This window comes from Pseudorasbora parva, chromosome 3, assembly GCF_024679245.1.
Source record: "Pseudorasbora parva isolate DD20220531a chromosome 3, ASM2467924v1, whole genome shotgun sequence".
Lineage (NCBI taxonomy): Eukaryota > Metazoa > Chordata > Actinopteri > Cypriniformes > Gobionidae > Pseudorasbora > Pseudorasbora parva.
In genome coordinates, this window is record NC_090174.1 from 27,461,776 (window position 1) to 27,533,864 (window position 72,089).

The following is a 72,089-nucleotide window of genomic DNA, read 5'->3' on the forward strand; positions in this document are numbered from 1 at the left end:
TGGTCCGATTGAGAAAGGCTCGCAGCATCATCAAGGACCGCACTCACCCTGCTCATCACCTGTTTGCCACACTGCCATCTGGCAGACGTTTCCAATCCATCCGTTCACGGACAACCAGACTTAACAACAGCTTCTATCTTTATTCTTCAAGCCATCAGACTACTTAACAATCAGCTGTCCTCCATCTAAAAACCGGAATACATGCTGCTCTTCCTGCGTGTCTACTTTCATTGTACTACAATGACTTTGGACAGTGCTCTACTCAGGAATACATCTGAATGTATGCTACTCTTAAGTTTATTTATTGCATCTGCAATGCCACTTTAATTTTCCTCCATGTAGCTTTACGTCAATTTACAAAGACATTTTATACACCGTTCTACATTATTTTTTTACTGTCTATGGTTCTACCCCAGTAATCATAATATTACCTCAGGACATGTACACTATAACTCTAAACACTGATTACCTTTATTGTACCTGTTACTTGCACTTATGGGCATATTATGCTCTGTCCATGTCTTTCTGTCTATGGGTAGTCACTCAAGAACCTCGGTGCTTTCCATGTACGTCTATGTCTTATGTCTTGTTATTGTCACTGTATGTCTGAGCCTCGTCACAAGCATTTCAATGCCCAGTTTTGACAAAGTGTTAACTATGCAAATGACAAATAAATGCCTCTTGCTCTTGCTTGGTCTGGTGATTATAGCCGTTTTCATGTTTTTTTTTTTTACATTATAGTGCCACCTAGAGCCCAATCGTCGCATTTTTTTTTTATCATGACCAATGACTGATGCTATACACATGTGTACCAAGTTTGGTGATGATATCTCATTTCTTTCTTGACTTATAGCCTTATTAAAAAAAATAGGCTCGGCCTTGAACGTCCATTTTGACGCCCCTTAGCAAAATTGAATCGAAATTTAAACTTTTTTTCAATGATTATTGATAAACTGACTCCATAGAACATTTCTGAACTGGTTTGGTTCCAATTGGTCAAAAAAACAGGGACTAGTTTGCAAAAGTAGGTTTTTCAAAAAAAAAAAAAAAAAATCTCAAAATTGGCACCTGAAGAGCGAACCAATCCAAGCTTGAGCCAAGGATTCCAACTATATCTGGTTGTTAAGGCTGACGTCACGCAGCAGCGCTTCCGGGTCCAAACGCTTTATCTTATACCACAAGAAAAACTACAAACGGTGCTAATATACACACACAATGTGGTGTGATACTACAAAAAAAGCTATAATCATAACCTTTTTCTCCATACCAAAATTCCAGATGGCCAGACAGTGATTCATCTTTTTTAAATCGTTAAAATATTAATGTATGTGACGCTGTGAGCACAGAGACTGTTGTGTAGACTGTAAGTATTTAAAATGTTAAACTTTTTTAAATGTTTGATGTTTAATATGAATAAATCGCGCTCATAAACGGGCGTCAATGGCATTCTCAAGTGAAACGAGTTGAGGCTTGGACCCAGAAACAGCGTTCCTTACGTCACGACTTAACAAGCGGATAAGGCACTTTAGACTACGGCCAACGGTCTAGGAGTTATGAGCAGTTTCGCGCAATTGATTGCTATTGCGCCACCTATTGGCCAATCTGGCTCATAATTTGATAACCTCTCCTCGATTTTTGTACTACCTATTGGCCAAGTTTCAAATCTCTAGCCCATATGGTTTAGCCCTAACGGTGCGTTTTACGGCAGAATAAAAACCTCTACAAACACAATAGGTTTTCAACCACTTCGTGCTTGAACCCCTAATTATACAACAAAAGGAAAGGTCTGTATAACACACCCCGCATATCTGCACACAGCAATAAATACAGAACAAATCCATACACATCAACTGAACAGACAAATGATGCATGTCCTCCACAGTGTGGCCTGCTGAGGGACCAATATGTGTTGAATTATTTTAGTTAGCATGTGTGCTTGCAGTTTTGGTTAAATATATCATGCCGTGGCAAAGGAATTCGTTTTTTTTGTATGTTCAGTTATTTATTTATTTTTTGATTTGGCCTCTTATGATGTGTGCCATACTGTGTGTAATACAAGTTTGCAGGGAGGCTATACTGCAAAAAATGCTCTTCTTATTTAGTATTTTTTTCTTGTTTCCAGTCCAAATATTTAAAAATTCTTAAATCAAGATGCATTTAAGTAAAATGACATAAGATATGTTTTCTTGTCATCTTAAAAATCAAATCAAAATGAAGTGAATTCTTGCTTAAAACAAGCAAAATGATCTGCCAATTTCTGTTTGGGACGGAAACAAGAAACAGGATTTCAATCAGAAACAAGATTATTCACCTCATTGGCAGATTATTTTGCCTGTGGTTAAGCAAAAACTCACTTCATTTTGATTGTATTTTTAAGAAAACAAGGAAAAATATCTTTTGTCATTTTAAAATGCATCTTGATTTAAGAATTGTTAGATTATTTTTAGCATTTTTTGCAGTGCAATGCATATATTGTACCCAAAACTGGTGCCTGCTCACACATTGTCTGTACTGTTTTAGCAGTGAAAAAGACTGTGGCTGGTGCTTAAGTAATAGTCAGGGCCTTTACTAGGCCTTTACCATTCTGCAGAATGTTCTTATTTGATTATGACTTGCTGCCATGTCCGTTTTGGCCCAGTCATGGTTAATCTACATCACGCACAAAAAGAGACACTTTCTTTATCACACAAAAATATTCCATGGAGTCAGTGAGCAAGCGACCTTGGGTCCTTTGAAAGGCGCTATAAAGTGATTATTATTATTATTAGCTCATCTATTTATTCAATTCAATTTTAATATATAGGCTATAGCGCTTTTCACAATGGTTTCATTGTTTCAGTTTTACATTAATAAAAGCAGGAGAACACAGAAAAATCGTTGGACATCATAAAAAGCAGAGTACGACGGCTATTAAACCGTGAGTGTAGTAGGCCTAATAATGTAAGGCTTTCATAACAATTTATCAAAGCGGTATACAGATATTTCACTCATATCTGCAGTCCATTTTAATTAAAAAAATTAACTGTTTCATAATCAGAGTAAAACTGCATTTTTTGGAGGAGTGAATGAACTATTTGGATTGTAATTGTGATGTTTCAGCGGAGCGGTGAGTGTGTAATTGCGCTCTAGTTGCCATGGTGAATCTGTGATCGATGGCGGGTCTGTTTGAGTGAGCCGTGAGCGTGCACCTGAAAATAGTACTAAATAGTACAAGTGTGCAATGTCGTGGAATGTATACGCCAAAACTCATTTTGGCGTGTCTATGGCACGCTGTTTTTCGTGTGCATATGATACGCATTTTATGGCGTATTATACATATGAACCCCCCACCCCACCACCCTAAACCTACCCAAGACCGTGTCATATATACGCCCCACCACCCTAAACCTACCCAAGACCGTGTCATATATACGCCCCACCACCCTAAACCTACCCAAGACCGTGTCATATATACGCCATAAAGTGCGTATCATATGCACGCGAAAAACAGTGTATCATGCGAGCCAAAATGAGTTTGGCGTATACATTCCACGACATTGCACACTCGTACTATTTATACGCATTTATGTGTGACCGGGTTGGCTTGATGAATCCGTGACTGCTCATCCTGGCTTGAGGTGTGTTCGACATCGGCTGCGGCTGGATGCATGCGATCGGCGAGAGTAGCCGAGTGCAGTCGGGGAGGAGCTGCAAACGGAGACGTGAAGTCGGACAATTTCTACCTCCCGTGACGCTTGCACTGCGTTTGCAAACTTTATCACAGCTGAAGTTAAATAAATGCAATATTTCTCAAATACACAGATGTTTCAAATGATGTTTTCATCCAATACTTTATATACTGCTTAATAAAGCGTCTATTTGGACAAGATTAAAGTTAAACAAACCTACAGTATCAATGAAGTGGTGTCAACGGTTTTTATCAGTTTTAGTTTGATAAACATGACCATAGAACATAGCGACTACATGAAAAGAGGTTTTACTGTTATAAATAAATGATTTGTGAGCATTAGCATGACATAAGTTTTTAGAATAAACACGAAACGCACGTGATCACTGTCATACGGCGAATCGGCCAATCGTGGATCAGCTGTGTCGTCATCAGAGCTTGTGCAGTCTCCTGCAGTCCCCCTTTAGCCTAGAAATCTAGACGCACCCTAGTGGCAGCAAATTTAATTTGCCCGCAAGTGTCTAGGAACTCTCAATACCATTCTGAGCTGTGTTCCTCAAAATCTGGACGGCCCAATCACATCATGTATAGAGTCGGCGGGCGGGGCCATAATGACGACGGCAGAGTTGCGTTTGCGTGCTTCTAGTAAACTGGCGAATGGCGGCGGTCTTTCGAATCAGCTCTGACCGCGCGACTCTGGAAGACTTGGAGTTAAGCTTTTCTCTGAGAAAAGAACAAAGAGCGGCACTGAAGTTATTCTTAAAAAGGGAAGATGTGTTCGAAGTTTAGCCGACCGGATACGGTGAATGTTTAATGAGTCAGCGAGCTCTGTTTAACCTTCGTTGCTCTGGTTTGTGTAGCGCTATCCTGGTAGCGGTTTTAAATGCCTGATCAAAAGTTGTTATACATGGTTCTGGATGTTTTTACAGTCTATGTTCTGGACAAGCAATTGTTTAAAAATAAACTATGAATTCATTGCCATACTAAGTACACACATGTACACGCAAAAAATTTATTTGAAATATGTAATTGATTGCTATAATGGGAGCAAAAACATGTTCTGAATTATTTTGACTGATAAACTAAGTATCAATACAAAATCATGACATAGTAATGTACCTATAATCTAAATAATAAAGAATTAAAAAAAAAACAGCAATATACAGAACAGGTGCACAAAATAAATAGGGGACCGGAGTTGCAGTAGAGAGCAGGAAGTAGAGCAGGAAGTACAGTTGCGATATCAAAAGCCCGCCCACACTCTCACAGATGCAGAACAATTAATTATGTTGGTGTGAAATAAACAGTTATGGAAATGTAGAAATTAAAGCTAAAGCTCCAATCTGCTCCCAAAATATCCTGAAAAGTCTGTTAGTGCCTCAGTGACAACTTCACTCAGAGAAGACGTCAGTCTCAGCTGTCAATCATGATGCCACACACCCAGTTTTTATAGCATCTAAGTAAACTAAGTAAAACTAAACTTATTTTAAAAACGAACACTTGAAATGAAATCATCGTGACGATAACTGCCGTCAATGACATAAACTAACTTTGGGGGGGAAAATATTTGAGGTGTAATTGTATTGTTTAGTTTGCCTAGCGTCCATTAGAAAACACAGAGGGGCGGCTATACTGGGACCAGTCACCGGGGGCCGATAGACGCGTGAAAGCTTTAGTTTCTGAGAGGGAGACTGCAGGCATGGGTTAAATACTTAAATGAACGTTTTTCCATTCAACCATTGACAAGTGGCCAGCAAACATTTACAAAGCCTCTTATCTACACACAATATGTGATTAAAAGCCCAAACTTTCTTAAATAAGAGCTCAAGGCTATAATTAGCCTACCTGTTAGTTAGCCTAACGGTTGAGACGCTAAAATACTTTTTCCGAAAACACCAAACCATTACTTTAAAGTAACTATTCAACAGAAGCGTGTAAGAAAGTGTCAAGAACAGTTGTATGTATTATATGTGTAATTTTAGGCACTAAACTTACCTTAAATTAGTGAAAACAACAGTGACAGGCGGAGCTTTGCTGCTTGTTGTCAGACGAGCGCTGCCCCGTTGGCCCATGGTCCAATTTAAAAGCGACTCGAATGTTCAACGCGCACACACATTAAACACGTCATGCGTAACTTGCGCAGTGTTGCGTTTACATAAATACAAAAAACAATTTTTTTTTTTTTTTTTTTTACATAAATACATACATCTAGAATTAAAACATTGCATACTGAAGTATAATGTCCCGATATCTGATTACGTAGGTCATCGTTTAAGTGGAAACTGCAGCCTATGCGTACGTCAAACAGTAAATGTAATGACAATGAAAGCTTGTATAATATAATATAATATAATATAATATAATATAATATAATATAATATAATATAATATAATTAATATAATATAATATAATATAATATAATATAATATAATATAATATAATATAATATAATATAATATAATATAATATAATATAATACTCTAATTTCGCTACGCTATCAGTTAAATGTGGTTAAATGAGTAGAGACCACTAAAAGTATATTCACAAATTGATAGGCCTATCGAATGCTCAGCTCAGCTGCATACATCATCCTCATATGTTACTCAGTCACTGACTCATTGATGTTAAAATGTTGCTGTTATTTTGTATATTTTTCACAAACAGAACTTACCGTTGGAGGTTTAGCATATGGTTGTATTTTGGTACTGTCATGACGTTTTTAAAACGTTTTATTCCAACGTTCAGATTACGTTACCTGAATAAAACGTCTACTAAAGGTTGTAGTTTGGTCTAGTTTTGTTTTCGTAGTAGACAACGTGATATTAATTTTTTTTTAAACGTTTAAAATTTAAAAACGTTTTATTCAAAAGTGCAGATAACGTTATTGTAACACCTGAATAAAACGTCTACCAAAAGTTGTAGTTTGGTCTAGTTTTGTTTTCGTAGTAGACAAACTTGACATTTACATTTTTTTGACTACTTAAAGAAAACATCCCAGGTTGGTATTTTTATGTTTTATTTTGGTTACATTATTTTTCTTTTCTAAAAAAAACGTCTTTGTCGTTTAAAACATCTTTAAAACGTTGTACAACATTACCTAATTGCAACCAAAATACAACGTTGTGGAAAGTTGTAAAAACGTTTTGTGTTTGCTGGGAAGTCCAGGATGAGCTTCGAAGAACCAAACAATCCGAGATCAAGCCAAATCGTCAACAGTCAAATCCACATAACGTTAACTGAGTTAGCGACGTACAAAGAACAGGCCCCAGCGCTCGAAGTGTCACATTTTAAACATTTCAGTACCAATTTGGTATCGAGGTCTGTACTTTTGACAACACTACTATAAAGTAGGCCTAGATATGTGTAGGTATAAGGGACAACATGTAATATTTGGGGAATAAAGGGGTGAATACCATTAAAATTAACAAATTATTTATACTGTAAGTTTTTTTAATCAAGGGGTAATTATCTGTGTAGTTACAGGGTAATTCTGAATCTGCAGGCTGTAAATGTGTTACAGTGTTGTGTCTTGTTTAATATAGTTTAAGTGTAAGAATAAATCTGCGGGCTGTAAATTGTTACAGTTGTGTCTTCTTTAATATAGTTACAGTTTAAGAATAAATCTGGGGGCTGTAAACTAAAGTTGTGTTTGTTCCTCTCGTTTCAGGTTACAGAGTAAGTAGCCTACAATTTAAAAAAACGTACACAATCTGATATGACTTGAAACATTTGAGAAAAAAAATTCAAAACAGATTGGCAGTGGCTCAGTGGTTCATGTAGATTGTCTACAAAACAGTGGTTCTATTGATTCCACCTGACCAAGTGTCGAGGTGTTCATGAGCAAGACACCTAACCCCAGCTGCTCCCGACGAGCTGGATGGCGCCTTGCATTGCCGCCCCGCCGTCGTCGATGTATGAATGAGAGAGTGAATAGGTGAATGTGAGGCAACATGTAAAGTGCTTTGGATGGCCATGGGTCTGTTAAAAGCGCTATATAAATGCAGTCCATTTACCATTTTACCATTTACAACACTTCTTATTGATTTCTCTTGCTTGGCTTCATACTCCTCTTGTTCCTCTTTTTCCATTCTTGCCACAAAATTATGCCAGGGCTGATGAATTGAGAAATCAACTTTCCCTTGAGCTTTTGATAATGAAAGGTCATTGTAATATAAGATTATCCTCTAAATTTCAGAGCTGAAAACTTCCTTGTTAGTAAAAGAAAAGCTTTTATAGACACCAGGCTCAGCAAACGATCCGGTGCTTCATACTTATGTCATTGCGCGTCGAAACACATCTACAGCACGTCTAATCCAGTAGCCCCACCCACCGATAGAGGGCTCGTGCTAGCTGGTCAACAACAATAAACATGCCGAGGAAGATAAGATATTTCGCTATTCCTGGTTGTGGAAGAACACAGTCACTATACGCTTCCTTCGGATCCTAATATTAGGAATGTGTGGTTGAACTTTATTTTTAATGAAGTTCCAGCTCACGTGGGGAAGACATGTAGTTCACTTAATTTCACTACAGAATTCTTTGTCAACAAATCCCTGGTTGATGCTGGATTTGGATCCGACGGGAATTGTGCAACACACTTATGTGAGTAAAACTTGTTTTTATATGTGATTGTATTGCATTGTTATAGATCGTTTTGCTTATGTGTAAGTGTCTAACAGAACATAAGCCTACATTTAGTGCGCTGGACACGTATGGGCCAGGGCTCGCAAAGCCTGGCATGCCGATGAATCTCATTATATGCCGTTCCGGATCTGTTATCTCTCGAGTCTCGACTTGACATTTGGAGGGTGGTGCGCAAACGCGCACGTGTGTGTGTGTGTGTGTGTGTGTGTGTGTGAGTGAGTGCGGGGTTTGCACTTATATCGACCGATCTTGCGGGCTATGTGTAATATAAAAATAATAATCCAATCAATCGCGGGTTGATGAGAGATAAATCATTGTGTTTGTTTGATAAAACGTTTACGAGCCCTGTGATCGAAAAAATCATTCCGGTTGCAGCTTCTCCCTCAATCTCTCCTCTCCCTCGTGAACTGACAGGGGAGCTGTCAGTTCATTAAATATGCAATTCTCATCCAATCCTAGCCGTGGGCGTTTACTTCAAAGTCTCCAGTGTGTCATGTCCATTGAAACCCAGCGTTTTGGAGAGAGCCTCAAAATCAGTGTAGAAAATAGCCTATTACTTACTTGTTATGTTTTTGAATGTAAAAACCACATAAACATCATTAGTTGATCTCAGATAACAGTATAAAAATAAAAAAAGCCAGTTCATGATACCTTTAAAGGGGTCATGATCTGAGAAATCAACTTTCCCTTGAGTTTTTGATATGTTAAAGATCATGTTTTTAAGTCCTGTGGAGAAGGCCTTTAGCAGATTTTGAAATAATTAGCTAATGAATCTATTTTGTCACAGGGTTACTCATAATAGGAGTTCTGTCATGACAACTCTCAGAGTGTTTGGCATGTTGATATGTTTGGTCTTGCTACTGCTACTTGCTACTGCCAATATATAGGTAATGACATGCAGCTGTGAGCAAGTAAGACATGCAGCTGTACAATAGAGTGTACATCAGTTACCCTTAGCAGATCTATACAGGTGGTGCTGGGGATGGTGGAGGGTTTCTGAAAGCGTGCTGCACTGCTAAAGCAAACGGTGCCCGAGTATTTAAAGGTTGAGCATGCAAGCTAAGTGGCTACTGATAAAGCAGAATCTAATCAGCTGTGCCCGATATGATAATGAGCAGGTATAAAGGACCTATTAGCCGGCACTATCTAGAGTGTCATGACTGAACTTTGTATTTCCAGTAATTCAACAGTTAAAATCATGTTTTCATACTGGGTGAACTTCATCTTATATCAACTAAATAAAGTTTGATTGTATTTTTATTATTATTTTTTCAATTATTCTAATATAATGTAAAATGAATGCAAAATTAATCTGATGTAGTAGTTATCAGCATTACATGAAAAAAGTATCTTCCTACTTTTGCAGGCAGGCAGAATGATGTTCTAATTTCATACTACCTGCCCGAATAAGGCTTCCTATATCTTAAAACTGCAATTTAAGCCTTGTCTGTCTTCTCACAAGGAATTAATGAATAATTTATGATACACACAATAGCTCAATGCAAATTGTGTATAAAGAACATTAATGCACTTAAATAGCATATCATGCAAATATAAAACATCAATGGAGAATGAACATGCTTTATTATACTGGCGCTAGCAGAATTCAAAGCACTGCTGGTGGGGAAACTCAGTTGTAGTTCTGTGTTGATGCATTTTCTATTGTAAATTGCGAAAGGCTTTTAGAAAAAAAAAGATCATTTCTATACACTCTTAGAAGAAAAGGTTCTATATGGAACCTTAAAAGGTTCTATCAGTGCTACCAAGTTGGAACCCCTAAAAAGTTCACTGCAAAAAAATGCTTTTCTTACTTAGTATTTTTGTCTTGTTTCTAGTCCAAACATCTAAACATTCTTAAAACAAGAAGTCTTTACTAGACAAGCAAAAGTAATTGTCTTATTCTGGGAAAAAATAAATCACAATTAAAAGAGTGTTTGCTAAGATAAGAAATGCATTTTTTTCTTTGATAAGAAATTGTTTTGCAGTGTTCTATATAGAACCCTTTTTAAGTGCCAAAAGGGTTGTTTCTTCTCATTATAGAAGTATACTCAACTATACCTTTTAAAGGTTCCAAATACGTAGTGCCGATAGAACCTTTTCTTCTAAGAGCGTACACTATATAGAATCCCCTAGAGAGGCATTCAGATATCCTACCATGCACTCAAAGAATTTCAGTGTGTATTTGTGATTCAAACCCCAGTGGTCCTCAAAGTATCCTTGCATGTATGTGTACGATCAACACAAAGGAAAATGGTGCGAGGACTCAAGTGCAGAAAAATGATAATTTATTATAAAGCAAACTCAAAACAAAACCCACGAGGGGGGAAAAACACATAGTAGAATAATAAAAATACAAACTTTAACAAACCAACAGAGATCACGGGGAACCAGGAGACGTAGACAAGACAACGATACCACAAAGACTGACAAACACCAGGAAGGGAACAAATGAGGCAGAGACCGAGGAAACACAGGTGGGAGAAATCAAACACTAATTAGATAACAAGGGGGGAGGAATCAGACAATGACAGAAGCACAAAGGCCATACTGACAAAACCCACATGTGCACACAAGACAGGACAGGCATGTGACAACAAGAGCTGCTTTTTAGCATTATTTTGTAACACTGTGACAAACAGTATCAAAGAATCAGCAGCCTCTGACGAAGCAACACACATATTGGAGAAAAAATAAACATGCTTGCAGTTGTGTATTGTTCAGCTTTTCAAAAAACTCAAAGTCCATCACAGTTACATGAAGGCTTTTATCGTGGCTTAATTTCATATTCTGTTAAATGGTGTTTTTGAAATGCATGACCATATAACACTACATCAAAAAACAAAACAAAAAAAGATTAGCTGACTTTTAACTTAACTTGGCTGCAGAACCTAAATATATTATTATAAATATATTAGGCTATAGACCTAAGTAAAATATATTTCCCTCCCTCTTGCAGCAACTTCTCTTCTGAGAACAGATTTTACAGTACGAGGGAGGGACAACCTATCACTCACATGAGATCACAGCAAAGCAAAGCAAACCACTATGATCTAATCGTCCAGTCAATTATCCAGTCCGATTTTTTACATACAGCCTTTTCACTCGGATATAGCCTACGTCAGGAAAGACAAGACTATCGCAACTTCTGTTTCATGCAGAACTGTTCACCAAAAAGGAAAAACTTCTCATCCCATTTTACGACCCATACACCATCTCCCCAACCCCCCCATTCGAATAAAATGTTATTCGCTATTCACTTTCATTATATGGAAACAGATACAGCGAAAGTGAATGGAGACCGAAAATGTCCGTTTCTACTAAGCAACGTCTTTTGTGATCCACGGACTAAAGAAATTGTTAAAGGTTTGGGATGAGTAGCCTAATTAATAACAAAAATTAAATGTTGGGGCGACCTATCCCTTATACCAGAGGGAATGGGTGGGCAGTTCACAAACCCTAGTGAATGGTGCCCTCTATTGCCGATACACATTGCTATGTCAAAATACGCAAAATAGGGAAAACATGATTATTGAACCTTGTAACCTACAACTGTAAATTAAATAACGATTTCGCCAAATACAAATAATTAATAATAAACAATAATCCGGTCACAGTGAAAAATAAAACCAATTTGTGCTTAACTGTTTTTCTTTTGGTGGTGATGTTTTAAGTGTCCTGAGCTGCCAGAGCTGTCACACAGGACACGAGCCAAGAGCACAAGTCAACGCTGTGTCCATCCCCATTACGCATCATCACTCCGGCCGCCTCTCTCTCTCTCTCTCTCTCTCTCTCTCTCTCTCTCTCTCTCTCTCTCTCTCTCTCTCTCTCTCTCTCTCTCTCTCTCTCTCTCTCTCTCTCTCTCTCTCTCTCTCTCTCTCTCTCGTGCCTGCGCATTGTTCTCTGACAGTCCGCTCCGCTGAAGAGCGTGGAGCTGACACCGGCAGCTTTGCTTCGGAAAACTTGTTGAAACTACGATTATGGCACGCAATATGTCGGAATAATTTAGTAATATATTTAATAATTTAGTTGTTACTCATTTAAAGCTTTCCAAAGAGTGACTCCTTATGTCTGGACCGGGCGAACAAGGAGTTGTTCGTTTTTACCTGGGAACAGGTTGTATTTTGGGGAAACTGGTTATATAAAAAGGTAAGAAAGACCGAAATTGTATGTTTGGCTACCAGAAACACTCAGTGTGTGTGTGTGTGTGTGTGTGCGTGTGTGTGTGTGTGTGTGTGTGTGTGTGTGTGTGTGTGTGTGTGTGTGTGTTTTTATTTGTATGAAAGATAATGAAATAATGTTTAATGTTGTTGTGGTAAAAATAAGTCGAGGCTACATTAGATAGAAATATGCATACAATTAGCTTACAATTACATTACAATTACAGTTGAATTACAATTACAATACTGTATAAGTATGCTCTAATTGCAATTTTCCGGTAAATGTGTTTATCTGTATTAATTTTTTTTAAAGAAAAAAAGAAAAAGAAACATGAAATATGCATACCATATAAAAGACAATATACCATATAGGAGTGGCAGGCAGAATTGCATTACATTAAACCAGGCTTAAAGTAATCCAAAGAATTCTTAGTGAGTAGAGAGGCAAATGTGATTGCAGATTGTGTATACATGTAAGCCACTGAAAACTAGGCTATAGGGCATTATTTGTCATTTATCACTCACTTACAATATGCATAGTTACTTACACAGCTGGAAGTTAGGGAGATAAGTAGATAAACAGATTTTATGATTTTATTCTATGCGAGCCCATCTCTCATCTCTGTTCTATTATCCTCAGATCTAAAATGAATGATACATTGGACCTGAACATTACCCATGTGGATGATGCTAACTGGACTTTTCTCAACGGGTCCAGTGAATTCTTCTTACCCCAGAACAACATTACATATGTTGGATATTACCTGCATCAGCCATCAGTAGCAGCAGTCTTTATAGTGTCCTACCTGCTCATATTCCTGGTCTGCATGGTTGGAAATGGAGTGGTGTGCTTCATTGTGTTACGGAGCAAAAACATGCGCACTGTCACCAACCTTTTCATCCTCAACCTCGCCATCAGTGACCTTCTTGTTGGGATTTTCTGCATGCCCACAACTCTTCTTGACAACATTATTACAGGTCAGTGCAATGCCAGGAACTAAATATGTAATTCTGTGCATCTTCTTTAAAGTCCCTTGTTCTAGCTTTAGTTCAAGTTTTATTGCATGCTTGAATTTTCAGCTGACATTTATGAATCTCCTTAGGGCTGTCGTGACCAGAAAAGTGACCATCTATTCAGCCAAAGGCTTCAGTTAACATTGTGTTCATGTTGTGTTTGGCAATTGTTGTTGTTCGAATGACAGATTTTAAGATTTAAGACAGACCATTATAAAAAGATATCCATGACAGGCAAAAAAGTTTTTTGTGGCACCAGTTAGTGATAGTCACCATCAGTTTCTGAAATATAGTCATATGTCCTTGCATTTGTATCACATAATGATAGACACAAGACAAAAATGATACGAATTATGCATGCTGAGATAAACAAGTAGGCTGCTGATGCCATTGCTTGAACTGCATTTATATCTTGCATATGTTTATGAGCTATTTTGCTGAATGAGATATGAAGTCATTATTCCGATGCTTTTCATAATTAAAAGCAGCACACAAGTATATTGTAGGCTTTGCGCAAATACGTAGAAAGCGCCAGAATGAACACCATCATAGAAATTAAAGAACACACTTCACACAAGGGTAGGCGACACAACACGTTTAAGAGTAAACGTGATACCAATTAAAAATTAACCATTGCTTTCACTTACTTGCTTTAATTTTCAATGCAATCTCCAATCGGAGATCAAATTAAGATGTTTAAATGAAGGAATACTTCTAGAGTGGATCATAAAAAAATAACTGGGTTTATCATGTAAACAAGTCATATCATCCGGGTTTAAGGTTATAGAGTGGAGTTTGATGGAGCCTGGGGATGAAGTCGCCACTCTCCTGGAAGTGTCAACTGTCGTGAGAGCTCTTCGGCTGCACAATTGAGCGCACCAGGGATGTGAATGGCACGAAGCGACCTCAGATGCTTCCGACTTGACAAAGTTGCAACATGCGGCAGGAGTGTAGACCACCTTGATGGTTGATGCACACAACTGTCACCTCGAGAATGGAGGTGGTGGAGTTGATTTGGCATAGTTTTTGACAGAGCAGTAGTGGTCCATTTCACCGTAGGTCCACTGCCTTGTTGGTTCAGTGCTGGAGTTCTTGCAGAAGTGTCTTCCAGCAGGACTATCACTTGCTACTCTTAATCTGTACGTGGCCAGCATTTCAGCTTGCCTCATACACACTGAAGCTATTGTGGTGATGCAGCCCCTATTATCTAATTTTCTGTGTGGTGACAGATAGCTATGTGCAGACCTGGAGTTCCTTCTTTTTTTTCTTTCTGTAGGCTCCATCTGAGCCATTGAAATGTCTGACTCGCAAGGTGGCTCTGTCACTTTGTAAAACTCACAATGTCAACTTTGCTTAAAATATTGTTTTGAAAGAAAGAAAGAAAGAAAGAAAGAAAGAAAGAAAGAAAGAAAGAAAGAAAGAAAGAAAGAAAAAGAAAGAAAGAAAAAAGAAAGCATTGGATTGTTGATGTGATTTTAGACATTTAGTTTAATACTGCGATTAATTGCTGAAGCTTTTATCACGGTGTAACCTGGTTCCCTTAGTGGGGAACAAGACATTGCATTGGTTTGCCATATTTCAAGCATGCCTACAAGCAGGGTTCTAAATTAACACCCGCCAACCCGCCAAATGCAACAATTCATTTTGGCGGGTGTTAATAAAAACTTACTAGCCAGTTTGGCCGGTGATGCATGAGGCATTACATACAACATGATACATAAGGCTCTGTTCTCGGTCATTTATCCCCCTGGCAGCACTTCCTACATTTCCCACACTGTAAAAAAATATTTAAAAAATAAGTTACCTGGTTGCCTTAATTTTGAATTCATTGAAATTAAACACTTGAGTTAATACAATCATCATTTTTGAGAATCGACAACCTTTATTCAAATATTATTTAAGCATATTGGGTAATTGTGTGTTTTATTTGTGATGACAGTGAAACATGCAAAATTGTGCTATTTTCATGATTTATCACATTTTTGATGTGGTTTAGATACAATAATATTTTGAGTTTCTGTTTATTAAGCCAGTTTCCTTCATTGAACCAACTAAAAATTTTAATTTCAATAAACTCAATTTTAAGGAAACCAGGTTACTTACTTTTTTAAGTTAAACCAACCTTTTTTTAACATTGCATGAACATGGGTGCTGTAATGCTACGCGATTATGTTTCAAATATCCGGAGGTATAAAGGGACGCCGGCACAAGCAGATATAGCTTCCTGCTCTTCAGAGGTTGTGCTCTGTGTTCTTGTCTGTCTATTTGGTGTTGTTTGTCCCGTAGGGCTTTCAATATTATTAGAACTGTGAGTTATTATGGCGAGCGAGCAATTCAGACGGTGTGTGCCTCCCTGTCCGCGATTCGTCTCGGGCACAGACACACACCAGCTCTGTGTGCAGTGCCTCGGCGTGCAGCACGCCCCGGGACGCTCTCGAGGGGGCGGCCTGCGGTGAGTGCGAGAAGCTGCCGCTGAGGGTCCTTCTCAAAAGCCCTTCTCAGCGTTTAATTACGCCCCCTGTACTAGACTTTGCTAATGTGCAGGGGGCGGTTGAGAAGGGCTATGTAGCGTTGCCGCAGGTTGAAGAGGCGCTTGCGGGCCACCTCTTACCCGAGACCGTTGCTTCATTAAAGGCCCCGGCATTGCCCTCGAAACCATGCCGAGAGACATCAAAGCTGATGGGTTGGGCATATGGTGCGGCTGGTCATGCTGGTGGGTGCCTGCACACTCTTGCGGTTCTGCAGGCCTACCAAGCGGACTTGCTGAAGGAGCTCGACAAAGGCGAGGGTCCCTCTCCGGAGGACATTACTGAGCTGAGGAAGGCAACAGACTTGTCTCTCCGCATCACAAAGGAGACGGCCCGTGCTATCGGCCACTCCATGGCTGGTATGGTGTGTGCGGAGAGGCATCTCTGGCTTAACCTGTCGGGGATCAGGGAGAGAGACAGACACTTTCTCCTTGATTCCCCGGTTTCGCCTTCTGGCCTCTTCGGCGGCGCTGTGAGCACCGTCGTTGAGAGGTTTCAGGAGGTGAAGAAACAGGCAGCCGCCCTCAGCCAGTTTCTTCCTTGCCGCTGGGGCTCCTCCAGCAAGGCTGCCTCGAGTGGGCAGTCTCAGCCAGCGCCAGGCTCCTCGCACCGAGAGGTGCAAAAGCAGAGCGTTGCTTCTCGCGCACCTCCTGAGGGAGCTTGGCAAAAGAAGCGTCGTTCTCGCAGGAAGTCTTCCAAGCCGAAGGCCGACCTGAGGGAGGTTATTCAGGCAAAGAAGGCTTCCAAGCAATCCTAGCTGCAGCTGGGTCGCTGAGAGCTTTTCCCCACGGGGCGGAACGACCGAGGTTGTTTTCCCCCCGGAGCTCTCGGGGAATCAATGCTGTGCTCCCGCAGTCAAAAGGGCTCCGGGCCACATCGTTCCCCCGTGTTGGCGTGCTACTTCAGCTGCCTCTGATAAGACCTGCGGCAAAGCAGCGAATGAGTTCGCACACCGAAAATCTACCTCGACTATTCCCTGCCGGGTTTCCGCTTCAGGGGTTGGAGGGGAGGTTCGGTTAATACCCCAGACCAGCCTCGAGAGATTCGTTCCCTTAACAGAATATCTTGGCGCATGGTCATGCCTTCCGAATATTTCTGTATGGGCCCTGCGCACTGTAGAACAGGGCTACAGACTACAGTTCAGTGAAATTTGGGGGGATGGTCTGGACGGTGGTCAGTCCCGAACAGGTGGGGGTAATGGGGCAAGAAGTACACACTCTGCTGGTAAAAGGGGCGATAGAACGTGTCCCCCCGCCGGAGAGAGAGTTCGGGTTCTACAGCCGGTACTTCATAGTTCCCAAGAAGGATGGGGGGTTGCGTCCAATATTAGATCTCAGACATCTGAACCGGTCTCTGAGGAGATTCAGGTTCAAGATGCTCACTATTCCAGCCATCGTGAGTCAGATCCAGTTCGAGGACTGGTTCGTCACGATAGATCTAAAGGACGCATACTTCCACATCTCCATCCTTCCCAGTCACAGGAAGTTCCTGAGGTTCGCTTTCGGGGGCAAAGCGTACCAATATTTGGCTCTTCCCTTTGGCCTAGCTCTTTCACCTCGCACCTTCACGTAGTGCATGGATGCGGCTCTGGCTCCGTCAAGACTCCAGGGCATCCGTGTACTAAATTATATAGATGACTGGCTGATCATGGTCAAGGTCGTACGATATGGCGGTTCAGCATCGAGATGCTGTTCTGGCCCATTTGAGGTGCCTGGGGCTGAGACTCAACGCAAAGAAAAGCGTGTTGACGCCCTCCCAGAGGACTACATTCTTGGGGGTAGTATGGGACTCGGTGACGACGCGGGCATGAATGTCTCCCGCGCGTATCAAGACTATACTGGCGGAAGTCTCCAGGGTGAAGCTAGGCCACAGCCTCACTGTCAAGCAGTTCCAGAGACTGCTGGGTCTCATGGCAGCAGCGTACAGTATAATTCCGCTCGGCCTGCTCCACATGAGACCCCTACAATGGTGGCTGAAGACCAAGGGGTTTTCCCCGAAGGGCCATTTTCTAAGCCATTTTCTATGGCTCTGGTCCGAATGAGCCAGTGAGACAGTGTGGGGAGCATTAGCCAAGCTCGCAGAGACCATGCAAGTGGGACCAAAGGAACCATAGGGCTACCCACAGGTGGAGGTGGAAAACAGGGTCTGTTCAGGGGGGGCTCTCTGGAGGAGGGAGTGGTGGCAGAGATTCCCCAGAGGCCTGGTAAGCTTTGCTGGTTAAGTCCGACGAGTGAAGGGAGACACGGGTTCCCCCGTGAGGTGGAGTTAGGGCACAATTGCATAACTGCCTGTTCCACAGGAGGAAACCCGTCAAGGGTGGTGAGGGAGGATGAGCCACTGGGTCTGTTTCTGGCATGATGTAATGATCTACCTCACCAAAGATCATTCCACCGTGCGTGCAGACAGGGTTGCCAAGTTTTTACAACAAAACCTACCAACTACTAAGCCCTTAAAAGAAAAGGGTACTCCCCAAAAATAGCGTTTGGGGGGTAAAATGTGTGTTATTTTGGCAAGGTTGCTGCCTAAAATTCGCATTCATGGGTCTATATATCACATAATAGTCCCTTCAACAAGCAGAAAAAAAACAACCAGCGGAAAAAAACGTGGACTTGGCAACACAGTGCAGTTGAGTTCTGTTGACATTTGACAACTAACGTAATGCGTCGCTTTGTTGCTCTGATTGGCTGTAGGTCTATCCAATTGAGGTCTTTCCTGGTTCGGTTAAAACACGCCCCATAATTACAGCCCAATGGAGCAGTATCAGACTCATATTCTGACTAGAATTGAGTATGACCACGTCAGGCTAGTGGGGCACCCCAAGAAACCAATAATCCAGCCTCAAGGGCTCGGGACACGGTGGAGGATTCCACATGAGCCCAACCCTGTTGGTAGCCTCGGAAAGGATAGCCATTATCTCCAGATCTGACTTGGGCACTGCTAACGCTCCCGAAGGAGGCAACGGTGCCGAATCATCATCCCCCAAGAAGTCTGGCTTGTTTAGTCACACTCTAAGTTGAATGGTCTTCTCGGCATGGTGTCAGAAGTGACTGACTGAATGGGAACAGTCATGCAGTAAGATTCAAAACATTGAGCCCCTGCTCCTTTGAAAGTGAAAGTGTCCTTTTCAATCGCACTACAGTACCCCCGCAAACGCGGTTTTCACTGTGCTTTGAGCTCGATTTTTACAGAGGTGGACCCCTCAGGTTGAGCTAAGGACCTATTAGCCTGTGCCATCTAGATTTTCATGACAGAACTTTGTATTTCAGACCGACGTAAGAATAGTCTCCTACATGCACACACTCTCCACCCCCACAGTGAAATATTGTTAAGCCTTTCCCTAAGCCAGTTCACCTCCTCCAATCATATACAAAATACATCAAATCCCACCAGATGGTAAGTGTGATAACAACTGGCCCACATGCTGTATACCAAGGCAAATTTGAAGGGATCTTGCTGGTCATTTGGCTAATTTTTGACTAAAGGCTTTAAAGTCAAACCAACCGAATAAACTGAAAATATATTCAGTATATGATATTCATTAACCATTTAAAAAAATGTTTTTAATGTTTTTTAATCAGACATAATTTCCAGGAAAATGTTAATTATTATCTCAGTCCAAAATGAATTTCTAATATCTGTATTTTTTTCCTACTTAAAGTGGCTTTTGGTCAATTGCAAAATACCAACCACTGTACATGAAATGTAATATACAAGCTGCTTGGGTAGCTCTATGTGTGAAATATGCATGTCAAATGACACTCAGCATGATGAACTGAATCATTGTAAACATGAGAGTTCAGCAGTGCATACATTATGGGACACCATTTACAATTTTTTTTAACAGACATTAATGTTATCCAATTATTATTTAAAGGCCTGTATAATTTAGTCAGGATCACCTCAGTATGTGATCTCACTCTTCTCTCCAGGTTGGCCCTTTGGAAGCATGGTCTGCAAAATGAGCGGTATGGTCCAGGGCATATCGGTCTCAGCCTCTGTTTTCACCTTGGTTGCCATAGCGGTTGACAGGTAATGTCATAGTAATATCACATTTTCCCTCCACTCAGACATTAATGATGCAATATCAAAAGATAATATGACATAGAATGGCAGTTGTAATTTAAAAAAATATTTAAATAGCATTTGAGTTTGAATATTTAATTTGGTGGTTTCTTAACCTTTTATGAAGGCCCCTCATTATCCAAAGATATATATATATATATATATATATATATATATATATATATATATATATATATATATATATATATATATATATAGGCTGAGATATTTCTTGCATTTCTGCTGTACTTTTCAAACTTTTTTTTATTAACAAACTGTGAGTACTGATGTATTAAATTAAATAAATTAATCATTTTGTGATTTTTTTTATTTTTATTTTTTTAGCATTTTTAAATACGTTTAAGTTATCCTGTTGCATTTGTGTAACGTGCATGAATGTTCTGTTAAGTTCCTATTAAGCCTGCCTGAGTTTGTAGTTTGTTACCTTGGCAACCTATTAGTAATAATTCTCAGCATTTAACCTGTGTATATACTCTCCATTCCGAGGAAAAGTTCTTTACCCATTCTCGTCAATGTTAAGTGGCTATTTTATCTCCTAAGTTTCTATGACCTGTGTTATCTTTTGGATTAAAAACTGTTTGTTTGATCTACTCCTGTGTTGTGCGATTTATATTTGCAACCCACACCTGTGACAGAAGAACGAACCCAAAAAAATGGACTTACCGGCAGTCTGCTTTGCCTCGAGCAGGAGCAGCAAAGCCTTGAGGAATTTCTCCATATGGTGAGCCCTAAGGATTATCCCGATCTGTTCCCGCTGGTCCCGTCCAGTTCCAGTCCTCCTTCATCTACGCTGGTACCGCCCATCTCAGAATCTCTTGCCTCCACACTGGTTCTGTCCAGCTCGAAGTCTCCAGAGTTTCCACCCAGCCTTTCCAATGTCCTTTTCAAACTGTCTCCCATAATCCATTGGCTCCTCATCCTCTGCCTCCCCTCTGTGGAGTTGATACACCTTAAGCCTTCTTGCATCCAGTTCCTCCTAGATGAAGGTATCCCCTGGCTCTGCCTCCAGGTATTTATCCCATCACTCCGCTTTGGCCCATCGTCTAGACTCCCTTACCTTGGCTCCTCCCTCTGTTGGCTCCATCTGGGCCCATCGGCTATATGGCACCACCGGGCTCCCTTAATCCTCTGGCTCTACCTCGGTCGAAAATTGCCTTGACACAAACTTGCAAGCTGTCTCCATCTGCTGTCTCCATCTCCCAACCGCTACAGCTCTGTCTGGCTCCGCCTCCACCCTATTTTATTCAGTAAATCATTTTTACTTAAACTGTTGCATTAAGTTCTCTGAGATAATTTAAGAAAGATTTATCAGAGATTTACACAGAAATTCATCTTGTGTTTTATGAATGAGGCAAAGATTCTCTCAGATCGCATCTTTGATAATTCACACTGTGATTTTCACTGTGATTGTGAATTTTCATAGGTATCGATTTTCCTACGATTTAGGGTCAAAAATCGGCCCTAACATGGGGCAGTGTGAAGTCAACATAAGAAATACCTGTTGATTATGGAAGACTCATTGAATGAAACTGAAGAGTGACACATAATGCTATAGACTAGGGGTTAAACGACTTTAAAAAAAAATGTTTTAAAATGGGGGTGATCTCATGTCAATCCTGAGTACCTATAGAGTAGTACTGCATCCTTCATATCTCCGAAAAGTCTTTAGTTTTATTATATTTTTAAAAGAAATATAGGCTGTACCGAGTCTTTCCAGAAAAAACCGAGCGCCTGGAGGCGTATCGTGTGGGCGGAGCTAAAGAATGACGAATGCGCACAAAGCGGTGACGTCCTCAAGCGTGGAGAAACCCATGGCTATCGATCAGATTCAGCTAATACAGATATGATCCAGAATCAGATTCGGAGGCTGAAATAAATTGAACAGGAGAAACAGCAGCAGCAGGAAGTCCGTCTCTGTGGTATGTACTGTATTTAGTGGCCTGTCAACATTTGTGTGTGTTTACTCGCAGTTTATGAGGACATGATTCGGTTTATGGACTATTGTATGCGACTAAACCTTAGCAGTAGCAAGCAAAACAGTTTTGCACGTCAGACTAGTGTAACGTTATACATAGAACAACAATGGAGTAACCGTTAGCGCATTTGAATGACGAAGCACGCGATCGTGTCGTTTACTGATGTTTACTCACGCGACGATAGCCAACAGCATAGACATTTGAAGCAGTTTTACTCACCGGCTGCTTCCAAAGCAGGACCGAACCTTTATTGCTGGGACCGCTCCGTCAAAAACACACTTCTTTGGTATGATTTGGTGAAGTCCTGTGACAGCAGTGACCGTGGAGATCCACTTTGCGACGCAACTAAAGCGATGTTGTGAAGCTTCCCATAATTTCTGCGTTCAAATCGGTTCAAATGCAGCGCTGCCTTCCCGGAATGCTGTGCTGAAGGGTTGAAGTCGCTTGATGTCACCCATAGGAATAAAGTGGAGCGTGGTGCGGACTATAACAACATAAGTGTTCACGGACGAGTGGATCTGCAACTGAGAGAGTGTTTATGGGCGTGCATATCCTCTCTCGTCCTAGCCACGCACGTGCACCCTACCGGGAGAAGAGCCCATACGGCCCATACAAGGACCTTCCGCTCTATCGACGTCAAGCCGACCCATACTTGAAAAAAACTCTCCGAAACTTGTGAGAAACCGGAAGGAATATTTTTGACACAGAAATACTCCATCAAACATCCAACATTAGTTTTTGAAACTTTGTCTATGTTTAGGATGGGAATCCAAGTCTTTAACAGTGTAAAAAGCTCAGTATGCATGAAACAGCATTTCACCCCCCCCCTTTAAGTCGACATTTATGTGATGAAAGTTGAGTCGATGTCGACTAGTCGCTGATGACGTCATTAATAAACAAATAAGCCTGAACATTGAGCTGAGACACGAACATGGATTTTCTTGTGCACAGGACAGCTATTGCATATGGCACAGCACTGCCCATAAGGTTATGGCTCCTACATAACAGCTTTTGTATCAGTTTTTTCTTAATCTTTCTTATGGTGGTTATATTTCTCACAGATTTCTGCTCGTTCTGAATGAGATACAGATAAAGTAGCACAATAAACATTACATGTATATGAATGCATTAGTGAGTGATTGCGTGTGAATTAATTCTACCTGCTAGCGTCTCTGTACTAGCCCAATAGTGAAGCTGTGAGTTTTAGTTATCAAGAAAGATATGCTAGAACTTTTCGGTTTCTAAGCTATTTTATTGATAAATCAAAGAACAGTGTTTACAATAAATTTCTGCGCTACTGAATGGTTTTGTATGAGGCGCATGCGACCTCCGTGTGATGTGCGATTGGTTTTGTGTGTGCATTGCAATGCAGTATGCATTAGTTTAGCACAATGATTAACTTACGTGTACAATAAGCGTGCAATCTCCCGATCAATTTTGAGCATCCAGATAGTATAATCAAACATGTCTCGTGGAGAGCTTTCAGATTATGCATTTGTTTGTCATTTTTAACTGTTGAAAACAGAGCCTGCATCAGGAAATTGCTTATCCTGTTGCAACCTCCATAGTCCAGCGACTAGTCGACGTCAAGCTTAAAGGGTCATGGCAGAGCATTCAAGTCAGCGCAGGGGTAGTGATTCAAGTCAGCGCATGGCAGAGCATTCAGTCTATAGTAGGGGTTGCACCGACTAGTCGGCTAGTTGGTGCAACCCCTACTATAGACTGATATTTAGTGCATCTGATAAGGATTATCAGATCACTACCAACTACCATCACATCCTTTGTTGCGTCTAAGTCCACTGGAAGGTCCAGTCTGTGTCCAGACTGTTGTTCTTGGATTGGTTATGTTTCTTTAGATTGGACAGCTGGGCTTTCGTACCCACCTGATGTCATTGTTATATCATCACAACATGGGGCCTTTAGGAGAAGCAGTGAAATGAAAACAGTCACTGTTGGGTTGAGCGTTTATTTATATATATATATATATGTGTGTGTGTGTGTGTGTGTGTGTGTGTGTGTGTGTGTGTGTGTGTGTGTGTGTGTGTGTGTGTGTTATCGCTATAGTGCATCTGTTCCTGCTTACTACTACCAGACAGTGAATCAGAGTGTTAAATTAACCCTGATCTCCTCTTACATTTTCACACATGAAATCACATTTAATTATGTATTAAGTAGTCATCTCAGGTCATGTTTTACACTTTTGGAGTATGTTTTCTGTCTGTATGATTCCTTCGCTACAGGATAGTGTAGGCTGTTTGTTGTTTGTAATTGATTTGACTGGCTATCAATATAGTGTGGATATTTATTTATAGACAATAAGGCATTATAAAAAAATATGTCTTACTACATCACAGAGCTGTATTGGCTGTATATTGTCTGCATGCAGAATTATTTAAGATGCATCCATTACTAAGTAGGGCATGAAATCAATGACAACATTTTTAGTTTTCAGGTTTTATTCTGACCATTCCTATGAAATGTGAGAAGTCTTGGGCCCTCTAAAGATAAATGTATTTCATGGCCAATGTGCCTTATATGTAAACATGAAACTGGTCTGAATTGATTTCTTATTCAAAACCTTTGTGCATATTTTCCCCTTAAATGTACCTTTTGAGATTTGCAACACCAGCTGCCCGTTTACTCATGACATCCATAAATCATCCCCCCATTGACTTAAGCCCTATTCGGATGGGATTAGATTAACATAGGGACGTCAGGGTAAAGTCATTTTACCTCAGGATGTCTGTAATATTAATGGTCAATTCGCACAAGATCAGACATCTCAGTAAAACTAGCAGAAGTGGGAGGAGTAACTCACTTTACACACCACGGTAACCTCCTTTTCGTCATGTGCGTATGACTTTGCTGTTATCACGTGAGCAAACACACATGGGCACCAGTCTGAACTCTGTCTACAAAATAATGTTTGTTTTAATAAACAGTTAGATCCAGTCTAACGATTCTGATTAGATTGTGTTGGTAATAGACACTTTCTTAGAGCTAAAATAAGTGGTGTGCCTCTAATAAGTGCTTTTGATCTTCTTTTTGTTTTAAATGATATGCAGAAAATACTGGAGGTTTGCCACAGAGTTGTCCCTCCACCTACAACGCAACCGAATGTTTCAAGTGCCTCAAAGTTCGCAAAATACGTTTTTGAAAAAAAACTTTTAAAAAGGAAATGATGGAATTTTACCTCACATTTTTACAGCGGGTCTATTCGAACGGGATTAGTATTACCCCAGGTCATTTTTCCGGACCTTTTTACAGAAGGTAAAAGTCTCTGTAATCTTCACTGACATTGTCCGTAATGACTACCGAGATGGCACATTCGGACGGGACTAAAATCACAGAGAACCTCTGGTAAAAAATTTATTTACCCCCACGTCCCCATGTTAATCTAATCCAGTCCGAATAGGGCTATAGTCTGACATAAGCCCTATTCGGACGGGATTAGATTAACATGGGGGCATGGGGGTAAAGTCATTTTACCTCAGGACGTCTGTAATATTAATGGCCAATTTGCACGGGATAAGACCATAGACAGTAAAAGAAATGGACACAGCGACCCCATTGACGTCTACGGCGAAATAATGAAGTCAACCTAGGGGCACTCACTTCCTGATGGCTGAGCGAACTGCGCAGGCTCAGACTGAGCTTGACGACGTAGATGTGACGTGAGCCTCCTGTCTGACAGCTGTAGGTCTTCTAGTAGATGTGGAAAGCGAAAGCTGAATCACGTTGTTTAAATATTTTCTCCCGTTGCTTTTGGCTCACTATGGGCTTCTACCCATTCTTCCCCCTTGACTTTATCAGACTAGTCTCCAGGACATGTCTCCACGTCCCCCCGACTGTCTCATAGACAGTAAAAGATTGCCTGCGAGCGTCTCCTCAGGTCTATACGGTAATTTCTCAACTGTGCGACAGGGTTATGACGCAATCGTTAGCCTATTTTTACAAAAACAGCTTCTGCGGGGCGATAGTATAAGATACAAGGTAATGGAGCCTTTTATACATTGTCGTGTTTCTTTAGAAATATACAATGGACAAATGGAGTCTTTAAACGCCTCTGATGTAAAGTTATTCACTGTCAAAGTGACTCAAAAATGAATGGGAGTCAATGGGATGCTAACAGCAGGTGATGGCTTGGTTAGCAATGGCAGCCCCTAGGGGTGGAACGCTTTCCGAGCGCTAGATTACCCCCTTGGATAAGACATCTCAGTAATACTAGCAGAAGTGGGAGTAACTCGCTTTACGCACCTCCTTGACGTCATGTGCGTATGACGTTACCGTTATCACGTGAGCAAACACACAACCTGAGCGCCAGTCTGAACTCCGTCTTCAATATATATGTGTGTTTTAATAAACAGTTAGGTCCAGTCTAACGATTCTGATTGGATTATGTTAGTAATAGACACTTTCCTAGAGCTAAAATGTGTTGTGCCTCTAATATGTGCTTTTGATCTTCCTTTTTGCTTTAAATGATATGCGGAAAATACTGGACATTTTCCACAGAGTTGTCCCACCACCTTACAACGCAACCGAATGCTTCAAGCGCCTCCAAGGTCGCAAAATGCGCTTTTTTTTACTTTTAAACAGGCAATGACGGAATTTTACCTCACATTTTTACAGCAGGTCTATTCGAACGGGATTAGTATTACCCAAGGTCATTTTTCCAGACCTTTTTACAGAAGGTAAAAGTCTCTGTAATCTTTACTGACATTGTCCGTAATGATTACCGAGATGGCACATTCGGACGGGACTAAAATCACAGAGAACCTCTGGTAATAATTACTTTACCCCCAAGTCCCCATGTTTAACTAATCCAGTCCGAATAGGGCTAAAGATGCATGTTTCTTGAATATAATAAGTCACATTGAAATTTCCCGAAAAACATAAACTGCTTTCCTTTTCAGTAAATCCCAAATTTCCCTGACATTTAAATATAAAAGAGACAAAGATACCAATGTGCTATATTAGCAACTTTAGATTTAACAAATGTGAAACAAAACATGTTCCCAACTTTTAAACCCCAAATTGACCTTATAATACTTAACCTCAATCAAAACCTTTCAAACATTATAGTTTTATTTTGATGAACAAAAAAACATTCTGTCCGTAAACTGAAACCCCCCCCAAAAAACATTCCTTTGTAAATGTAACAAAAATTCAGATTACAACTGCACTTGTCACCGAATATAGAACAGAATATAGAACCGAATATAGAACATATAGAATATAGTCCATGTGCCATTCTTTATCAAGAATAACGTGTGTATATTCAGTCTTTAGAGAGGTATTTTCTTTCTATCAGCCTCCACCTTTGGCCACAGTTGTTTGTGTATGGCTTTGTCCATGGTCGTTAAATCCTCTCCATACCGTAGCTCCTTGGACTCTCAGGTAGCTGCTGGTTTTCACTGCTTTCCGAAGCATGTCATCTGGACACAAACTGCATGATGCCAGATCTCCCTCTTGTGAAATTTCCTTCAATTCTTTTTTTTTTAAGTCAATGGGGAAAATGGGCTTTCATAATTTAACCTAAAAGTGGGTAAGAGACAACTATAAATGGGTTATTGTAGTCAATCATACTTACAATATAGTACATTCTGGGCCATAGAAGCCTTTTTCAGATCAAAATTATTTTGACAGTACAGTTAACCAAGGCATGAAATGGAAATGGAAATGAGAGCAAAATATCTTTTGAAAAACTGTCATCCTGTTCATCCCCAAATATATTGGAAAGAAGAAACTGAGATAGCCTCAGTCATTGGTGTTCAGTAAGTTTTGTTTAAAACACTTCATTAAGCTGTTACATGTTTAACCTGCTGCTGATGGTTGTCTTTTGCAGATTCAGATGTATCGTGTATCCCTTCAAGCAAAAACTGACAATATCAACAGCCACTCTCATTATTGTGATAATATGGGTCCTGGCAGTGTCCATCATGTGTCCCTCTGGCGTCATGCTTCAGGTGACTAAAGAACAAACCATCCGCGTGTTCCTGGGAGATGGCAACCGAACAAGCCCTTTCTACTGGTGCAGGGAAAACTGGCCCAACCAGGAGATGAGAAAGATCTACACAACTGTCCTGTTTGCCAACATTTACCTAGCTCCTCTGTCCCTCATAGTGATCATGTATGCAAGGATTGGGATCACTCTGTTTAAAACGGCTATGCCAGCGGGGGGCAAATCTGGCCATGATAACCGTCACTCTGTGTCGAAGAAAAAACAAAGAGTGATCAAAATGCTCCTCATCGTGGCCTTGCTCTTCATATTGTCCTGGTTGCCTCTTTGGACACTGATGATGCTAACAGACTATGTTAAACTTACTGAACATCAGTACAGGCTTATTAATATTTACATCTATCCTTTTGCCCACTGGCTGGCCTTTTTCAACAGCAGTGTCAACCCGATAATTTACGGGTTCTTCAATGAAAACTTCCGCCGTGGATTTCAGGTCATCTTTAAATTCGGCCTGTGTCCTGTCGGTGGTCAACATCGGACCTATTCTCACAGGGTGCAGGGTAATTCTGTGCAGCCAGTAAACCCACAACCCTCCACAGAGCCCATCTCTCTTAATAGCTTGGAGAACAACAGCTTGAGAAGGATGAACCAAGTCAACGAGCAAGACTTAGTGATGGAAGATTTAGAGAAAGTGTCTGAATGCAGCATGGAAGGAGCTTCTCTTTAAGGGCTTCATAGAGATAAACAATAATGAGGCGGCGGTTTTTAGATGGCGATGCAGGCTACATAATAGGCTCGTTACATCTTAAAATAAAGACTTATTACATAAACATTTTAAAATGACATTGTTAAGACAATTGTGGATAAAATAGATTTTACTCACGGTCAGTATGAATGTACTTTCTGGCACATCTGGCAGTTTATCAACTGTAGTCTTGCAAACATTGCAAGTTTTAAAGATAAATCCAGTAAAAAAGGTTGTTGTAAAATTATAAACAGAATCATTTAGTGTATGATGTAAACATCTGGGATTTTACAGTGCATCATTTTATTTATTTATGTATTCATTTTATATGCAATCTGAAGGTATCAGAACTGCCATAATGCAGAATCATTAGTTGTTTCTGGATTACAATAGGGGATTTTAGGCACTAACATTGTAATATTAAAATTAAACATACCTCATTTGTGACAAATCCCTCTAAATGCTGGAATGTGGGAGGCAAATCTGAGACAATGGACCATAATTTTTTAACTTGTGCCAAAACAGGGTAAAATGAGCCTTGATGGAGATTTATCTGATTGTTTACTGCACTGAACATAGAGTAGCTCACACTGGTCTTTTTTCCCTGTTCATCTGTGTTGACTTTTTTGGTTTGACATAGACAGAAGTAGGTTTTGTATGGGCGAATATTTTTGTACGAGAATATTTGACGCTCATGAGTCTGGATGTAGGTAGCACTGTGATTCACTAGCCTACAGCTAATTTATTCTTCAAGCATGCTTTCTCCTCATGTTTGTCTGTGCCAAACAAGTCATCATTTAATTATTCATACAATTTTTTACCCTCTCTTCTTGCATGTTGAATAACACTTGAGGGTTTTCTGTCAGGGTTTTCCAGTATAGTTTAATTACAGCATCCTTTGGTCTGCGTTATCTTGTGACAGCTTCACAAAACAATCTGTAGTGAAATTGGTAAAGTCAGACTGTTTATCTCTTTAAAGATAGCAAAAGCCAAAACAAGCACAAGATTTTGGAATATTTGTTTCTGTCTGTCCTACTAGTACTTTTTGTTCCCCATGATTTAGAAGGACAGAACAAACTGTTTTTTGCAGCTGAGTTTCAATAAATATTTTATATATATATATATATATATATATATATATATATATATATATATATATATATATATATATATATATATATATATATATATATATATACACACAAACATTGGCATATATTCAGGAACTTTACCAAAGCAAATTATATATATATATATATATATATATATATATATATATATATATATATATATATATATATATATATATATATATATATATATATATATATATATATATATATATATATATATATCATTTGCTTAGGTAAAGTTCCTAAATATATGCCAATGTTTGTTTATTTCTTTTTTCTTTTCTTTTTACTTTCACCCTGATTGAATGAATGTCCTACATTCAATGTGAATGTCAGCAGAAACTTATTTTTCAAACGTAATTTCCCAGACAATTACAATTCTATATTCTGACTATATTCTGAAGTTTGTTGGATTACTTATTTGAACCATTAAAGATGTCCAAAAATACCAACATGCAGAGGATTTGTCTTCAAGTAATTCTAGAGATTGTTTTTGACAGTAGATTAAATCTACCGGCGTGTTTTTGAGATTATCATAGCAGATGGGAGAGGAGTATGGTAATTCTTGACAGCAGACACTACATTGGTTTAATGCAAACTCAACATGATTAAAGAAGCATCACTGTAAAGTAAGATCGAAAATTAGCCCAAGCAATGTGTGATAGAAACAGACGGAGTATAAAGGGAAAACAATGTCTGTGATTACAAGGTGACTCTGAATTTATGGACTTTCCAGGTCTGTCACACGTTATTATAAAATTTGCAAGGACACTTGACGAACAACAACAACAACAACAACAAAAACATTCTTGAAGAAACCTTTATTTTTATATCATTGTTTACTGAACATGAACAAACTGTTTATGGTCAACGGATTACTTACTGTGAAATGGTTAATTTGTGTATTTCTAATTATATATTTGCAAAAGCAATGCTGTGAACTGTCAACTGAACTGCTTCTTCATGAATCTTGTTATATTAGTGTTGACTACATGCTAATAGTGAGTACAAAAGTGATTGTGACTGACTCATTTTGATTTTATAAATGCACTTTGCAACAAGGAGTAAAGCAATCTGTGTTCAGTGTTAATTTTTGGATATGGACTAAAAACAGTCTGTCCTCCAGAGTGCTGTTTAGATGCCATCATATTTTTGTGTAGATTAATAAAGCAGTGCAACTCAATTGCTCTTTTTGATTTGATTTGATTTGATTTTTTTTTTTACATTGCAAAAAAAAAAAAAAAAAACCTTACCCCATATTTTATGGTTCTCAAGTAAATGTATCTAGATTTAAGTGGGTAATTATTTGTTCTGGAAAATAAAATAGAAACTAAGAAAGAAAATATTTTTTTGGCATCATTGCACCAGATATCCCTCGCTGGTGCATCATGTAAAAAATATTGCAATTTCTTTTTGGGTTTCACTTTGTGTCTTGAAGTATACAGCGTTTCAATGAAAAGCAAGACTGCAAGTCTGATTGTCATGTGATTCATAACTGATCTATTCACACTACATTTTCTGCTGTAACCAATATGGGAGTAGAGATCTGCTCTTGCTAAGGTAATCAAGCATTGCCTGGTCCAAGGCCAGTGCCTCTGACGTAGCTGAAAAAATTCTGGCAATGATTCAACCTGCTGTGCTTTCAGTAAATGAATGCATAGCACTGGTGCAATCAATGAATGCATAGCACAGGTGCAAATCTAGTGACGTGAGTGAATACGATGTTCCAAGTAGCGAGACTAAAACTGTTACAAAGTGTCAAATCAGAGAGTATAGACGAGACTGGGGTGGATGATGAATTCATTCAGGTCACCGCTGGGGAATGTGAGAAATGACTCCTCATACTTTTTTAATGTAACTTGTTAGTGATGTAGACGTGATGTTGTCACAACTCTGAGTACCATTGAGGCAAAAAATTTATGATCCGTTCACTGACCTTACCTGCATTAACCTTAACTGTGTAAACATTCTTCAAACCGCTAGTAAAACATCTTGAAAGAATTGATGGCACTGTTGAAAAGAACATCAATCACACAGACCTGTTATTGTGGCAACATTTTAAAATTGAGGAAAGTGTATAAAAGAAAATTACTGTACTTATATTATACGTTTGTTTCCAGTGATCGTTGTCATTTGTCAGAATGGAGTCCATGGCTTGTGAGTTTCAGAATCATGTAATACAAATGTGCTCAGGGTAATAAATCAATGTGAAAGGGCTTGAAAACAAGTCTATTCTTTATTTGCCTTTGTGTGCTGAGCATCACTGTTGTAATGCTCATTTTTGTCTGGATCCAATGTATTGTTAATATATTAAAAATGCCATTTATACATACAGAACAATGACTTGAATATTATGAGCATGTTTTTACTTCTGAATTAAAATTCTGAATTTTGGAGGTAAAACGTAGAACATGTCAAGGTGATACAACTGTTCAAAAAAATATTAAAGGATGATATTCTTGACAAGAAAGGAGTAAGTTGTTTGGCACAATCTTTCATTTCACTGCATAGAAAAAAAGGTTTTTTTTTTTTTTTAAATGCATTAAAAGGCTTTCTTTAAGGCATTAAAAGGCAACGGTAGCAAGGATCAAGTAAATTACATTATCTGACCTTTTTATGATGAGATGGGTTAGTTAGTTTATTAGTTGTGTCATGTTGTAATGAGCTGGAGAAAGCAGGCGAAGTAGATGATGCAGGGTTTTTAAATAAAATAACACATTTGAACAAACAACAAAGAACTCAAATAACAATTTTTTTTAAAAAAACACAAGGATACCAGACTCAGAAGCAACTATTACATGTACAACTACTGATAAAGTAACAAGAGAAACACAAGCGCTACATGTAAGGGTAACAAGCTTAACAAGTAAACAAGACACACCTGAGAAGACTGACTGAGGGAGAACCAATGAGAAATTGGACTACAAACAGACTATGAAGCAAGGAACAAGAAACAGGCCTTGTCCCAAATGGTAAATTTTTATGTGCACTTTCAGACTTGTGGGCTGTGCGTGCGTGTCCGTAAAGTCCACAAAACCATAGGCAGTCCCATTCATCATTTATCTTTAAAGAAGGGTGCTCGTGTTTGGGGCTGCTGCGGCTACTTCAACTGAGCCCGCAAATTTGCAACCTATGCAGAGGACTTCATTCCGGCAGTCAAAGCGCCATTACGCCGTGAAAGTGTGGACTCAGAGGAAGACCTTGAGGGTTTAGGGTACCATTTGAGACAGGGCCACATAGTCACACCATCACACATCCATCTTTACCAGATCTCTACGCTACGCTCTGCCTACTCATTCACTCTCCCCAGATTACTGATCACATACATTTGCACCTCATTATCACAGACACCATATATACTGACAGAGTTTGCTTATCATTGTCTTCTTCGAACATGAAGGTATTTTTATTCATTGTAGGAACAATGGGAGATGGTAGTGAGTTACCGTATTTTCCGGACTATAAGTCGCTCCGGAGTATAAATCGCATGAGTCAAAAAATGCGTCATGACGGGAAAAAAACATATACAAGTCGCACTGGACTATAAGCTGCATTAGGGCAGAGCTCGAGCCGCGCGCGCATGCGAGCACCCGCTCGCGTGTACTCGCTCGTGCCCGCTTCACTGCATAACCCGAGCAGAAGAAAGAAAGTTTGAAGTGAGTGAGAAACTTGTAAGGGACTGGCGAAAAACAGAGGTTACTTTAATTGTGATGAAGAAGAAAAAGAAATCTACTTGCGGGACTGTAAGCAAGATGGCCAGAGCTGAAGGAACGAGTCCACAGATGCTTGAACTCTCTGCCGGGAGAGGCTCAGCCGCGCGAGACGAACGCTGTGTGAATCGTTCTCCGCTGCATATTTTACTACATGCTGTTTGTATTTTGCAGAATAATATTTTCTTTATGGGGGCATTTTGTTTGTGTTCAGTCTTTCTAAGTTGTTGTCTATAAGTAAATATTAGGCTACAGGAGCAGCATAGAGCACATTCTCGCGGCTATATGTTTATTCTTGTCAGTCATGAATTAAATTTGATATATAAGTCGCACCTGACTATAAGTCGCAGGACCAGCCAAACTATGAAAAAAAGTGCGACTTATAGTTCGGAAAATACGGTAATAATTAACCATATGACCGAATGACCAGAGCTCAGATAATCACGTATCCTGGGATGATGGGGGCAACTATACTACTAATTAACTGATGAGGCGCCACATTATAATCCCCAAAGAAAGGATTTTGTGTGTTAAAGTCCTGGACACCTCAGGCCTTTTGGGTTGCAGCATACACGCCATCCAAACAACCCCCCTGCTTTCGACCTCTGACCCATACACACACACATACACAGAGAAACTGCTCTGAGAACACACAGATGAGCAATATATGGACTTTTAGATTAAAACACCTCTTCAATGTACCAAATATATGTATTGTGATGATGCAATGTTGTATATGATGTTTTGAAGTAACTTGGATGTTTACTGCAAAATCAATTTCTGTAGGCTAGTAACTGTAAATTCTGTATCTCTGCATTCTTGAATGTCACCACTGTCATTCATGGTATTGATAAAATCGCAAACGCCCAACGGCAACAAATTCTGTATTTAAATATGCGACAAATGGCATCAATATGAGACTATACACTTTCCGGGAAAAGAAAGAAAGAGTGGCTCTTAATACATCACCCATCTTTGTTTGAGTCACAAGGAAGTGAGGGCTTTCAATAGGCATGGGGGGGGGGGGGGGGGGGGGGGAATGATTTAACTCCTGATTGAATTATCTTGAATTAAGGCTCATCTCCTGATTGAATTATATCAGCCTATCTCATCTATAAAAACCTAGACCCACAATGACTCTTTGCGAGCGCCTTTCACCAAAGCGGGACCGGCGCTTCCGCACTTTCAACTTGAGAGATGGGAAGAAGAGATGGCACTTTTCCGCCACTCCGAAGAGATGAACGTTTGAGCACGAGAGCGGGCAAGGAGAGATGGGCAAACCTGCCAGAAAGACACGACCAGCAATCACGCCCGGAAAACTCCTCCAAGAACGCCATCCAAGCTTCATTGCCTTGAGGAGAACCTTAAGAAATTGCAACAGACCTAAACACCTAAAACTTAAATGCAAGTATCCTATTTCGCAATCAAACTGCGCTTAAAGGTTGTCTTGACCATTCCTGTTTACGGGAATAGTATGAATTTTACGGGGGCCTCTTGGAAAGAACTGCGTGATAAAAGTTGTCTCCATCTCTCTCTCTCTCTCTCTCTCTCTCTCTCTCTCTCTCTCTCTCTCTCTCTCTCTGTTACCTTTGTTTTATTTGTTAAGTTTAGATTTTTCCTTGTATGTTGTTTGTTTTGTTACCCACATATATGCATGTTTTACCCTGTGTGAAATCGTAGTTTTGTATACTTTAGTTGATTATTAAAATCCAATAATTACATTGAAGTGAATGCCTTGCTCATGGATTTGAAGTCACTGATGACGTAAGATCTTAGCTACAAATTAAGCTTGATTTTTGTGTTACTATTTCAGTAATACAAATTGTTCAAATTTATGAAGTATTATTTGTCCTGATCAAACTAATTAATATTTCTTTGAGTTTGTAAGATTGATACTCGATGAAGAAATCCCATTTTCCACTCGCGAGACGAGAGGAAAATCTGCATGACTGAAATCGACTTTGATAATAACAGGATTAAAAGTCCCGTTATAAAGTTAATAACTAATGTACAACCAGCCAGTCACATTATAGACTCATGAGTATGAGTCCCATTTAAATAAATGATTCCCCGAGACTCGTTATTGCTACATATACACTTTAACCACTTCTTTTCCGGCTATATTAAATAGGGAGGATTTTACCTTGTCTGGCTTGCTAGCGCTTCCTGATGCATCTAGATACATCTCAAATATTTGCCAAAATCTCTGCCAGTTTTCCGTGCAGTAAATCAAGTCCTGCAGATGGCTTGAATCCTTTCATATTCGTTACTCTCTTTGTCGGGACCTGTTCAAGATTTTAGCCATATTTGTTTTCCTGTCCCCGTAACCCCAACTTTACATTTATGCTTCAGAGTGGCAATAGGTGACTCATTTATTACGTACCATGACTAGCCTAGAAATCTAGACGCACCCTAGCGGCAGCAAATCAAATTTGCAGCGAGTGTCGTCTAGCAACTCTCAATTCACTTCTGAGCTGTAAACGCCAAATTCTGGTTGGGCCAATCACATCGTGTATAGAGTCGGTGGGTGGGGCTTATTATAATGACGGCGGAGTTGCACATGCTTCAAGTAAACACAGAAACTGGCGAACGGCGGTCTTTCGAATCAGCTTTGACTGCGACTCTGGAAGACTTGGAGTTAAGCTTTTCTCTGAGTAAAGAACAAAGAAAGGCACTGAAATCATTCTTAAGAAGGGAAGATGTGTTCTGAGTTTTGTCGAATGGATACGGCGAAAGTTTAATCTGTCAACGAGCTCTGCTTCACCTTTGTTGCTCTGGTTGGTTGTAGTTCTATCCAATTGCGTGCACGGCGTGCAGAGGGAGTTTGAAAGACAACCGTTTATCCCACCCCTCGGATAGGAAACACTTCAACATAAAAGTCCAGGAATCTACACAGAGGCCCCGCAGGCAGGGCAGTGCAGGCATGGTGGCCATGTTGGGTGGGGGCTCAGGCGGGGCGGTAATCTTGGCTGGGGGCCCGGTGCTGCGTTCCAGTTCCTTTTTATCATGCCCTTCACTCGCAAACTTCCCTCTGTCTCGTTCACTCGGATGTGAGTCATTGCTTACTATGCAATGAGTGCCCACTACTGGCGGAAACTTTGCAATGGACTAACCTGGAACGCCCTAAGCCCTTGATCACTTGGAATCCGCTATGGAGTTGATTTATTTTTTTGTTTTTTCCTTTACAAAATTGTTTAATGCAGCATTCAATATGTATATGGATGTGTTTGGGTTGTTTTGAATGTTTTTAAAAATATCATAGATTTGTTTGTGGTGGGGTAAATTAAACGCGATATGTGGTGACATCACAATCGCGTTGCATTGTGGTAAATTAAGCTGCCTGAAGTGTACATATGAAGTAGACTCGCTCACTCGTTCAAAATCGAGGGAGCAAGGGTCTGTCCATATAAACTTCCCTTGTCCACATCAGGAAGTGGAACGCACTTCAAAATGGCGGCTGGGATTCCCCCAAGGGGAAGTGCTTAGGGAAGTTTGCAAGTGCGTGTCTTAAAGTGGAGTGGAACGCAGCGCTGGTGTGGTGGCAATCTTGGCTGAAGACTCACCCTTACGCAACAAAAATATATTTCTCAATATATTAATTTAGTTGACAATATATTTCTCAATATATTAGTTGACAATATATTTCATGTGTCTCCATATATTGTGAAATTTACATGGTAATATATCATATGATATATTATATAATAATATATTATATATCCAAGTCATATATTGCAATATATGGGACAATACTGCAATTATTGCCGTTTTCATATATTGACTAAATACATATCATTATACTATTCAATATATTGCTATGTATATTGAAATATATCCTACAATATATGAAATTATATATTGGAAGAGTCATTGTATATATATGTAAATATATATGTAAAATTATATGAGATAATATACCTCAATGTACTGGATAATATAATCAGATTTATATGGGAACATATGTCTTAAATATATTGATTTATATTACATAGTATATAATTATCATATTGTATGTGGTAAATATGAAGTAATCTAATGTACACTGTCTGTCATATATTTTAAAATATAACAGATTAAAATATAATATAGAAATTAGGGCCGCGACTCGATTAAAAAAAATAATCTAATTAATTAGAGCCTTTGTAATCGCATTTTAATTGCATATAAATATTTGACCTGAGAACAATGAGAAGTAATTTTTCACATGTATTTTTAGTATACCATTGAATAATGACTGAATACATAAGCTTAATCAACAAAATATTGTTTATTTATTTCAGTCCAGCAGAGTGCATGTTTGCCAGTTTAGCAAAAGCATTTTTGTGATATTTGAGGCTCAATGTGCTGCGGTGATACGCGAATTCCTTGTTGTATAGCTTGCACACAACCATGCTCTTGACGACGCTTCCATTCTTTCGTTTTTTAAAACAAAATTTCCCATCCACGGGGCCAAGCAAAGCAGTCTCATCAGCTTCTTCGTTCCATAGCTTCGTTCATGTTCACATGGTTCGTTGTTGTCGTGACTCCGGAGCGCTAGTTGGTGTTTCAGTATAATTGGTCCGTCGAAACTCATTCATTGAAAAACGTTCCGCGGTGCAAAAATAAGTGTGGTAAAAAAATTTTTTTTTTTGCGTAATTAATTAACGCGTTAAAGTCACGTAATTAATTAATCTTAATTAACGCGTTAAAGTCCCGGCCCTAATAGAAATATTTTCTAAATATAGAAAATATATTGAATGTCATGCACCATCATATTTTCTAAATATAGAAAATATATTGAATGTCATGCACCATCTGATTTGGGCTATTGTTAATCAACCTCTGTAAACATATGCAGGAGCTTGCTTAACTCACAAAAAATACTTTGTTTCAATAAACATACATTAAATAATTCAGTTTTGTTTGTATATCAATGTATTTTAATATATGAATCAATATATAGCAATAGGTTGTCCATCCATATATTGCTATATATTTTCAAATATATGAGGAAGTTTCTGATACATTGAAATATATTTTCTAATGTATTGCAATATAAATTCTAGTATATTGCAATATATTTTTGTTTCGTAAGGGAAGGACTGGTGGCCATCTTGGCTGAAGACTCTGGACTGGTGGCCATCTTGGCTGAAGACTCTGGACTGGCTCTGATCAACACAGTTGTAGTGTACAATCCAAATACTGTGTCAGGGTCCAGCTACAACTCCCCCTGGTATCAGTTAGCAAGCATAATTATTACTCTGGGAGGAGAATATTTCAATTTAAATTTTGGAGCCGCCCATTTCAAAAACATTCCATCACCATAATATCATCCAATGAAGCAAGGAGCAGAGAACACTCACAGGCGAACCTCTGTGTATTTACTAGTTGTCATATCAACATTATTTAGAGGAAAAAATTGCACCAAAATAAAAAAATCTTTGGAACATCACTGAAAAATTATTTAACCATAGCAAAAATAAATTTCTTACTTAAAGGGATAGAGCGTAAAGATCCATCAGTGATAGATATAGATCTGGGTCGCTTAAGACCCAAATATGTAATAATGATTGGTGGAACACTCATGCATTTAAGGGTTAAGTATTTTTCTATTCACTCAGAACTGATCTGAATGTTTTGAGCATGTGAAGCCTAAAGTGTGCACTATATTTTTACCTCTGAAATTCCCATTCCACAGTCTAAATCCAGCACGAAAAAGCTTATCCCCTGCTTTTGTCCCACTTGGTTGCAGAGTGTCAAAGCCTATTAGGGTTCTGGACATGGTCATTTGACAACAAAGAAAACAGAGCTCTGAAATCTTGGCCTTGGACTTGGACTGTTTGTTCTGCAGAATAGCTCCAGGAGTAAGCGCCCATGACATCCATCAAACGTTTCCTCTGCAGGCTGCTCCACTGATCTTTTATGAGATCATTAGAACCTTGACAGAGTAACTGGCTGTGGAATTAGAAGAAAGAAGAATTCAGTGCATAATGGATCTAATTCTTACTTGTATGGACAAAATAATAAAAACAAGAGTTATGAGATATTGTGGCTTTTATTGAATGCTTTTAACTAGAGCATGAGAAATATTACATTAAGGCACAGACAGATGACCATGAAAAAAGACTACCATCTGATTCTCGCAAAATTATACTGTCATCTCTGAAGCATCAAGAGATTTACTCAGGCTATGACAACAATGGCTAGCATATTTAGTATAATCACCAAGAAGAGCATCACATTATTATTGTTAAAAAAGGCATCAGAGACAAGTTAAAGGCACAGTTTTGTCATTATTTATACTCCCTGTGCCTTCTGAAACCTTAATTATCTTCTTTCTTCAATGAAAAGGGGTTCTTTATAGTTTAATGGCAGTCTTTTTCATATACTAAAAGTGAATGGTGACCACGGGTGTCAGAAAAGATATTAAAATGAAGAACATATCAATCTGTTCCTCACAAGAACATTTCAATCTGTTCCTCACACATTGTATCATTTGGCATTTTTTACAATATACATTGTTCCAAAAGGATATTACAGAAAATAGAAAAATAAAGAAAGTAAAGAAAATAAGAACAAAAAAGTGACATACAACCCCCACTCAGTGATCAGTCAACGGCAACCGTGTCAGCGAAGAACTCCAGTGTCACAGGCCCTGTCCCAAATGGCACCCTAAACCCTCACGGTCTTCCTCTGAGTACGCACTTTCACGACGCAATAACGCTTTGACTGCCGGGAACAAGTCCACTGCGTAACCCGCACCAGTGCAGGCTCAGCAGAAGTGTGCATCGAGGGTGCATATCGACCTCAAAGAGGCCGCTTGCGAGCACCCTTCTGAGACCTAAATACACAAATGGTACACCCTGTGGTCCCATAGATGTAACGGACCTGTACACGCAGTGGCCATCGCAAGTCCACAAGAGCAAGAGTGCACATAAAGGTGGACTTACAATGGCTGCTGTGCGTGCATGTCCGTAAAGTCCACAAAACCATAGGCAGTCCCATTCATCATTTATCTTTAAAGAAGGGTGCTCGTGCTTTGGGGCTGCTGCGGCTACTTCAACTGAGCCCGCAAATTCGCAACCTATGCAGAGGACTTCATTCCGGCAGTCAAAGCGCCATTACGCCGTGAAAGTGTGGACTCAGAGGAAGACCTTGAGGGTTTAGGGTACCATTTGAGACAGGGCCACATAGTCACACCATCACACATCCATCATCACCAGATCTCTACGCTACGCTCTGCCCACTCACTCACTCTCCCCAGATTACTGATCACATACATTTGCACCTCATTATCACAGACACCATATATACTGACAGAGTTTGCTTATCATTGTCTTCTTCGAACATGAAGGTATTTTTATTCATATACACTTTAACCACTTCTTCTCCGGCTATATTAAATAGGGAGGATTTTACCTTGTCTGGCTTGCTAGCGCTTCCTGATGCATCTAGATACAGATCTAGATCTAGATCTAGATCTCTGCCAGTTTTCCGTGCAGTAAATCAAGTCCTGCAGATGGCTTGAATCCTTTCATATTCGTTACTCTCTTTGTCGGGACCTGTTCAAGATTTTAGCCATATTTGTTTTCCCGTCCCCGTAACCCCAACTTTACATTTATGCTTCAGAGTGGCAATAGGTGACTCATTTATTACGTACCATGACTAGCCTAGAAATCTAGACGCACCCTAGCGGTAGCAAATCTAATTTGCCGCGAGTGTTGTCTAGCAACTCTCAATTCACTTCTGAGCTGTAAACGCCAAACTCTGGTTGGGCCAATCACATCGTGTATAGAGTCGGTGGGTGGGGCTTATTATAATGACGGCGGAGTTGCGCGTGCTTCAAGTAAACACAGAAACTGGCGAACGGCGGTCTTTCGAATCAGCTTTGACTGCGACTCTGGAAGACTTGGAGTTAAGCTTTTCTCTGAGAAAGACCAGCACTGAAGTCATTCTTAAGAAGGGAGATGTGTTCTGAGTTTTGTCAACCGGATACGGCGAAAGTTTAATCTGTCAACGAGCTCTGCTTCACCTTCGTTGCTCTGGTTGGTTGTAGTTCTATCCAATTGCGTGCACGGCGTGCAGAGGGAGTTTGAAAGACAACCGTTTATCCCATCCCTCGGATTGAGCAAACATTTTGATGTGGGTCTGGCTTGTCAGGCTGTACCATGACAGCCCCCAGTGTTGAAATAACTTCCTTTTGTGATCTGACATGGCTTTCTTTCTTATGAGAAGTTCTGTGGTCCTAAAAAGGCTGCCGTTGCATATTCCATTATAAATATGCGCTATCTATTAAAAATAAATGACTTAAGTAATAAAAACAAACACGCCATATATAGTAGTATGTGTGTGCTATTGTCTTCATGTTACTCCAGGTAATTTGCCTCTGTCTATTTTAGGAACTTTAGAATATCGTGTTACGTCTCACTTGGTCCTTCTGTGCTAGGACGCCATGCTACGATTATGAATAAAACAGAAATGTCTATTCTCGCTTATACTCTACCATATTTTGTGTATATTAAAGGTTTACATATAAAACAAGTTATTGATTTTTTATATAATTTAATTCCATACTTGATCAAACCAATTTTATATAAAGATTGCATCCTGTATAGCAACTGAAATTGCAGCATGGGAACATATTTTTAAAAAATATATATGAATACAGTAAGTTTTAATAAACACATTTTATTAAATGCATTTATAAACGCATGAAACTGTCAAATGATTCAGTTCAGCTAAACTCTTACACTCTAATGAAATCTTTTACAGTGTAATCTGACTACACTGCACCATGAATCTATTGCATGTTCTATTGTTTGTTGGCTGAATGTATTCACGAGCAGGCAAAATTAGCCAGCGAACAAGCGCTGAACACCTCAATCTTTATTGTGTGTATTCTGTTATGTAAACTCCTCTAATTGGTCATTGAATTTATCCGCTCAACAGACATGTCTATGATTGGCTATGTTCAACACTGCAACACACGTTGTAAATGCCTACATTTAACAGTCTTTCGAGACTAATACAATATGTAGGGGAATAATTATAGCATTGACAATTTGACACAATCTGCACACGCTTGTTGATTGCTGGCCACACTGCAAAACACAAGGGCTCTCGCTCAGCGGGCTTTATTTCTTTTCACTAAAGCTGGAACACAATGTGTGGCTCATCATTGTGATGTGTTTCTTTTCAGACAATGCAAACATCTTCCTGGCATGTCCCAGGAGATCTCAGCTGCATTCATGTCTGACTGTATGATAACCAGTCACACAAGAGCACTTGAAATTTTACATCAACCCATTCAAATTTAGTGAATTTGTTTCAGGTTACTATTGTATCATGGCTGTTGGTGAGCATGTCAAACTATTACTAACTATTAAAGACAACAGATTTTAGCCTAGGGCCAATGGAATTTTTAAGATTGTGATTATTTGTCTCAGACTGCCAAACATGGCGAAAATTGCACTGTATGAACCTAGCTTAGGTTATCAAATGATGACTCTCACATTGATTATTTTTTTCGTAGGTTCGGTAGCTTTGCAGGGTTCTATAGCGAGCTGTGGTTTTATTCACTAGTAAAGTGTCTTAATATACAGGTCCTTCTAAAAAAATAGCATATTGTGATAAAGTTAATTATTTTCCTTAATGTAATGATAAAAATTAAACTTTCATAAATTTTTTGCATACCGACTGAAATATTTCAGGTCTTTAATTGTTTCAATACTGATGATTTTGGCATAGAGCTCATGAAAACCCAAAATCTCAAACAATTTGCATATTTCATCCGACCAATAAAAGAAAAGTGTTTTTAATACAAAAAAAGTCAACATTCAAATAATTATGTTCAGTTATGCACTTAATACTTGGTTGGAAATCCTTTTGCAGAAATGACCGCTACAATGCGGTGTGGCATGGAGGCGATCAGCCTGTGGCACTGCTGAGGTGTTATGGAGGCCCAGGATGCCTGGATAGCGGCCTTACGCCCATCCAGAGTGTTGGGTCTTGCGTCTCTCAACTTTCTCTTCACAACATCCCACAGATTCTCTATGGGGTTCAGGTCAGGAGAGTTGGCAGGCCAATTGAGCACAGTAATACCATGGTCAGTAAACCATTTAGCAGTGGTTTTGGCACTGTGAGCAGGTGCCAGGTCGTGCTGAAAAATGAACTCTTCATCTCCATAAAGCTTTTCAGCAGATGGAAGCATGAAGTGCTCCAAAATCTCCTGATAGCTAGCTGCATTGACCCTGCCCTTGATAAAACACAGTGGACCAACACCAGCAGCTGACATGGCACCCCAGACCATCACTGACTGTGGGTACTTAACACTGGACTTCAGGCATTTTGGCATTTCCTTCTCCCCAGTCTTCCTCCAGACTCTGGCACCTTGATTTCCGAATGACATACAAAATTTGCTTTCATTCGAAAAAAAGTACTTCGGACCACTGAGCAACAGTCCAGTGCTGCTTCTCTGTAGCCCAAAAGTGGCTTGACCTGGGGAATGCGGCACTTGTAGCCCATTTCCTGCACACGCCTGTGCACGGTGGCTCTGGATGTTTCTACTCCAGACTCAGTCCACTGCTTCGGCAGGTCCCCCAAGGTCTGGAATCGGTCCTTCTCCACAATCTTCCTCAGGGTCCGGTCACCTCTTCTCATTGTGTAGCGTTTTTTGCCACACTTTTTCCTTCCCACAGACTTCCCACTGAGGTGCCTTGATACAGCACTCTGGGAACAGCCTATTCGTTCAGAAATTTCTTTCTGTGTCTTACCCTCTCGCTTGAGGGCTTCAATGATGGCCTTCTGGACAGCAGTCAGGTCGGCAGTCTTACCCATGATTGCGGTTTTGAGTAATGAACCAGGCTGGGAGTTTTTTTAAAAGCCTCAGGAATCTTTTGCAGGTGTTTAGAGTTAATTAGTTGATTCAGATGATTAGGTTAATAGCTCGTTTAGGGAACCTTTTAATGATATGCAAATTTTTTGAGACAGGAATTTTGGGTTTTCATGAGGTTTATGCCAAAATCATCAGTATTAAAACAATAAAAGACCTGAAATATTTCAGTCGGTGTGCAATGCATCTAAAATATAAGTTTTTAATTTTTATCATTACATTATGGAAAATAATGAACTTTATCACAATATGCAAATTTTTTGAGAAGGACCTGTAGAACATTCTTATCTTTCTGTAAGGTCATTGTCCAAGGTTTCTCAATCCTATGCATCTGTTATGTATTTGTCATGCTGTTCTGGTTTGTTTTCTTTTGGGGTTTCCAACACGATCTCATGGTAATGCGTATCAATAGTACGAGTGTGAAATCTCATAGAATGGATACGCCAAAATTAAAAATTAGTTTTGGCGTATGCATTCCACAAGATTGCACACTCTTACTATTTATACGCATGTTCGTGAGATCGGGTTCGGGGTTCTCTCGACAGGATCTGACAGGTAGATACGGTTCTATCAAGCTGAAAGCGGGAGTCATGCCAAACGGCTTAGAATCCTTCAACTGCAGATGCAAACAACTATGCTTCTCACATTATTATTGTTCGTCAGTTTCTATAGCGCTTATTCTTTGTCAATGGCCTATCATGGCCTTTGTCTCTGTGAGGCCTAACATGGCCTTCGTCTTCATATGGCCTTACATAACCTTTGTCTTCATGTGGCCTTAGGTGGCCTTTGTCTTCATGTGGCCTAACGTGGCTTTCGTCTTTATTTGTCATTTGTCTCTATGTGGCCTAACATGGCTTTTGTCTCTATGTGGCCTATCGGGGCCTTTATCTGTGTGGCCTAATGTGGCTTTGTCTCTAGGTGGCCTATCGTGGCCTTTGTCTGTGTGGCCTACCGTGGCTTTCATCTGTGTGGCCTAAAGTGTCTTTCGTCTCTATGTGGCTGTAATGAAGTAATGAAGTTCATAGATGGGAAGGAAGGAGGTGGGAACTGGCGAACATTCAACAACTTTAATTCAAAATAAATAAATAAGGCAGTGGCTCAGTGGTTCATGTAGGTTGTCTACAAACCGGAAGGTTGGTGGTTCAATCCCCGGTTCCACCTGACCAAGTGTCGAAGCATGAGCAAGACACCTAACCCCAGCTGCTCCCGACGAGCTGGATGACGCCTTACATGGCTGACATTGCCGTCGGTGTATGAATGGGTGAATGTGAGGCAAAATGTAAAGCGCTTTGGATGGCCATAGGGTCTGTTAAAAGAGCTATATAAATGCAGTCCATTTACGACTGCCCGCACACACATAATAAAACATAAACAAAACATAACATAACATCGTCTTCCACTGTGTTCGCTCCTCCTTTTATACTCCTGTCACTCCGATGTGAGACGAGACCGGTGTGGCGCGCAGCTGGCACTCATTATCACTCTCCACTGGCCCGCTCTCACAGCCCCTCGCCTCACTGCTTGCCACAGTGGCCTAACGTGGCCTTTGTCTCCACGTGGCCATGAGGGCTTTATCTTCATGCCCATTAAGGCCTTTGCCTCTGTGTTGCCTTTCAAGACATTTTGCCTCATATGGCCAACCTCAGTCTTTGTCTCCACATGGCATTACTACAAAACTATTTAACTTCTCTGTCTAATGTTCTCTCTTTTACAACTCCCTCGTCCCTTCAATGTGTCTACATGTAGCACCCTTCCAGCATTTGTGTTTACAAAAAACAAAAGGCTAAGCCATGAGACTTTCTGCGATTCTTTATGGTATCATGCTCTTTTCATGTTTAAATATAATGTTTATGGAAATCCTCATGCAAATACTGGTGGTGGTGTCTTATTCTCATCATAACTTACGCTATCCTGTTTTGTCAGTCTCAATAGTCTGAGACTTATTCTTTGTTAGTGTCCCAACGTGACCCACGTCCACAAGTGGACTATCATGAACTTTGTCTCCACATGGCCTTATCTGTACGGATAACGTGGCTTTTGTCTAAATGTGGCCTAATGGGACATTTGTCTCTCCGGGCCTATTGTGGCCTTTGTCTGTGTGGCCTAACATGGCCATGTCTCCATGTGGCTCATCAAGGCCTTTGTCTCACGTGGCTGATCAAGGCTGCCGTCTCTGTGTGGCCAATCAATGCCTTCATCTCCATGTAGCACCCTTCCAGCATTCACCATCCGCACAAAACAGAGGAAGCGGCCCTCTTTCACTGGTTAAACTCTCGGCCTATGAGATTTTCCACGATTTTTCCATGTTATCATGCACATTTCTTCTTTAATTAATTCTATTTTTGCAGGATACACAAATACGGAAATAAACTGGCGGAAACAAAATTCTCACCAGTTCTTGGGGGTCGGCTGGACTTTTACCTTCATCTACAGACGGGGCTTACGCCGAAGAACTTTTATTATTATACTTGCTGGTCTGTCAATAACTTAACCCTCGTTACTTAATTTGGCCTGCAGGGTCTTTCTGGTAGAACTAATAATGAACTGCACTTATAAAGCATTTATTTAGCTTTGGTCATTTTAATTTCAACATTTACTAATACTTTATTAAAATCTTGTCATTAGTTAATGCATTGTGAACTAACATGAACAAACCATGAACAACTTAATTTTGTATTAACTAACATAAACAAAGATGAACAAATATAGTAGCAAATGTATTGCTCATGGCTAATTCATGTTAGTTAAAACATTAACTAATGTTATTAAATGTTATTCATACATTATTCAATCTATGGGAAAAGTGTTGAAAGTGCCTCTGCAGTTCAAAAATTATATTGAATTGCGAGAAGGCACTTTCAACACTTTTTCCACGGAAGATGGTCAGCCAGAGCTTTAAGTTTTAAATATAGAAATGTTTCTTATACAAATGCAGCAATTCACTTCAGAGCATTGTGGAGCACGTTATTTGACGGACAAATGCATTTTTTATAGACTTAAAAAACAGAGCTACAACTATTGCCAAAGCTTGGATTAGCCAGGACTTTTTAAATATAACTCAGATTGTATTCGTATAAAAGAAGAATGTCAATGTTAGGCCAGTCTTAGTTGTTTACTCACAGGATTATATTACAGTTACATAAAAGTGAGACCTTTTTGGGAAAAACTTGATTGTTATTAGAAGATTATTTAATGAGGCAAGTAAGTTGTTTTCACACTAGCAGAATATGTGGGAGAGAGTTGCTTTAGTTTGAGTACACTGTAATGCAATACAGGTGGTAGCTCATTCGGACGGGCATTTGGAGCCCCTCTATATGACCAAATTTATTTTTGACATATTATGATAACTTGTTCAACCATTTTGCATGTAAAGACTTATGCTATGAGCTTGTGCCTAAATGTTGTGGGGGGTGAGACTATTCAACAGAGACCCAATAAAATACATTTTGATCAACATGACATATGCAACTGATTATGCAGGAAACAACAGAGAATTGTACATAATCATTGGCATGGATGTACCAATGCATTTGCAACTTGTTCAAATAAATGAGAAACTGCTTTTTTGATGTGCACAAGTGACACAATGATGTGAGAATTGAACGGGTTGTTTTGAGATTTTCAATTCTGATCTGAGAAATGTACCAAAGCGACTGAGAAAAACTGTAACATTAGTAATACATTTACTCATGTTTATCTCTGCATTGATTAAGCATTAATTGATCCCGTATTGTAAAGTGTTACCAAATAACCCCTGATATGATGTACAGGTAGCCTGGTTCTACCAGACTCTCATACATTTCATTTGTTTAGAGTCTGGCCACTCTCCAGTGTTAACTTCCTTGAGGGCGGGTACTCTGTTGAAGTTTAAAACTATTAGATCTGCCCAGAGCCTCTCTGGATCTGCCATAACCAATCACTAATATTTGGTCATGACGTATGTCATATCAAACTATCAACGTCATCATTCTCAGCCACTCCCTCTGTTCGCTGATTAGACTGGTTAAAATTTGATCTAAGAAAACCATATACCGCATATACCGCAATCCCAGTACTGAAGGAAAATTAAAATTGAGTGGAAGTACGTAGGAGGGCAGAGCAGGCTAACAAACTCAAGCCCTACTTCTCTTATATCAAAATCATCTGTAATTTCTCTTTAAAAATTCTCGTTTTAGACTTCTAATTCATGACCTTTGTTTTGATCTATCCTCTGCACTTCTCTGTTCATCAAAAACAGGTCAGGGGTTACTCTTTAAATAAATCGTTGCGTGTAAAGCTGTACTGTTGGAAGCTTATTTTGGTTTATCAGGTTATAAATATGGACATTTTTCTTACACAGATGCATCACATTGCTTTAGAAGGCCTTTATTAACCCCCCCAGTATGTATTTATACTTTTACGATGGACAGATGGACTTAGATTGATGGATGCACTTTTATGGATAGATAGATAGATAGATAGATAGATAGATAGATAGATAGATAGATAGATAGATAGATAGATAGATAGATAGATAGATAGATAGATAGATAGATAGATAGATAGATAGATAGATAGATAGATAGATAGATAGATAGTTGGATGGATGGATGGATGGATGGATGGATGGATGGATGGATGGATGGATGGATAGATAGATAGATAGATAGATAGATAGATAGATAGATAGATAGATAGATAAATAGATAGATAGATAGATAGATAGATAGATAGATAGATAGATAGATAGATAGATAGATAGATAGATAGATAGATAGATAGATGAACTTCAAAACAGATCAGCCATTCACCTTTCATTATAAAGCTTGGAAGATCCAGGACAGGAATGTCATATACACCTAGGATGACTTTAGGGTGAGTTAATCATGGGCTAATTTTAATTTTTAGGTTAACTAACCCTTTAACATACTTGTTGCTGAAATGATTAAAGTTGTGAATTATGAATGGGGTCTCTGTTAAAAACTAATGAAAAATGTATTCTTTAAAAATGTTTAAAGTATTTCGTCATCCTCAAACTATCTTTTACTCTTGTTTGCCAGTACACCATTTTGATTGAAAAACAAAAGAACACTCCACGAACTGCGGACCAAGAATGCCCTTAGAAATTGTCACCATATTTAGGACTCATGGACTTGGAATGGGTAAGTGATTGTTTCAGATTAAATATTTATGCAACATGTGTTTATCATGTTGATTTTTGGTTAATGTTTAGATATGCCTTTATGTTTAAATTGTTTAAAGTGTTATTTTTGCTATTTGTGTTTTTATTATACATCAAGTAAGGGTAACTGGTACTGTACAGACTAGAATATGGTGATGGGAAGATGTAACAGATAACATGAGAATCATGGGCACAAACAAAATAACAAAAATCATAGCTTTGTTGGTATGCGGCTAACATAATTGAGTCAAACAAATTGTTTTCATGATTTGACAGGCAGATGTTTTCTGTTTGATTTTAGACTCAACAGACTGAGTAATCCCTGCCTATCACCTGCCGCCAACATCACAAAGTCAGGAAGAATGGGGGAAAAAAATCATTTCAGCAGCTGACTAGTAAGTGAGATTTAAGGTGTGTGTCTTAATTTATTTCTAAATAACAAATAGTATTAATTGTAAATGGTCTGGTTTTGTGTTGTCTCGGGAACCAGCTTTCCAGGATTTTTCGAGAGCGTTCGATCTGCAACCTTCCCTCTTCTGAATATGAAACATGCAGGATTTGAAGTATTACACACCACTTGATAAGCAGCTTTAATATAATTTTGATGACAGAAATGCCTATATTGTGCCTTCATCATTTATTTTAAAAGTTAACCTTCCATAATGTAAAGGGGCTTGCTCATTAATAAAGACCTAGTTTGTTAAAACAACTCTGCATTCTTTTTTCTTTACTTTACAATGAAGTGATTGTGTGTATGCGCGCGCGCGCGCGAGGCGACAGACTCGGTCGAATCCATTTGCAGCTTTATTATAAACAAACGTAGTCATACAGGCAGGGGTCAACAACAGCAACAATAGTATCCAAGGCAAAGAGGAGTCATAAACGAGAGCAGGCAAAGGGTCAGGGCAGGCAGCAGACGAGAGAGTAATTCAGTAAACAGTCAGGTAAGTCACAGGGCAGGCAGCAAGACAAACTCGAGGGTACAAAAAAGTCCAAGGTCAAACACAGGAATATAGATCACAGATGAAATGCTCAGAAATGTCAGCCGTGGCAAAACAAGACTTCGCAATAGGTGCGTGAAAGTGTGAAGCTTAAATAGTCTGGGTGAAACCCTTGGCCAGCTCCTCCTCAATATAGTTCTTCATTGCTTCAGACTCAGGTTGAGAAAGCGGAAAGATGCGACCCTTGGGGGGTGCCCGTACCAGGAATTAAATCAATGCCGCAATCACTAGAGCGATGGGGTGGTAACTGGGCTGCCTTGGACTTGCTGAAGGCCTCGGAGAAATCTTGGTATTCAGCTGCCCAGTGGGCATTTGATGTCAATTTTACATCGGAATGACATCAAACATTGATGTCAAAATTACATCACAAATTAGGTCTAGAATGAAAGTCATATTGACGTCAATGTTTTGATGTCAATGTGATGTCAAGATTTTGACCTTTGCTGATGTCATTTTGATGTTTAGTTGATGTTGGCATTTGATGTCAGTTCAACATTTATATGATGTCAAGACGTCACAATGTTGATGCAGTTTTGATGTTAATTTGATATCATCAATATCAAGCTTCGATGTCAACTCAACATTTATATGATGTCAAGATGTCATGATGTTGATGTAGTTTTGATGTTAATTTGATATCATCAATATCAAGCTTCGATGTCAACTCAACATTTATTTGATGTCAAGATGTCATGATGTTGATGTAGTTTTGATGTTAATTTGATGTCATCAATATCAAGCTTCGATGTCAACTCAACATTTATTTGATGTCATGATGTTGATGTAGTTTTGATGTTAATTTGATATCATCAATATCAAGCTTCGATGTCAACTCAACATTTATTTGATGTCAAGATGTCATAATGTTTATGTCATTTCGATTTTAATTTGATATCATTGAATATCAAGCTTTGATGTCAACATCAAAAATTGTCAAAATTACATCATTTATTTACATAAATGTTGATATCATTTCAGTGTCAAGCATCACAAAATTTCAACCTAAATCAACAATGACAACATACACATTCAAATGATTTAATTTATATAAAACGTACAGAAATTAGAACATTCATATTTCGGGTATTGAAATGGTTTCAAAATGTATCAACGCACTAAATCAATATTCGTGTAGGGCATGGCTAATGTACATATGAAAGGGTTTGTTTTTCGCCCATAGTGCAGTCAGTTAGAGCATAAGTGCTTGATTACCGGACTATGAAGTAACGATGGCTAATATTAATGTACTGCAGAAATTGTATTACTTTTTAATTGCACAAGTCAAGTTTCTAAATGTGGTTCAAGTCAAATCATGCTCCAAAGGAATAGTGGGGTCATCCTGGGTCAAATCAGACAACATCCAGGAAAATGGTTGCTAGTCTCAGATTTTGCTCAAAGTGTACATATATAAATTCCAGTGTTGCATGCATTTTTTCACCTTTTTTTTTGGTATAATTTCTACACTCAGAAATGCTTTATCTTGGAGGCCATGTTTGGGCATTTATAGCTTTCTTAAGCTGCCACAACTTTCTAGGGTGGAAGATGAACATGTTGTCGGTATAATTGGGCCAATAAAAGTTTGTACTGCATACCTGTTAGTTTTATATAAGGCCCTAGATTTAGGAAAAGGAAGCAAAAAAATCTGGTGATATTGAGGGTCTTGCAAACAAATGTTTCTGTATTCACATGGCACCAATCATCATTGTATCTGCAAATGCAATACGTTAATGTTAAGGCAATATGTGAGGTCTTTGCAACAAATGCACATGAAGAAATTAAGGAGAAGGTGTGATTGCATTGTCATACTAAAATGGTATGAAGTACCAAAAACAATTTTATACTACCCTTAAAGGGGTACTTCAGCGCTGGGAAGATGAATCTGTATTTAAACTGGGTCATCAATGCAGTAGAAATGTGAAATTATTTTTGAATTTGGTGCCTTCTAGACTGAGAAAAGACAGAAAATGTATTTTTGTCCCATGGGGATGAAAGACTACAATTCCCAGAATGCTTCGCTGCCCTGTGAGGCCATTCCCAACACCACCAACTTCATTACTGTGACTGAGTTAGAGAAGACACTATAATTAAAAACTGAACGTGTCTGTTCAATATAATGAGTGAGTCACCGCGCAAGTATCACAGCCCTGAGCACTAACTGCACGAGTGATGAGAGCTGAGGTAATCGCGACTACATTCGCGGCATACATTCACAACGCCAGTTCAGTCTGGCACGCGTTTCAGTTCATGCCTTTGCAAGCTTAACTTTCATAGAAATGAATTTGAGAAGTTAAAAGACTTACATTGCTCACCATAGCTCCGTTTAAATGATCCTGTCTGCAAGCTGAGCTCTCCCTGCCAGCTGAGTGTTATCTCCCATCCCCCATGCGCAGATTCAAAACATGCGGAAATGGCTCCCTCTGCTGGCTGTAGTCTTTAGCCTTTGGGCAAGCATTCCTCCTATGATGCAAAAATCGTCATTTTGCATCATAGGAGGAATTTTTCCAGAAATAAAATGCATAAATCTCTCGTCTCAGGGAGATATGAGGGGGGAAAGCACAATAATTTGAATATTCTCCAGGGTTTCTACTGATACAAAGCCATATGCTAATCGCTGAAGTAACCCTTTAAAGGAGAAAACCGGTGAGGTCACATAGATCTGTTTCTTTATTGAAGCCATTGGATTACAATACAATGCTTTGCATGCCTTGTAATTATAACATGAAATAAGTCATAATAAACAATACAGTATGAAAACAAATTGTGAACAGGCCATAATGTAATCTATACACATAATAGCCTACATGTAGAAACATCATACAATGGGGGTGCTTTGGATTCACACTTCAAGAGCTCTCAAGAGTCTGTAAAAGAGAACAAGAAGTCAAACATTAACATAACTAGCACCAAGTACCCTTAGTAGGCTACTCCATATAGACAACTAAACGAAAACCCACATTATAGTCTAATCACATGCAGTAGTTAGAGGTGCATATATGTACATATATGATAATGGTTCCAGTCAGACCTTTTGTTGATATTACATTAATAGTGTGATGTTAAATTAATAGTGTCATATGTCAGGATCTCATTTCACTGCTAGTAATCAGTCTGACTTTATTGCACTGAATTGTAAAATGTGAACTTCATTCAAAGTGAGAGAGCAGCGATTTCAAAATATCACATTAGTCCAGACTCTTCCCTATGTAGGCTAGTGGGGTCTCATTTCCAAGGGGAATATTTTCACCCCTATGTCTTGGCACTTTTCAAAGGAAAATGTGTAGGGGTAAAATGAAGGGGAAGGGGATTGGGTCTAAATATACATCGTTGTTCGCAGCAGCTCATACCTTCTGGCTCCCAGTGCCTCCTTTTCTGTCTCGAGCAACACGCAAAAAGTTGGCCATCAGGCTACCAATGGAAACTTCTGTGGTGCTGGACTGTGACTTCTGGAAGGCACCTGAAAAAGTAACAGCAGTTGTTGTTATATCTTGCAAATACTGATCAAAATAAAAAATCATGTAGATACTACATTTTCTTCATAAAAATAAAAAAGTGACATAAGTGGGTCAAAATTGTAGGTGATGTAGGTGCAAAAAAGAAAATATAGACTGAGATACTCAGACTGAGTTACTGTACACAGAGACGAGAAGCGTGTCTCTAGTTGTAACTCTGGGGAGACTGTGAATAAGCTAATTTCACAAAATATTGGTGTGCTCCTTTAAGAATTATTTTCCCCACATGAATAATAGTAGTGTTATATGTAGATAAATTACACACTTTAACATTATTTGAAGTGACTGCAAAACCTTTCTAAATAGTTTAGTTTTGGCAGACAGTACACAAAGATAATTCTGCCATCATAACGGAACCGTTATAGCTAACCTCAGGTTAAGTTAGCTTGCTAGCTCAAGTAAACACATGGCTGTGAAAATATATCAACATAATTCAGGAAATTACACACCCCTTAAAATTAAGCAGCTTATGCATAAGATGGTGTATTAACATAACATCAATAGCACGCTAGCTGGTTACTTACCAGGATTTGGAAGTGAAGGATTTTGAAAAGTTGAAGATTTTGAATGTCTCTCTGAGTCCCAATTGATTCTGAAGTAAAAAATGAATCCTTTATTGCCCAAAACGTCTTCAAAGTCTGCTTTGATATGCTGTCAGCCGCAATTTTCCATATGTAGGTTATTATAATCCACTCTTGTTTGTTTGTCCAAGTTTCTCATGGTAAAAATGGGGGGCGGGGCTTAGCAACAGGTGAATTAAATTATGCAGGGACGTTTGTGTGAGAGAGCTATGCAGGTGGTGGATTACCATATCATAAGTGTGCAGATTTACGTCATGACTGGCTTGAGTAATAAAAAGCCACCGATACTGAAAATAGACCCTTATTCTAGTTTGGAAATAATAATTTTGTGACAATTTGCAAATAATATTTGCATACATTTGAATCAAACATATTGTTCTTTTCGAGATTCTTCCCTTAGTGAATAAATATGGTACATAGATCCGCTATCAATATTTAAATTCCCTGGTGGTTTGGTGGTAGAATCTTTGCAAACCATGTGAAAGGTTCCAGGCTCTAATCTGCCTTCTTTGTTTGTTTGTTTTTTTTTTTTTTTTTTTTTTGCAATGTCTATGGTGATTACAGTCCTGCTTTATAGTAGGCTATAGGCAATTATAATGTATGCTGTCATTTTAAAACGTGAACTAAATCTAAACATGCTAGGATTTAAATACATAAAAACACACATGTAATAAAAAAATAAAAAATACCTAGGCCTACGACATTCAAAAACATTCAGGCTAGATTTTTCTGAATCCATGTTGAAAATGAGTCACATTGATTTACAACAAGTAATAAATATACTTTTTCAGACAGTGAACAGACATTGTTTTGACATAAATTTCACATCGATCTGATGTCTTATTTCCTGACATCAAATCAACATTGATTTAATGTCAATGATATTGACCTGAGCTCTAGGGACCAGAAAAAAACATGTCAGATTGATACCTTTGTTGAGCCTCTTTACAACCACAAGAAAATAATTACAAAAATATAATGAAATTATGCATTTCATGCATGTCATACATGGTAGTCAAAATCTTGACTATTCATTGATGTCAAATTGATGTCAAGGTGTCAGCTGGGTGGTAGTGAGTTAGGGGGTGGTGATTGTTTGGGAGAGTCCGGTAGTAGAGGGGCCTGAGGACATTTGGAGACAATGGTCAGACCAGTGAACTATTTGGTTGTCTGCCCATGATATTTGTGGGTTATGTTGGCGTAACCATGGTAATCCAAGGATGACAGGACTCTGTGGTGACTTAATAATGAAGAAACGGATCTTTTCAATGTGTAATGCCCCAATTTGAAGAGTCACATCGTCAGTGGTGTAACAAACCCTTCCAGTCCCCAGAGGGTGTCCGTCTAACTGACAACACAGAATCACAGGGAATTAATGCCATATTATGCGTCTTGGAGAATTCCAAGTCCATGAAATTTCCGGCTGCTCCTGAGTCAATCATGGCTAGGGCATTAACTGAGTTATCCTTTAACATGAGTCTGACTGGAATCTCAATATTAGGAGAGAGAGAATGGGAACTCACTGCAATGACACTTCGGCTTGTGGGTCGAGTTGGACATGATGCTCTCATATGGCCGGGTTGACCACAATAAAGACAAAGGTGTTGCTGAATGTGTCTGTCCCTCTCCTCCGAGGACAAGTGAGTGGAGACGATTTGCATTGGTTCAGAATCTTGCATTGGTGGAGTGGTGGCTAAGGCTGAGGCTGTTTTAAGTTGTCGAATTAAGTTGTCGACACGGATAGCCAGATCAATGAAGTCATTCAAAGTTCTCCCCTCGTTGCGACAAGCTAACTCAGATTAAAGGTCCAGATTTAGGCCCTTGCAAAACAGCAGTTTTAGTGTGCCATCAACCCAGGTTGTTTGAGCAGCTAGTGTGCAAAAAGTGAGGGCGTATTCTGCCGGAGTTTGTCTTCCTTGGCGAAGTGCCAGCAGTAATTCACCCGCCTCCTTACCTCCCTCGGTGTGTTCAAAAATCTCACAGAATTTTTTTAAGAATTCATCTAATGAGGTAAATGTTGGTTGACCATTATTCCACACAGTAGTAGCCCATTCTTGTGCTTTACCAGTTAGCAATGAACAAACAAAGGCGATGCGACTCACATCTCACAAAACTAGACATATATGGTATCATTTGAAAGATTGGAACCTCAGCTTTCTTAATAACCCAATAACTTCTGCATTTATATTACATAGAAGAAAATAATACGGTCTGAATTCGACCCCCCGCAATGACCACCCCCTTGAGAAAATCAAGCAAATTTCATATTTTTATCACACAAACACACCTAAAATAGACAAGTCATATATCAAATGAAAGCTATTGGCCTCAGGAATATCGCTGAGCACCGATACAATAATTTACAGTAAATTTATTATCAAAATCACAAAGATGGAAATTACTCCTTTGAACAAGCAAACACATGAGTCATATTCCTGTTCGGATCACAAACTTGTTGTAAAGCTACTAGCCTCAAACCCTATATCAGCTTGTTCCTTAGGTTGTTTGCTTCAAAATGAGACTATTTCATGTCTGTGAGCAAGCATGGCCAAATGACACTTTAATATGTCACCGATGTCCAGATCAAAACATGTGATGCAGACAAATACTCTTATTATTGCTAGTTTTGATTGTCGATATTACCCATGATTTTTGATGATGTCATCACATATTGCATCATGCTACAGAAAAGCTGAGAAGCTCAGCTCTTTATATATTAAAAATGCAAAATGTGCTGCAGAGCTGAAGTGGTTAACAGGAACTAAACAGAACATACATGTTGCAGTAATATAAAATTAAAATTCGAATAAATACGTACAATAAATGACCAAGTGTATAGATATACACTATATTGACAAAAGTATTAGGACACCCTTCCAAATCATTTAATTCAAGTGTTCAAAACATTTTCATAGCCAAAGGTGTATAAAATCAAGCACCTAGAAATGCAGACTGATGCAAACATTTGTGAAAGAATGGGTCGCTCTCAGGAGCTCAGTGAATTCAAACATGGTACAGCGATAGGTTGCCAACTGTGCAATAAGTCCATTTGCGAAATTCTCACTTCTAAATATTATTACGGTCAACTGTTAGTGGTATTATAACAAAGAGGAAGTATCGCGAGGTTGACAAGCCAGAGAGATGGGAAGAGAAAGCGAGACGAGTATGTGATTAAAGATGAGATCACCTGTGAGGCACACCAGTCTCGAGTCCTCTCATGAGGGAGCTCGGAGGCATATAAGGATGAGAAACACCAGAGAAGGACGAGAGAGGACCAGGTCTGGATTTTATGCTATGGTTTTGTTTATGTTTTATGTGTGTGCAGGCAGTCATATGTGAGGGGCTGTCTGCTTTAACCTTCACTTTATGTTTATTTATTTATTTAAAGTTCCCACCTCCTTCTTCCCATACCATCGAACTGTGTTACAGGAAGTAATTGAGAACAACAGCAATTCAGCAAGTCACTGAGCGGGGTCAGCGTATGCTGAGGCGCACAGAACAAAGAAGTCACCAATTCTTTGGAGAGTCAATAGCTACAGACCTCCAAACTTTGTGTGGCATGGTGCGAATGCCCTACTGCACTGTGCCAAGTGTAAAGTTAGGTGGATTTGGTGGTTGGATTATGGTGTGGGGTTGTTTTTCAAGGGTTGTGCTTGGCCCCTTAGTTCCAGTGAAATTAACTCTTAATGCTTCATCATACCAAGACCTTTTGGACAATGTCTTGCTCCCTACTTTGTGGAAAAAATTTGGGGATGGCCCCTTCCTGTTCCAACTTGACTGCGCACCAGTGCACAAAGCAATATAGTGTGTGTCTCTGAAGGAATCTAATACAAATAAGTGTTTATATATAGCTAATCATGAATTTAATCATGAGCCTGCATGAGACAGCCCTTCCTCCACACATGATAAATTACATTCTGACAGTTTCTTTTATAGCTGTCTGAAAAGCAATTATTTCACAGGAAGCTGATGTTTAAAAACAAACAACTTTAGTGTTCCAGTTCAGTGGCCTTCATTTTTACACCCTTGGCTTGTGCACTTTATATGAAAAAAAAGGGTGATCCATAGAGGATTGTCACAGTATTACAATGACCAATCTCAGATTGGCTTTACACTTAATTATTCACTAGACGTATGCTACAAGGACAAGTTTGCATTGAGTGATCTGTTTTTCTATGTTCTGACAGGTTGTTTACAATTTGTGAAAAGTTCAAGTGCAAAGGTCAGTGTTTCAGAGTCTCTTAAACTTTGAGAACAATAGATTACATTGGCTACAACTAACACAATTAATCACTTTAATGGTTTGGAGGGTTTGTATAAACAAGACAGATCAAGGTAAAGTAAGTTATAATGAGGCTGATGGGGAAAAGAACAATTTAAAGATGCCCTATAATGATAAATTGAATTAACTTTGCCATAGTGAAATAATAAGTGTTCAGTACATGGACATCACATACTGTGAGTCTCAAACACCATTGCCTCCTACTTCTTATGTAAATCTCATAAATCAAAAACTCAACAGAGAAAAAAGTGCTTCTCAACATAAACCCAACCATGACATAAGCGTTGGGGATCATTTATATGCACGCCCCCAACATTTGCATCTGTCCAAACATGCCGAATCTACTGATGGTAAACAAGATCATCGAAGATAGCAAAAATGGCTCTCATGACACATGGTTGAGGTTTAGTATATTCGGATACCACAACAAATCGTTCGTTTGTTCGGCCCATTTCAAGAAAGCTTCACTCAGCGTCTTAAACTGAAGAAAGGGGCAACTATTCCTGCAAGCAGTAATTTATCCACTTATTGACTAGCTGTTTAAACAATTTCTGATTAAATTGAAAGTTTCTTAGAGAGACCGCATTGTCTAGATGACGCAAGATGCTAGTACAGTAACAATAGGATACTCCAAGTACCATACAAAACTAAATAGATTGTGTAATGACAAAGGTTAATATTATTTTGTATTACAAAATACAACCCTAGATACTTTACAGATCGTTCACGCGATCCTTCTAGCAAACGTCACCTTTTCCACCATATAAGTATAGTCAATGGCGATTGATAAAATGCAGCCTACTTGTTTATTGGTGTTTTCAGATCAACCATGCGCAAAAGAGAGCTAGCATGCATATGGTTGCCAGATTGGACATGTTTAGGTAAAACACTGGATAGTATACAAGTTCTTTTCACAGAAAAGCTCTGTTTGGGGGATTTAATTACTAAAATCTGGACTCAATTTTGATTTTGAATCCGCACGAACGTGAGCTCTTTCTCGTGGGCGGATGATCTGAAAAGACCAATAATCAAGTAAGCTGCATTTGATCAATCTCTGTTTGAGATGTTTTGCTTAAAGTGTCATTTAGCCGGTCTGTGTTCTGTCAGGACCGTCAAGACTCACGAGCCGCTTCACTAAACTGCTCTGAGCTGTGAGCTGCTGAAATAAGCCAATCAGGGCTGACCTCAACATTAATATTCATGACCCTTCCAAATAAGGCAAAAACAGATCATTACATCCTAGGGACAATTTATAGGGTTGTAAATGGACCTGTAAAACTGTATCTGGACAATTTTTGCCCTTAAATAAGCCACATAACCTATGTAGATATCAGAGAACAATTTAACATATTGGTTCAAATCATTCTAGGGCACCTTTAAAAGGGAGGGAGTTTGGGGCACAACCTAACGCTGGGTTAGTTGTGACACACGCGGTTTAACACTATACACACATGCCAGGATGACGAAACGTTGTGTATTTAGTAGTTGCCGTATCAACACAGTATATATAGAAAAAAAATAGTGACAAAATTAAAGAATCTTTGGAAGATATCACTGAATGTTTATTTTACCACTTAAGTAAATGTCTTAAGTTTATTTTACATCTCTGTTTTTTGCATTGTGGTTTGTTTCGGCGTACACATGCACGTGGAATCACATGGTGTAGACATACATGCACATAGTTTAAAATGCGCACAGATAACATGCCACTTGGCTTTAGAAAGGGTTGTGTATGTTTACGCAAAGTCATGATGTTATGTTGCTATTTGAATCTTATATCTGTTATTTAACAGTTGAGCTCGTTCTTTAATGCTGATCTAACAGCAGAAGACACGAGCCACGGTTTAAATCCCAGTCGTGCAGTTGGGGTGTGTTGTAACACTGCGTTACAATGAGCCCCTATTAGAACTATGTAGTGTAATAACTATAAAACTGACTACGTCACCTCCTTATTTAAGGCAGGATGAGCCTTACAAAAATAATGGGATTATAAACAACGCATGTAATTTGTCAATAATCACAATTTTATTAGTACAACACAATCCATATCAAAAGGTTAAAACAAATTAAAGGGGGGGGGGGGGGGGGGTGAAATGCTGTTTCATGCATACTGAGCTTTTTACACTGTTAAAGACTTGGATTCCCATCCTAAACATAGACAAAGTTTCAAAAACTAATGTTGGACATTTGATGGAGTATTTCTGTGTCAAAAATACTCCTTCCGGTTTCTCACAAGTTTCGGAGAGTTTTTTTTTCTAGTATGGGTCAGTTTGACGTCCACAGAGCGGAAGGTCCTTGTATGGGCCGTACGGCTTTTCTCCCGGTAGGGTGCGCGAGCACGTGACTAGAGCGAGAGAGGAAATGCACGCCCATAAACACTCGCTCAGGTGTAGATCCACTCGTCCGTGAACACTTATGTTGTTGTAGTCCGCGCCGCGCTCCACTTTATTCCTATGGGTGACATCAAGCGACTTCAAAGCTTCAGCACAGCATTCTGGGAAGGCAGCGCTGCATTCGAACCGATTTGAACGCAGAAATTACGGGAAGCTTCACAACACCAGTTGCGTTGCAAAGTCGATCTCCACGGTCACTGCTGTCACAGGACTTCATCAAATCATACCAAAGAAGTGTGTTTTTGACGGAGCGGTCCCAGGGATAAAGGTTCGGTCCTACTTTGGAAGCAGGCGGTGAGTAAAACTGCTTCAAATGTCTCTGCTATTGGCTATCGTCGCGTGAGTAAACATCAGTAAACGACACGATCGCATGCTTCGTCATTCAAATGCGCTAACGGTTACTCCATTGTTGTTCTATGTATAACGTTACACTAGTCTGACACGCAAAACCGTTTTGCTTGCTACTGCTAAGGTTTAGTCGCATACAATAGTCCATAAACCGAATCATGTCCTCATAAACTGCGAGTAAACACACACAAATGTTGACGGACGTCCTGCTGTTGCTGTTTCTCCTGTCCAATTTATTTCAGCCTCCGAATCTGATCTGGATCATATCTGTATTAGTTGAATCTGGGTAGCGTTTTCTTCTCCACGCTTGAGGACATCACCGCTTTGTGCACACTCGTCATTCTTTAGCTCCGCCCACACGATACGCCAGGTGCTCGGTATTTTCCTGCAGTGCCACACACCACCCAGATCAACCACACCAAGGAAGGTTAGGTGTCGATTAAGTTGTCTTTTGTTATTTGCTTTTGTTTGCGTGGTATTGCTCTCCTCTTTCTGGAGAGCAATACCACGACACCTAGCAATACCAAGGTTAGGTGTCGATTAAGTTTCTCCAAAAAAAGAAACTTAAATACACAAGAAACAGTGGCTGGTCTGCCCTTTAGCGAAAATACAACTGCAGAACAGTAAATCTCAGCGTTTAATCCCCAAACGTGATACAAAGATGATACAGTTATTCAACGTTCCAACACGGCTGTCAGCCCATTGAAAGTACTGCAGCAATAAGTGTTTGACCCACTTCCCATACAGAGTGTAATAACTTTGAGTCAGACTCAATGAAAAGGAGACTGCACGCCAAGCACAACTTTCGAAACACCAATCTCACCAGTGGTATAAGGAAGTCCTGAATCTCAGTACTTAAGTAAAAGTACAAATAACCAGAGCCATATTTACTTAAGTAAAAGTAGTAGTACTACAACGACATTCCTACTTAAGTAAAAGTAAAAAAGTACTTGATTTTAAATGTACTTTTAGTATTAAAATAAAAGTACTTGTATAACAATTTTTTTCTCTTAATGTCTATATTCTAATAATTAAAAAGAAGAAAACAGTATGGGCTGTGGGGTTTTAATTAAGTTAGTTTTGGGGTAATGTAAGCTAACCGTTCATAACAGTTTATATTGCATCTAAAATGTAAGTGACAAATTTTAATTAATTGTTTATGGAACTGTCACGAAATCAGTGTCACATTTTCAGTCGTGATGGTATTCAGGAAAACAGCACTCTTGGTCGTGTCATGTGATGTTTTTTTGAACTGTATTATACATTATAAAATATAAAAACCTTCACATTTTGAATATTTACTGCAGTATGTTACTGACTTTCTCTGTACGAGCGGCGATGGTTTGTTTCCATTTCTCCTTGAGAGGCTGCACGATTGTCAACAACACAACCGTCAGTTCATACATTAGCCTATTATTATCCATTAATTATCCGAACAAACCTTAATCTTGAGCCCTGAAACTGATCAGAAAATGTAACGAAACATTGTAGAAATGTAGTGGAGTAGAAAGTAAAATATTTGCTGTAACGAAGTAAAAGTAAAAAGTAGCCTATGCACTATTGATTCTACTTTTAAAGTACAGATACATGAAAAATGTACTTAAGTAAAGCAACAAAGTATTTGTAGGCCTACTTCGTTACATTCCACCACTGAATCTCACCATCTCTCTCATGCCTCTGCAATTACTATTTATGCTTCCGCAGTCATGTGACTAGGCACCGGCACCTGAAACTCATTGTTGGCCAGCCTCCTCCCACACTATGATATTATATTCTATACTTTTATGAATTCTTTTGAGAAACCATGAGAAAAGGATAAATAAGGACTGAGAGTCAATGTTCAGAAATATTCATTATTATTCTGCTTTCAATTATGCCTTATAGCTGTGTTTATCGATGTGTTTGTTGTCAAAATCGATGACGATATATATCATCATCGATTTATACACACACACACACACACACACACACACACACACACACACACACACACACACACACACACACACACACACACACACACACACACACACACACCATTCAGACATAACATTATGACCACTGACAGGTACAGTGAATAACACTATTATATCTTCACTATGTCACCTTTTAGTGGGTGGGATATATTAGGCAGCAAGTGAGCATTTTGTCCTCAAATATGATGTCTTAGAAGCATGGAAAAAATGGGCAAGCATAAGGATTTGAGCGGGTTTGACAAGGGCCAAATTGTGATGGTTTGACGACTTTTCATGAGCGTCCAAGGCTCATTGATGCACATGGCTAGCGAAGGCTGGCCCTTGTTGTCCGATCAAGCAGACGAGCTGTAACTCAAATTGCTCAAGAAGTTAATGTTGGTTCAATATAAATGTGTCAGTCACAGCCGGAAGTACCAACAGTGGGCATGTGAGGAACAGAACTGAACCATGGAGCAATGGAAGAAAGTGGCCTTGTCTGATAAATCACGTTTTCTTTTACATGATGTGGGCTGCTGGATGTGTGGCTTACCTGGAACACATGGCACCAGGATGCACTATGGGAATATTTTGGCAATGTTCTGCTGAGAAACTTTGAGTCTAATGTCTGTTTGAAGCCTAAATAGCCATGTGCTTTGAGAATACAAACAAACCAGAGTATAGCTCAGGCAAACCATGCAGCTCACTAATTCCTAGCATAGTAATACAATTATTTTTGCAATGAACATTATTTCACTGTAAACCCTAATAATGTCTTTACTTAAAGCTACACTGTGTGATATTATCCCCCTTCTAGCGGTGAAAAGGTATATGACCATCCAGTGAATAATAGTTTCTATTCCTCTCAATTTTGATTTCGTTTTAACTCCTACAGTGGCCGATTAAGTCCAAGATTAACATGGCAATCCTCCTCTTCACATTCGACACGGTGCCATCAAGTGTTAAAACGTGAAAGGCGAAGCTTGAATTTATGGGTATGTCCTTCTTTGGCTAATGTACTTTCAAGATGGAGGAGCAACATTCGAACCCCTCAACCGTATGTATTTTCAATGGCATATTATAAACTTACGAGAATACTTTATTACTTGAAAGAAGTAAATATACATTAATGAGCACAAATATTTTTGAAAGAACTAAGTGTTTTTAGCTAAGAATAAACTAAAAAAGTTACACAGTGTAGCTTTAAACAAATCAAGTAATCTTGACTAAATATTACTAGATTAGTCCAGAAACTCAAAAATACAAGTTAGTATAACTTATTAACCTACAAAATATTTAAACTTAAAATTTCAAGTTGTATGAACTTAAAATCATAATTAATTAAAATAATTATCTTACGAGGGTTGGATGGTAACCGACTTGACGCATGATACATGAAAAACGGGGCGAATGCGTCGAAGATGGTTAGGAAGCTTTAACTGGACAGCGACAGGGCTGATAACCTTCGACACCCGAAAAGGCCCGATAAAATGTGGGGTGAGCTTGCGGGATGTAGATTGTAAGGGAAGGTTAGCCGTTGACAGCCATACATAATAACTGGCTTGACGCGTGATAAAAAAAAAAACGTCTTGACGCATGATACGTGAAAAACGGGGTAAATGCGTCGAAGATGGTTAGGAAGCTTTAACTGGACAGCGACAGGGCTGATAACCTTCGACACCCGAAAAGGCCCAATAAAACGTGGGGTGAGCTTGTGGGATGTAGATTGTAAGGGAAGGTTAGCCGTTGACAGCCATACTCGCTGTCCACATACGTATCTTGGACTCTTAACTCGACGGCGATTGGTGGCCCTGCGCATCTGCTTGCGGGAGTGGCAAAGAGCGGCTCTTACCCTTGCCCAGGTGCGTTTACAGCGTCGCATGAATTCTTGAACGGACGGAACATTCGATTCAGGAGTCTGAGATGGAAAGATTGGGGGTTGATATCCGAGTACACCTGCGGAAAAGGGGAAAAAATAAGAATGTCATCCAGGTAGGCAAAGACGAAGACATTGAGCATGTCCCGGAGGACATCGTTAACCAATGCTTGGAATACCGCGGGAGCGCTGACTAATCCGAACGGAAGGACCCGGTATTCGAAGTGCCCCGGGGGTGTATTAAATGCGGTCTTCCATTCTTCTCTCTCCTTTATGCGGATCAAATGGTAGGCGTTACGAAGGTCGAGTTTAGTAAAGATTTTTGCACCCTGCAATAGCTCGAAAGCCGATGACATAAGCGGCAAAGGATAACGATTCTTGACCGTTATGTCATTCAGCCCCCTGTAATCGATGCACGGGTGCAAAGAACCGTCCTGCACCGAAACCCGCACGGAGAAGTAGATGGCGTGATCGTACCTGTGTCTAGACATTCCACCAAATATTTCTCGAGTGCCTCTCGTACTGGTGCCGACAGGGAGTATAATCGACCACGAGGGGGCGTGGTACCGGGAAGGAGGTCAATACCACAGTCGTATGGCCGATGAGGAGGGAGCGAGGTGATCGACTGAACACCATCCATAGGTCGTGATATTCCCTCGGGACCCCAGACAGATCTCCCGGTTCTTCCTGGACAACAGAGACAGAGGACACAGGAGGAAGGGCAGAGGTTAAACACTTCACATGACGACACATTCCAAGATAACACAGACCCCTTAACCCAGTTTATCTGAGGATTATGTTCTATTAGCCAGGGATGGCCCAGAGCTACTGGGAAATAAGGGGAATGGAAAGTTACGAGGGAGATGGTCTAGCAGTGGCTATCGGAGACCGTAAGTGTAAATGGGGAAGTCTCTCATTTGACCCTCAACTCAACTACCATCGAGGGCAAAGAGAGGCGTGGTCTCTTCTAACTCCTTTAGGGGAATACCTTGCTCCTGAGCCCACCGCTCGTCGATGAAGCTTCTCTCTCTGCACCTGAGTCAATGAGGGCTCTACACGAGATGGAAGCCCCTGACAAGCAAAGATGGACCTCGAACGTACGTGCCAGTAGCGCTCCCTTTACTGGCGAGCCTCAGCTTTTAACGGACACGTAGACACAAAGTGTGCAGCCGATGCACAATACATTTACAGGCGATTCACCAATCTCTGTTCCTTCTCCTTGGCAGAGATGCGGATGCCACCCAGCTGCATGTGTTCGGACTCCAGGGTTGTGGAAGCAGGTGGTATAGCCGACGCGAGGAGAGCCGCCTCCATTCCACGGGAGATCATTCCATCTCGATGCGGATGGCCAGTTCTACCAGGGAATCCAAACGATTGGGGACTTCCCTCGCCAGTATCTCATCCCTGACCTAGGCGTCGAGGCCTTCCAGAAAGCGGGCCACCAATGCGGGTTCATTCCAGCTGCCGGTAGCGGTTAGCGTGCGGAACTCAATGGAGAAATCGATCACCGAGCGTTTGCCTTGACGTAGTGAAGACAGATGGCAGGTGGCCTCTTCACCATAAACTAACCGATTAAACACTCGGATCATTTCCTCTTTGAACAGAGAGAATCGCTGAACACGCTTCACCTCCGCTTCCCATACGGCATTGAGTGGGCTCACCGGAGTAGCAGGGCGGGTTATTGATGCGGGGCTCGGAAGGCGTCGCCACGCTCGGGTTGGCTGGAGAGATGGATCGGAGCTGATGTAGTCGGAGCGTAAGATCATTCACCTGAGTGGTGAGTTATTCGATGGCGTGCCGAGCCAAGGTCAGCTCCTCCTCGTGCCTTCCCAACATTATCCTGTGGATCTTGACCGCAAATCGCACCGGATTTTCCGTTGCTGGATCCCGTTGGCCTTGAGTATTCTATCATGAAGGTAAGAGGATCACACAGCAAATGGGGCAAAAAGATGCAGCTTTATTACACCACCGGTCTTTGCCAGCAAGCTCAATTCAATATAATCAATGTCAATAAAGCAACTCAGGTTAGTCTTCGTAGAATAATGTTCAAACTCAGGTATGGGCGGGAAGGTAGCGCGGTAGCGGTCTGGTAGAGAGGAGGGTGAGGGAAACCTCAGAGAGACGAGGGGTGAGAGTTGGCAGGCCCTTTCCAGGGAGAGATTGTGGCGAGTGGCGCTTCTCTGGTTCAGAGGAGGTCCCCTAATATAATTCAGCTACCCATGCGACATGACAAAAACATAAGGTGAACAAATATGCTTACAAGTAGGGAAAATGTAATACTCAGGCAAAGATGGACAGAAGCGTGGGGAAAGAAATAGGGATCCTAATGAGGGGGAAAACGGAATCAGGTGAGAGGGGATGAGAGGTGGCAGGACGCCACAGAGAAACAGCTGAGGGAGATAATGAGCAGATGAGTGGGTGAGAGCAGCAGAGCGAAAGTGATAGTGCAGAGAGGGAGAGAGAGGGAAGAACCGGATCATGACACAATCTTAAATTCGGTAAATAAAACTTTGTAAGTTACTAAACCTAACAATAATATGTGAACAAACTTAAAACTAACCGGATTGACTTTATTTCTGTTTTAATGAAAATAATAGTTTCGTTGGAAGTCACCATGATGGAGAGAAGTGTTTGCTTTAGTTGGGCTCTTGACCCTTGCCTGTGTAATATTAGTGAGTTTCTGGCTGCTTTGTGTTTGTGAGACACAATTGCTAATGAACAAAAAGTCAAAAGAAAATATCATCAAGTGATGTTGGTTATTCATTGCTGATGATATCATCATGCATTGGCAGAATCCCTGATCTCTTGCAGAATCTAATGCTCTGGTTGTCAAAGCGGTTATTATTAGTTTTGTATTTATAATAATAGCCATGATATCCTTCACTGTTGTGATAATTGAACAATTATTTTTTTTTATTTTTTTTATGTGCACAAAATGTTTAACCCTTAAATGCATGACTGTTTTGTCAAACATTCGGACATATTCGGGTCCTTAGTGACCCGGATCTATATTTAACATGGATGGACCTCTACCTGTCGTGATAATATATAAAACTCCTGATGTTAGAGTAACACTTATAGAAGAAAAAAATAAAGCATATTTTGTTACTTTATGGAGCTTGGAAGGGTTTAGTTTGAGCAGATGTTTAATACCATCATCATCTGTCCTCTTCAGAGCTCGTTTACCAGTACATTCAGCATCTGCCTCATTAGCATTATCTGCCTCGAGCATATTCTCCAAACTCATTTTCAACGTCTTCAAAATCAATATTTTGATCATTGACAGCTTTTTGACCACATCCATCATCAAGAGACAGTGACACTAATATTTGATTGTGTTTAGTACTTGCTCTCTGCTGTAAATCACTGAGCCATTTCAAGTTTTGCAGATTATAATTATTATTGTTTCGTTTTCTGTCAGAGGTAACTATGAGTGAAACGTCACTTCATCATTGCGTATCAAACATTGCCACCTTGTGGAATAAAGGTGAATTGCGCCCTATTTCGTCATTATAGATTAATTTATCATTGTGCAAAAAAAAAAAAAAAATACGTACAATCCTACACACCTCAGGTTGTTCAAGAATCAGTCTGCGTATGAATCTCTACAATGGTGACAATCAAAAATAATAATAATAATAAAGGAAATTGATAAACAGATCAACTCCAATTACAAAAACATCAGAACAAAACAGCAAAAAAAAAAAGCAAATAGTAAGAATCAAAGAAAATTAGTCACAATTCAGAATTTCAGATGCATAATGTATTCATGCCGCAATACATGCTGGGATCCATAGGGAAGTTTTGATTGGTAGTACCCAGCATGGTGAAACAATGACAACACAAACCAATAAAAAATTGTTTTGTTAACATAAAAAACATAAATAAAATGGTGTGGTTATGTACTTAATTTTTAATGTTCTGTGAAAACTCAAACCTTTGTTATAATAACTGAAAATAACAGAAAACGGTAAGTCATATTAACTGAAAATATTTGAGTTGAGCTAAATGAGCACTTTAATTTAACTGTTATCAAAAGGTACATGTAGCAGGTATATATATATATATATATATATATATATATATATATATATATATATATATATATATATATATATATATATATATATATATATGTATTTGATAGTATGAGAGGTTGCAAATTATGTCTGAAAATGCCATTTATGTGTGGTATAGCATAATCTCAGCACTCAAATAGCTAGAATGAACAGGAAACAATAGGAATTTCCCCAGTGAATTTCCCCAGTGAATTATTCATCAAATCAATATAAGCTTTTTGACTTATAGTATAGTACAATTATAGACAATAGTAAAAACATTCTTTTTCTGAATTTTTATTTCAGAAACAATAAACATGATTTTCCTTTTAGAAAACTCCCAAAGGTTTCCAGAGCCTTCAGTTGATTCACCTCAGTTTCATTGTTTTGGATCTCCATCGTTCCTTTAGAATTGCATCATCATGAAAAAGATTCAGAGGCATGCTGTCCTTATTATGAACTTCAGTGATCATGCAAGAGGCACTGCTGGACGTCAGTCGTTGATCTGACAAACCCCAAAGGTTTGGACAGAAGCAGTCTCAGAATTGTAGTCATGGTTACAGGGACTTATTCAGACTGTATCCTGCTCTGCTTCACAATGGTTGTGATATCACAATACAAAGTATGCTCTCAACATGAAGTAACATGTCTAAATAGGCTAGAGAAAAAAAAAATCTATGTGATATCATGATAATACGTGTCTATTTTTACGTGAAGTGTGGTTGTACAACACATATATTTACTTATACTATACACTATAACATATACAATATTTATTGACAGCCCTGAAAACATCAAATATGTACGTATCCATGTGAATGTGTGCTCCCATGTATGAGCATTAAAATCGGGGAATTCATTTTTTGATTGTATTGTATTTAATTATCATATCAATTACATGTTTTCAGTCGCATTTATTAAATGCAGTTTACTCATCCATATGTTTGCGAGTAACAGATACAAAATCAGCTCTTTATCAGCGATCTTCATCTCTAAGCAGCCAGCGACTGTAAACATCAAATCCTGCACTTTACTTTAAAAAAAAAAAAAAAAATCTCGCACTCCAGCGACATGTTTTATGGCAGTGGTATCGAATGCTCATTGGCTCTGGCCTGCTTCGTCACAGATTATGTGTTTAAGTCGATGTACATTTGAAATGGGATATGTGCGCCTTCACGGAAAGAAGCCGGATCAACATTTTCATGGAGTTATAATTTAAAATCTTCTCTGTACCTCATACAAAACTATACAGGTCCTTCTAAACAATTAGCATATTGTGATAAAGTTCATTATTTTCCATAATGTAATGATAAAAATTAAACTTTCATATATTTTAGATTCATTGCACACCGACTGAAATATTTTAGGTCTTTTATTGTTTTAATACTGATAATTTTGGCACAAAGCTCATGAAAACCCCAAATTCCTATCTCAAAAAATTACCAATAAAAGAAAAGTGTTTTTAATACAAAAAAAGTCAACCTTCAAATAATTATGTCCATGCACTCAATACTTGGTCGGGAATCCTTTTGCAGAAATGACTGCTTCAATGCAGCGTGGCATGGAGGCGATCAGCCTGTGGCACTGCTGAGGTGTTATGGAGGCCCAGGATGCTTCGATAGTGGCCTTAAGCTCATCCAGAGTGTTGGGTCTTGCGTCTCTCAACTTTCTCTTCACAATATCCCACAGATTCTCTATGGGGTTCAGGTCAGGAGAGTTGGCAGGCCAATTGAGCACAGTAATACCATGGTCAGTAAACCATTTACCAGTGGTTTTGGCACCCGTGAGCAGGTGCCAGGTCGTGCTGAAAAACAAAATCTTCATCTCCATAAAGCTTTTCAGCAGATGGAAGCATGAAGTGCTCCAAAATCTCCTGATAGCTAGCTGCATTGACCCTGCCCTTGATAAAACACAGTGGACCAACACCAGCAGCTGACATGGCACCACCGACCATCACTGACTGTGATTTTGAAATTTGAAATTTGCTTTCATCCAAAAAAAGTACTTTGGACCACTGAGCAACAGTCCAATGCTGCTTCTCTGTAGCCCAAAGTGGCTTGACCTGGGGAGTGCGACACCTGTAGCCCAATTTCCTGCACACGCCTGTGCATGGTGGCTCTGGATGTTTCTACTCTAGACTCAGTCCACTGCTTCTGCAGGTCCCCAAAGGTCTGGAATTGGTCCTTCTCCACAATCTTCCTCAGGGTCCGTCACCTCTCCTCGTTTTGCAGCGTTTTTTGCCACACTTTTTCCTTCCCACAGACTTCCCACTGAGGTGCCTTGATACAGCACTCTGGGAACAGCATATTAGTTCAGAAATTTCTTTCTGTTTTACCTTCTCGCTTAAGGGTGTCAATGATGGCCTTCTGGACAGGGTCAGGTCGGCAGTCTTACCCATGATTGCGTTTTGAGTAATGAACCAGGCTGGGAGTTTTTAAAAG

The 72,089-nt window shown here is 39.5% G+C and overlaps 1 protein-coding gene and 1 long non-coding RNA gene across 2 annotated transcripts; one reads left to right on the forward strand and one right to left on the reverse strand.

The window, feature by feature from the left end:
• Positions 1-12,234: 12,234 nt before the first annotated feature.
• On the forward strand, positions 12,235-29,861 carry npffr2a (neuropeptide FF receptor 2a). The gene is made up of 4 exons (XM_067440069.1): positions 12,235-12,458; positions 13,110-13,447; positions 19,941-20,040; positions 27,916-29,861. Exons 2-4 carry the CDS (start codon positions 13,117-13,119, stop codon positions 28,754-28,756), a joined length of 1,272 nt encoding a protein of 423 aa, XP_067296170.1. The 5' UTR covers positions 12,235-12,458; positions 13,110-13,116; the 3' UTR covers positions 28,757-29,861.
• A 23,484-nt stretch (positions 29,862-53,345) lies between these two features.
• Positions 53,346-54,822, reverse strand: LOC137071860 (uncharacterized). Its single transcript, XR_010904528.1, has 3 exons — positions 54,683-54,822; positions 53,994-54,103; positions 53,346-53,510 (listed from the first exon to the last, which is right to left on the reverse strand). It is a non-coding gene; the product is annotated as an uncharacterized lncRNA (long non-coding RNA).
• Between the last annotated feature and the right edge of the window lie 17,267 nt (positions 54,823-72,089).

What these genes read in the sequence shown, in the direction of transcription:
- npffr2a (XM_067440069.1), top strand. Translation starts at nt 13,117, where the DNA reads ATGAATGATACATTGGACCTGAACATTACCCATGTGGATGATGCTAAC. An exon ending in TCTTGACAACATTATTACAG is followed by an intron (nt 13,448 to 19,940) that starts GTCAGTGCAATG and finishes TCTTCTCTCCAG; the next exon opens with GTTGGCCCTTTGGAAGCATG. An exon ending in GTTGCCATAGCGGTTGACAG is followed by an intron (nt 20,041 to 27,915) that starts GTAATGTCATAG and finishes TGTCTTTTGCAG; the next exon opens with ATTCAGATGTATCGTGTATC.